The sequence below is a fragment of the Coptis chinensis genome, chromosome 4, assembly GCF_015680905.1.
Source record: "Coptis chinensis isolate HL-2020 chromosome 4, ASM1568090v1, whole genome shotgun sequence".
NCBI lineage: Eukaryota > Viridiplantae > Streptophyta > Magnoliopsida > Ranunculales > Ranunculaceae > Coptis > Coptis chinensis.
Genome location: NC_141459.1, coordinates 99,355,099 through 99,425,361, shown reverse-complemented (window position 1 = coordinate 99,425,361; position 70,263 = coordinate 99,355,099). Strand labels below are relative to the sequence as shown.

Sequence of the window (70,263 nt, the reverse complement as noted above, 5' to 3'; positions counted from 1 at the left end):
TTAAACAATTGGGTGATATTAAGAATTTGAGAATTGCCCGAAGTAAGAAGGTTAGTTGAATTATCCTTTTTTCCAAAATTTGAAGAACCATGTATCAAAACTTACACCCCTGTTTTGTATGGTTCGGTTGATTGGTTGGTATGAATGGAAATTTATATATGTTCGGAACCATATGGTATATGAATGGAACTTCATTGGTGTTTGTATGGTTCGGTTGGTTCGATTAGTTGCTTGGATTGAATTTCGCTTCCATTTTGTAAGTTTTTATGATTAGCTGAAAATTTTATTCCTTCCTATTTACATCAAATTAATCTATCACATGCTTACATATGCATTTCAGCTATGTAAAGGTATTTATATTGGCGAATGAACAATGTTTATGAGTATTTTTATTAGGATGTACTTTAGTTTCTCACTCAATTTATTTTATGTAATCTTTGATGGTTGCCAAATTGTCCATTTCATGATTATTTCTTCTTGACTTTATGGAGCTCCAAACGACTATGCTTGAAGATGTAGAAAAGAGTGCAAGAGACGTTTTGTTCGCAAGGTGATTCTATTTTTTTTATCTAATTCATATGAGTTTATATGTAATATTTCATTAATATTGAAATTTTAACATCATTGGGATACTATGTGGTGAGAAGGTTGAGAAACAGAGAACTCATGGCTGAACAAACAGTCTTGCTCCAAGAGCATCCCAAATAGGCTAGATCATGTAATTCCGCTATTGAATCTGATATGTATATCATATTCTGCTAGAATGTAGCTTCACTAGGTCACTATGATATGGTATACAACCACCCCTTGGAATTTTAAACTTGATTCTTATTATAACATGCTGGTGAGAGAATGGATTGCCCTGTGGTATAAGCCACCAAAAGATTGGCCTATAGACACAGCTTTGGACTAACTTCTACATATATCTCTATTGGAACATTTGGTTAGAAAGGTGTAGAGTGCTCCATACAAAGTCTAAAGTCTAAACCCAACTGGGTTTATCTGTCTATCCTCATCAAAACCTTCATGAGCACACACAACATAAATGAGGAGGTTCATAATCATGCACCTGAAACATCAGAGATGTGGAAACAGCCAACATCATGCAACTTCAAACTCAATATTGATGCAAGCTACTGACCAAAAGATAATTGTGTTGCAATAGGATATGTACTAAGAGATGCAAATAGTACTTTTATTGCAGCAGGAACTGACAAAGGCAAAGGATGGACAGCAGAAGAAGCAAAATGCCAAGGAGCACTCAAAGGAATACAATGGTCTGGCCGGAAATTTCGCGATGAAAGTCGAAATTGATGCTCAACAAATAACCAGTTTTTTGGAAGGGAAGGAAGCTAGCATCTCATGGTCTTCAAGAAGACTGGTGGATGCCTTAGCTTTTATTCAAGCTTTTGATTACTTTTGTATTAACTATTAAGTGGATCCACAGATCTGCAAACACCCCAACGTTCTGAGTGGATTACCCTACCACCAAGTTGGTTCTTTGAACATGGAGGGGATAAACCATCTTTACATCCTCTACTTTCTAATATCTAATATTTATAGTATGTTGACTACTGAAAAAAATAGGGAACCTTATTGGAATGTATATTATAGGCACTGTTTCGACCCCCACATACATGGCAAACATCCATTAGTACGGGTCTCCATTTTATTCGTTTAATTAACAGGGCTAAAACCCAATTTGCAATACCATGGATCAATGTACAGGCCCATTAACTCATGTGTCTAAGGCTGAACCTTATCCACATAGCTTGCCACTAATATACGTTAATTTATGTTCAGATTTGTTTCTTATCAAAGAGATAATTATCAGTTGAGAGTTATATTCTATCACAATTACCCAAGATGCAAGAATACTTGAGTTACAAGGACTCTCTACTCTATCTATATAAATACCAAACTATTTTTTATAAGGAACTACGTTGAAACTTGATCCCTAGAGAATAAATCTTGGGTACGTAGGCAGCCATTATTTGGTTCAGTTTCATCTCCCTCAACATCAAATTCCTCTGTTTCTTAGTGCGTTATTTACCATTGCTCTTGTTGTGTTGAAGCAATTTACTGCCGAAACATAATTGGCGCCGTCTGTGGGTTTTTTGAATCCATTATCACGTGAAACAATCAAGATGGTAAGCACAAGAAGCAGACCGAACAGACAACATATTCCTCCTGCCAATAGGAATCACAACCCTCGAAATTCAAGTCGGGCAATGCAAGAACCGTTGAACAATCGAGTTGCTCCTAGTGGTAGGATCAATTCTCAACATCTAACTGCAGCAGCACCGCCGCCGCCGCTACCGCAAACGGCGATACAAACGCCTCCGAAAGAAGGAGTCATGGAAGAAAGTATATGGAAAACCTTAATCCCAGACTAGACCGACCTGACAGGGAAGGCCGACCTCGCAGATTTTAGAAAAATTGCCATCATAGACAGGTCCGACCAGACAGGGAAAGAAGGCGTCACGGAAGAAAGTATAAGAAAAACCTTCATCCTATACTGGACCGACCTGACAGGGAGCGCCAACCTCGCAGATTTGAGAAAAAAAGCCATCCCATACAGGTCCGACCAGGCAGGGAAAGAAGGCATCACAGAAGAAAATATAAGGAATACCAATATCCCAAACGAGACTGACCTGACAGGGAAGGCCGACCTCGTTGACCTGAGGAAAATCGCCGTCCTAGACATGTCTGATCCAATAAGGAAGGAAAGTGTCACAGAAGCAACTAGAGGGAAGACCACAATCCCAGACAAACTACCAACCTAGATAGGCTGGTTACATGCAAAGAAAAAGACAATCTCCAGTCGAACCCGAACGTGTGTACCGCCTAAAATCTCTAACTCTTGTAAGAGGTAATGGTAGGTGTCATCTTCCACATAGGCTCGACCGTGAGCTTCTGTCTGTTTAAATCTTCTAGATAAAATGGATTTCACCCCACTTAACATGAAGTCCCTTTGATGTAACTTCCCACTCATCATAAAGTTCATCTGAACCTTAACGAAGCTTGTTCGATTCATCCGTATCCGTTGCCACGAATTTCCAAACTGGTGAACGCCACTTCGGGCTTCCAACGCCTATCTTTCATGGATGCTTCTTCAAGGTACTACCAGATATCTTTGAATGTGGATGACCAAGAGTTCACCGCCTTCATCACCGACCAAGGCATTTTCTACTACACTGTTATGCCTTTTGGTCTGAAAAATGTGCACCAAAAGCTTGTCAATACAATTTTTTTCGATATGCTGGGAAAAATAATGGAGGCTTATATCGATGATATAGTCGTTAAATCGAAGCATACTGGTGATCATATTTCCGATCTTCAACTTGTTTTTTATAGGCTTAACAAGTATAACATGAGACTCAATCCCGCCAAATGTTCTTTTGGCCTCTCTTCTGGAAAATTTCTGAGATACCTCATGACTCGTAGAGGTATTGAGGCTAATCCTGATCAGATACGCGCCGTTATTGATATGTCATCACAAAAAAAAAAGAATAAGGAAATTCAACGACTTACTGGTTGGCTTCCCGCTTTTCATAGATTTATTTCTAAATATTCCGATCGTTGTTATCCCTTCTTCCAAACTTTAAAGGGGGCGGCAACTTGGAACGTTGATTGTGAGATGACATTGCAACAACTGGAGATATACTTGGTCAGTCCTCCTATATTGACAAGTCCTTCAACGGGTCAACCTAGTGGCAAATACCTGGCAGCTACAACTCAAGCTGTTAGTGCTGTTCTTTTCATTGATGATGGTAGACCCGTCTTTTTAATCAGTAAGACTTTAACCAGAGTTGAGTCTCATTATTCAAAGATGGAAAAAATTACACTTGCATTGGTTCATGTCGCTCGCCGATTGAAACCACACTTCCAGGGGAGGTTGGTCAGAATTATACTGAAAATCCCTTATGCAAGATCTTTCATAATGCACAGGAATCAAGTAGATTAGCCGAATGGGAAAGTTATCTTAGTGCATATAACATTGTCTTTGAAAGTCGTACTACTGAAAAAGGACATACTCTGGCTTCTTTGATAGCTGATTTTACGATTGATGATTCTCCTATTGACAATTTCTTGCGCTAGAAAGAATCTATGGAAGACATTATGCCGCCAATAACTGGGGGCGACGAAGACCAACATGAAAACGCAATTCCTAATCCCATTGACCTATGGATTGTTTACTCAGATGGCTCCCATAGTAAATCTGGGTCTGGAATTGGATGCATTTTTGTTAAACCCGTGGAGAAAAAGATTGGGAAATCAATGCGACTTGGCTTCGCCGCTTCAAATAACGGCCCCGAGTATGAGGCTGCAATTTTCTGCCTTGAGAACGGCTTTTGACAGCGAAAAGCTCCAGTTATACCGGATTCTCGCCTTTGTTACCAATCGGTTTGGTGGGTCTTTTGAAGCAAGAGATGAGTGTATGGCGGCTTATCTTAGTTTGATACATAGTCTTGCTCGACAATTTGATAGCATCTCTATCACTCAAAGACCCCGAAATGACTTACGTCATGCAGATTCATTGGCTTATCTCTCCGCCGTCGTTAGAAGCAAAGGGTCAAGACACATCACTTTTGCAGTCATCTTTTCGTCAGTCTAAGTTTGATTGTTTTTACGCTCGCTTAGTTCGTTACTCTCATTACGAAAAAATCTGACGAAGTTACCACATTTAGCTTCATTAGTTTAAGTTTGAACGCTTTTACACTCGCTTAGTTCATTACTATCATTACGAAAAAATTTGACGAAGTTACCACATTTAGCTTTGTTAGTCTAAGTTTGAACGCTTTTTACGCTCGCTTAGTCATTACTATCGCTACGACAAAATCTGACGAAGTTACTACGTTTAACTTCGCCAGTCTAAGTTTGAACGCTTTTACGCTTGCTTAGTTCGTTACTATCACTATAACAAAATCTGGCAAAGTTACCACGTTTAGCTTCGTCAGTTTAAGTTTGAACGCTTTTACGCTCACTTAGTCTATTACTATCGTTCCGATAAAATCTGACGAGGTTACCACGTTTAGCTTCGTCAGCCTAAGTTTGAACGTTTTTATGCTCGCTTAGCCTAATTTTGCAAAGTTAAGTACGCATTGGGGGCGTTTTCCTCTACATAGGGGCGTCTCGTTCTATTTCATTTCAACTGCATAAATCTACAACATTGTCAGTTTTCCGCAAGTATGTTATCTGACACAACAACAATATTCAATAACAAACCCATATTTATTTTTATTTTTCATCAAAAGAAGTTTTAGCTCTATGGTATTACATTCACACAATTATCTAATCAATTGTCTCTGTCAATTGTCTTACAGTTGTTCGATTAAATCTTCATTTTCTTCTTCGAAATCTGCATTCGCTTTGCTCAGCGCTTTCGGTTAACTATTTTCCGCAGTCACTATTTTTTCTAAGGCATTGTGCCGATCTTTCTACGAAAAATTCTCCGAGCGAAAATTTTCGTCAGCGTCATTATTTTTTCTAAGGCATTGTGCTGATCTTTCTCTGCGAAATTTTCCCAGCGACAATTTTCGTCAACTTCATTATTTTTCTAAGGTATTGTACCGATCTTTCTACGATAAATTTTCCTAGCGACAATTTTCGTCAGCCGATCTTTCTACGAGAAACTTGCCGAGCGAAAATTTTCGACATCTTCGTTATTTTTTTTAAGGCATTCTGCCGATCTTTCTACGAGAAATTTTCTAAGTGAAATTTTTTGACAGCTTCATTATTTTTTCTAAGGCATTGTGCCGATCTTTCTAAGCAAAACTTTCCGAGCGACAATTTTTGACATTTTCATTATTTTTTCTAAAGCATTGAGCCAATTTTTCTGAGCGACTCTTTCCGAGCGAATTGAACATTTCCAACAGTTTTATTATTTTTTTCTAAGGCATTGAGCCGCTTTTTCCGAGTCTGACAATTTCGTTATTTTTTCTAAAGATTTAAAGCATTGAGCCGATATTTCTCAACGAAATTTCTGTCAGCTTCTTTAATTCGTCTATGACATTCATTGATTTATGTGCGAATCCTTTCTCTATAAACTCTTCATGAATTTTTTTCACCCGTCATACTGCCGTTTCTACCTGCGACGACAAGAATAAACTTTTCGTCAGTCTTTCAGATTTAACCAAAATTTTAAGATAACTGATAAAAAACACTGACATACCTGTTTCATGCTGTCGAATTTTTTTGCCACTGCTTTGTCATATTTTCCGAACTTTTCTCCGTCTTCTTCGACAGCCCAAAATAACTCAATAATTGCGCAATTTCTTTGCTTAACGGAATTGCACTCCCGCAACTTAATTGTGAGTAAGCCGTTACTACTTCATCTTCTTCGACTTTCGTTTCATATTCATACACTTCGTCCATCTCAAATCTCTCGAGTAATAGTATTTTCCGTAGTTCTTTAAGTGACCATCACCGTGGCGTAGTTTGTACGTTGTATCTGTCACCTTCTTTCCACCTCACCAAGTCTACGATCGTCATAGAGGTTTTTTTTTTTTTTTTTTTCTTACGCCCGCCGTATATTACGGTCGGTTCTACCTTAAAAAAAAAACGGGTCAGATACCTTAAAAACTGGGTTCACTAAGGGGACACAGGCACGGTGCCCTTCATTAGATGGCGCTGCACCGTATAATGTTTTGTTAAAACAGGTTTTTGAATCTGGGCGCCATCTGGTCTCGCCATTACATCGTTTTTTCACAGCGTTTCGTTTACAAACCAACCACAATTTACTAACTTTATCCAGACCAACCAAAGTCTATATCTAAACAAAGGTTAATGGCAAGAGACGTACCTGTTAGTCGGTGCGAAGAAGGATCAAAGCGCTATACAACAGCAGTGTTGGCGATACTGCAGCAGACGCTTCACTCGTTTTTTACACCGTGACTCCTTTCTCTATCTCACTTAAACTTGGTGAGGAGGATTTTGGATCGGTTTACAAGGCTATTTGATGGGAAGCACGCTGTAGTAAAAAAGCTTTTTATAGCTTTAAGGTTTTGTGTGAGCGGCGAAAACAGAAGGACATGCGTAACACAGTTTGCGTTGAGGACGTGCTAAGCACAAAGTTGGAGTAGTGTTAGTTGCTGAGCTTCCACACAGGAATCTAGTCAGGTTGTTGGGAGTAGTGTTGGTCAAGTTCTGTTTGGTGAGCGACAATGTTTTTCATGGATTGGGAAAAGCGGCAGCATAGCCACCACTTACATAGGGTTTCCGCGCTGGCTTTCCATTGCTAGTGGAATTCTTCTCCAACTCCAACTTCATCTCTACTCTCAATTCTTATCTACTCTATATTTTTATCTCATCAACACTTTGAGTCCAATTAGTATTTAACTTCCTTTTATTACTATTCATACGAAACTGCCCCTACATTTAATTTCAACGGTCTATACTAGTATCGCTATTCCGCTGGCATGCGTCGTCAGAATCAACTTTCATATTGTTACGTCATGCGTTCGGTACATTTTTGGCACTCACTTTCTTTTAAATTTTTTTCTGTGCATCTTTTATTTTTTCGGTGCATTTTTCAACCATTTTTTAAACTACATTGCGTCCTGTATACGTTAGTTTGATATTCTTTCGTTTCCGATAATTCACGAATTTTTCCCGATTGTCCATTTTCCTATCGTTTACGTTTACACGACACTTTGTTATACATTTCACTTACTATTTTCGTATTCCATTTTTTCCTTGCTTTTTCTTCTCTTCTTTGCCATGTGAACTTTGTTCGCATGACAAAGAGGGGGGTGTTTAGACACCCACATCGTGTAAAAACAGCTATTAGTACAGGTCTCCATTTTATTCGTTTAATTAACAGGGCTAAAGCCCAATTTGCAATATCATGGATCAATGTACATGCCCATTAACTCATGTGTCTAAGGCTGAACCTTAGCCACATAGCTTGCCACTAATGTACGTTAATTTATATCCAAATTCGTTTCTTATCAAAGATATAATTATCAGTTAAGAGTTATATTCTATCACAATTACCCAAGATGCAAAAATACTTGAGCTACAAGGACTCTCTACTCTACCTATATAAATACCAAACTATTTTTCATAAGGAACTACGTTGAAACTTGATCCATAGAGAATAGATCTTGGGTACGTAGGCAGCCATTATTTGGTTCAGTTTTATCTCCCTCAACATCAAATTCCTCTTTTTCTTAGTGCGTTCTTTACCATTGCTCTCATTGTGTTGAAGCAGTTTACTGCCGAAACAAGCACATAGTCCAATCTTTAGTGAAGTTGTTGGGGCGAGCATTGAACTATCAATGTAGCATGCCCTGCCGCAGGCGGGCTAATTGGCTAGTTATTCATAAAGTGTGTAGAAATTAAAATTAACAAAATAGAGTTTTTAGTAACAATTAATCTTTGTGGGAGGGATTGAACATAGGCTTCTTCTGAAAATGGTAACCCCAATAACCACTAGAGAATAAACAAAGTTAATATTCATGGACCAATCTATTATTGCATACCTATTAATTTGTCTAGTTCAACCCAGTAACCCTATTTCTTTGTCAAGGTTGAGATCCAGGTTAGATGCGATTATATTACAGAGAGAAACACTGATGTTCTAAACTCAATTTTTTGCAAAAACAAAGGTATACATTAATTTTTTTTTCCTCCCAGTTCCAAGAGCATCATGAATCCCGAGCTTGTTGATGTTAAATTTGCTTTTGAACTTGCATTTGGAATTCAAAACATGATTTCACAAGGCATATAACAATCCAAAATATGTGCAAATAAATTAGTTAGTATTTTTTAACACTAGCGTTGTTCATATTAAAACTATATCATCACATTTAATGAAAAATATTAATGATATTTGTCGATATATTGTGATATATCAACGACATTTGCAGTAAAAAAAATACTCACACAGAATTGTTGATATTATCCACAATATTTGCAGACACCCCAATGTAAAATATCCCTACATAGAAAGATATATCCACGATACATATCTATAAGTCAGAGATCGATATATTGCCCTATTCTGATATTTTGTACTATAGGTCACATACAATTTTGCTTGGAATTTAAAAAGTTTGTGATGTTGGTAAAAAGTTCTATTCTATATTTCTATCATTCTATGTAAAGAAGATATCCACACAAGATAGATTTACATGAAAAGATTTCTTGTGCTAGCAAATAGTCTTTTACTCTTTCTTATATTGGTCTGTCGGATTTCATTTAAGATGGCAGTGGTTCGTTACTTGGATAACCCAAACTATATGTTTCAATTAGGGTGTCCATAGATACCCATTTCACCGCCCGAAGAATGTATCAGTTTTTCAAGACCGTTTAAAGGATTGCTTGAAGAGTTGATGGAGCTAGAATCTAGTTGTTTTTAACCGGGTAGAACTGTAATGAATGTTAACGTACTTTTAGAATAAAAACTTACAAATAGTGTGCATAAATTTACAATACTCCTCTAAACTTGATAGTTTCTTATTTTGTAAGCATGTAAAATGTAGTTTTGGGTCTAAATTCAAATTAGCATAACAAAGTCATTGTATTGAAAGTTTTTGTGCGTGGAAACGTGTACATCATTTCAATTTCTGATATTAAATTGGGTTTGCTACAATGTTGACATTTTGGTGATCTATATTGTTCACTTTGCTATACCAATGGCTTTCAAAACAAGATAGAATGATTGATTATCTGATTCCCAATTTTGGCTCCATGATAAGTTTGGATGTATAGATGAAAATTCCATAAACTATTAATAAGAGCACTCAATCCACTTTGAATTAGGTTTTTCTGTTTTCATTTTACAATAACTTTTTCAAAACCTCAACCAAAATTACCAATATCATCTCTAGTTTCTCTCACAAAAACGAAACATTATATAATAGTTACACGAATCTTACCATCAACTAATTTATCTTTTAATCAGTTTGACCATTAGTTAAACTTAAAAAAACCAAACTAAGATACTAAAAGTCTAGAACCATCTCAAATTAGGAAAAATTGATAAAACAAAAAGTAATGTGAGGCCCACTGGCTTTTGATACATTGCAAAGGCCCAAAAAGCATATTAACACAAAAGAAAGGCAGTATTATTTTGGTTCACTTGTTATTCCAAAACACAAAAAGATGGAATTCCAAACAAACTCTTCTTAATAAACACAACAACAGACCTTAAACCCATTCATCATCAATCTAACACAACATTGGATTTCGCTTTTTTAAGGTACCCCCACTCCTATATCTTTATTTTTTTTGGTATTATAGCGTGTTTTGATTTCTTCATGCATTAATGATTAAAATTCCGTGTGCCCATTTGTTTTTTTAATAGGAAATATGTTTAGCTTGAATGGGAAAGTTTTGTTATTTTGATTTTTTTATTAATGGTAAGCTTGTTTTTTTTTTATTATGGATTGGCAATGGGGCAAAAATTTGATATATTTTTTTTATATAGCTTGATTTTTTCCTGCATGGTGTTTAACTAATTTGAGGTCAGTAGAAACAGACTAGAAAACATATATAGAAACACTCTACCTATTTCTATTTTGCTTTAGTTTCGACTAGAAACATGCAAGAATGAATGAATATATGAAACTTGGGTCACCCCCACGGCATAATTAAGTAGATTGTCTAGGTTGAGTGTTGCACGTATGTATGTGAAGTAATTTGATTCATGGTGTTTTTTTCAATCCATAATGGCTCCATTTTTTTATTGCGAGGTTCCTGGACCAAAAGAAGAGTCTACGTTAGTTATTTCGTACTTGTACTATAATTGCCTGGATGATTGTTATAAAGCTTAGTTTCTTTTCGCATGATCTATTTTATGTTTTTAATGTTACGGTGATGATAACTGCACATACCCATCTTGTGAATCAGGATATTTAGAAAATCTGGTGTTATTCAATTTCTACTGGATCCACTTTGTACTGGGAATTCTCTGTATTAACTGGAGTCTATATTTTTTTTTTTGTTTTAAGTATATGTCTTTTTACTTTGGAGAACCCCTTTTATTTTAATGGAAAATCCTTGAGAACCGTATAGTTATTCTGTCTTGGATAGAAACACACAAAATATTGATGTAAAGCTTGATTTCTTGCAGCGTGACCTGTTCTGCAGTTCTTGTTGAAAATTCTACATACCCATGTTGAGATATATATACATTTTTTTTTTTATTGTTTTAATTAGTAGTAGCTCTTTGATATTAAGTTTTATCTGTGTTCATCTTCTTTTGTTCAGATGTGAGAATTGATGAGCCTCTTCTGGTGTGTTCTTCGAGAGCTAAGGTGAAATATGGGTGCTGGCAAAGAAGAGCATTTCAAGCTTCAGGATATTTAGTGGGTTTTACAGGAAGAGTTTATATACTTGAAAGAAGAAACTGATTTAGTTGTTGAGACTGGTGTCAAAATAATTGTAAGCGGATGGAGGTGCGCCCTTTATCCATTCAGGGGTCAGGAAAAAAGCAGCTTGCTGATTTAGGAATTTCAGTAGCTATGTCATCATCTGTACCAGTTTATCCCATATCCCAGGAAAAGAAGCACCCCCAATGGCCGGACTCCCAACAAGTGTCGCTGGAAAGGGAAATGATGACAAATTCCATGCTCCCACATTCAACACTATTAGCCTCCAACAGTGGGGTTGTGGGACAGATCTATTCATCGGCTTCAGGAGCTTCAGATCTTCATTTTTCATCTGTTTCATCACGTGAGAGCCGTTCAAGAGATGCTCCCTTAATTTCTCAATTTCCGAACAACGGAACAACTAATTCGTTAAACCCATGTTCTTATTCAGAATTCTTCGAGTCTACAGAATTGAATCACTACAGTAAAGAGAATAATGATGTTTCCTGGTGTGAAGATGCACTTGAAGGCTTGCTCGACTTTCCTGAGAATGTCCCTGTCCAGAACAGACAAATGGAAATTATTGGTACTGGTGGACTAACAACTGAGGAACATACAAACCAAAGTGATGAATGGACCGATCAACTTATTAGTAATGTGGAGCCTTTGGATGCCGATTGGAGTGAGATATATGCTGCAACAAAGGCAAATGATACTGAACAAAAGGTTTGTTATGTTTTTCCTATGTGACGATTGCTATCATGTACTCATGTGCACAATATCATTATTTTATGTAAACTATATAGTTGTTTTTTTGGCATGTTAAATGAATAACCTCATCACTTATGTTCTTCTCTATCCACTTTACTTTTATTTAGCCAGCAATACAAGAACCGAACGCATCTTTAAATCCCTCTTTGCACCAGCCCCAAATTCATCATCAGCTTCCGGCTGACTCTGGTGAATCAAATGCCATTGCTGGCCCTACGTCTTCTGCCAATGGTGCATCAAGCAAGCCACGCATGCGGTGGACAACCGAACTCCATGAGTCTTTTGTGGAAGCAGTTAATAAGCTTGGTGGTAGTGAAAGTGGGTAACACTCTGCTTTACTTACTATTTTCATTTGACGAAGGAGTTAATCTGCATGTCTTTCTCTAATTGTGAGTTCTACTATATAGGAGCTACTCCTAAGGGTGTGCTGAAGCTCATGAAAGTTGAGGGTTTAACTATCTACCATGTAAAAAGCCACTTGCAGGTTAGTAATTTGAATTATGCCTGTTTCCCTTGTCAAGTCACCGTTTCGTTTTTCCTGATTCGAGCTCCATCATATCGAATTGCAGAAGTACAGAACAGCCAGGTACAGACCCGATTCATCTGAAGGTAATGGAATTTCCTCAATCTTCCAAATTATAGACATCTTCCGAAACTTTTTTTTTCCCTACAAAGTCTCCGCATCCCCTCTTAAAGAGAAAACAAAGATTGAATTAAGCTTTACTATATGTCTATACACCAAGGTACCCGTTTTATTGAATCTGGCTCTAAACTCTATTCTTCATATTTTCATGTAGGGAATTCGGAGAAGAAGGTTTCAAGTATTGAAGACATCTCTTCTCTTGATTTGAAGACGTAAGGCATTTATTTATTTTATCTATTTATTTATTTATATAAATTGGTCTCTTATTTATGCGAATTGAGAAGGAAGAAAAAAAGTGAGTAAGAGTCTCACCAATACCAGTAGAAGAGGGATATATAAAATTAAAACAGTATAAGAAATTAGCCAAGCGTAACAGATCCCCAGTCTAACATCATATTCCCAAAAGAGTAACCCCTTGTCTCTGAAAGCATCGACACCCTAAATTGTTTGTAGAACTTTCACGAATTGTAGCACCTGTTTTTATTTCCCTTTAAACTTCTGTGCAGTATAATGTTGTGTAGGACAATGTTGCAATGGTTAGTGAAAAAAAAGGCTGAGTTGCACTAATTGGTTTGTCTGAGAAACCTTAATATAGGTGGAGGAGAGACATCCCATTGGATTAAAAACCACAAGGCGATATGTATATGTATGATTTTAGAACTAAAGTTGATTGACCCGGAGGAAGTAGAACTCTCCAATCTTGATTTAAGAAGAGGTACACTAGAAAGGATATATATTGTGTTTTTTTTAAAAAATAAAAAATAAAGTTCGTGATCGTATTCATCATTCAAGAGATATTTTGTAGTCCTACTCTTACTCACAGTGGTTGTGCTCAGAAAATTAGGTTCAAGGTCAATCTTCTTGTCCTTCTGGTTCTCATTGAATCCCCCTGACTTTCATTCTTGAAGTTATACACGGGTGTGAGAGAATGCTTTTACAACTTCACCAAGGCCGTCCACCACATACACATAACCCTCAGCTCACAAGCAGCTGCACAACCTTACAATCACCAGAAAACACCACAACTGCCCTAAATTTAAGGTTTACACACCAATCACCAACCCCGTTTGTTTACTATTTTTTTTTTTTTTTTTTTTTTTTTTTTTCAAACATGGATTCAAGGATACAGGTTAAAACGTAGAGGGGAAACCAGGAGCTGAAGGAGCTTTGATATGAGAGAGAGAGAGAGAGGTTAAAACGTAGAGGGGAAACCAGGAGCTGAAGGAGCTCTGATACTAAGGAGAGAGAGAGAGAGAGAGAGAGAGAGAGGTGTCCTCCTCATTTTATAAGTAAAAAGGGGTATATTTACGGCCACAATACACCAACTTAAACCCCCACACATGAGTACTTATACCCAACTACTGACTACACCCTCAATACTAAAAAGCATTCTCTCACAAATTATGGGTTTTCTTATGAAGTGTTTACCAATACCTATCCTTGGGAACTTGCCTAATGTAATTAAAGAAGTTGATTATTGACATAAGTACATAACGGCATTAACTGACGGCATACTTGATTTTCGAGCCAAGAAGATTAAAGAAGTTGAGAAAACAAGCTCGAAGTCATTAACTGAACTCAACTTGGAATCCTAGAGTGAATGACTTACTGACCCTTGTATTTCTTCCACTCAACAAATAACAGTGCTTGTTTTACTTGGTGATGTCTTCTATTTGTTTATAGCTATAATTCTGTTCTAATCTAAGTCTATGGTTGCATTCCTTTTAATCTTGATTGTATTGTAGGACTTATAAGACTTTCATCTACTATTCTACTCTAACATACTCCAGAAAGTTCTACATCTTGTTATTTCTGAAGTAATCATTGTATTATTTGCTAAATAGTTTGCTAAACTGTAACAGTGGTATTGAGATAACTGAAGCATTACGACTGCAAATGGAAGTTCAGAAACGGCTTCATGAACAACTCGAGGTAATTAATAAGATTACAGATTACAGTCAGGCATTTAATTTTGGGTACTTTTGTACTAAATCTCCACATCATCAGGTAAGCCATGCTCTAACTTGTATGCATGCATGACTTACTTTGACTACCATTAAACACCTTCAGATTCTCTGTTAAATGATTCATCTACTTGTTTTAAGTTCCATGAACATGTTTGCCAGAAGAAAATAGTACCCATGATAGCTTAGTTTCCACCAAAATATGTTGATAAAGTAGTGTACCTATTTTAGTTGACAATGATCTCATATCATATGACTTCTCCACCATATTGCTCAAGTCAACCTGCAAGTTATACGTTGGGCTTTCCATCATAGAACTTGGTCAATGTTTAGGTTGAACATTCACAATAGATGTATTTTACTATTTGAATCTATTGATCAATTAATGTAGTTGAAATTGAACTGAGAGATCTATGATTTTATTTTGGACCAAGATGTATATGCCTTTTCCTATATGTGGTCATCTTAGTATCTTTGCAACTGTTGTTTTGATTGATCTGTTTGTCTTCACATGGTTGTCTGTTAGTTGGCTATTTTAAGGCATCTCTTCTGCTCGCTAAATGATGCTTAACATACTTGATATCTGTGTGCTATTTATATATTTTTTTATGTTTTTTTCCGTAATAGAAGTATCATGCTAGGGTATATATTGATGTTTTTATAAATTTTCTTCTGCAGATTCAAAGAAATCTACAGTTGCGAATAGAAGAACAAGGTAGGTATCTCCAGAAGATGTTTGAGGAGCAAAGCAAAACTGGTAAAGACGGACTGAAGGCATCTTCATCAGCAGTGGTTGATCCCTCTGCTTCTCTGTCTGAGTTAATGCAGAAGTCGTCTGCCAAAGATGAAATGAAGACTTTGGAAAAGGATAATGCTGAAGAAGGTAAAGATAACCATGATTCTAATGCAGCACTGGGCGAAAGTTCCAGGAAGGATATTGGAAAGCCAAAGGTGTCCAGTGATGAGGTTACTGAGAATATTGACCCAGATGTTGGTGAGAGGTCCGACTTTCCACCTGCAAAGCGTACCAAAGTCGATGATGTAGCCGTTTCATCTATCACAACAATGGACGTAATAGAGAAATCGTAGGTAATGAACAATCTTAGCATGACCTTGAGAGACCAAATTGACTGATGAGATTCAGAACAATACTCTCCGTCATATACTCAGTGCCAGTGTCAGGTACTCTCTTTGTAGAAGCTGAGACTTCTGAGTGTTGCGTATTTTACTTATCCTCTGATTTACTATGCCCATAATTAGCCGGAGCTTTGAAAGGTTAATACTGTAAAGTGCCCATGAGAAGATGTATATACCGTGAGGAATTTGTCAAGTTTTTAGTCATTTCAGAAGAGTGATTAGATGTTCTTTTTAAGCTCATGGCTAACATTGTTGACTTACTCCATCTTTAAATTTGTTACATGTTCTGTTTTGAGTTGTTATTGTATATTTCCACTGGTCATGATTAATTGGTAGGACAATCCCCTCCCCATTCCCAAAATCAAAAATAAAATAGAAAGAATGTATATAGTAATTCATGAAATTGGACAACCATTCCGGCAGCATAGCTTCTTCCAGAAGTAGTACAAAATATTATTCACCGTTTAACCTTATAGGAAGAAATAAACATCAGCTGTGTTGGGCTGCTACTGCTTCCACATTGTAGCGTAGAATAAAAAAAGAGAAAAAATATGGGAGGATTGGATGCGTGAAGCAAATTACTGGTTATTTTTGAGGATCACTGGATCACAGTGCGTTTTGAATTTGATGAGTGGGGTGCACTGTCTGTGAGTAGCACATGCGCAGGCCACAGTGCCAAACGTTATCAAATTTTCGTAGCAGCTATTGAAGCCTTTTCATTAACAAAAAAGGGTACTCAATGGATCAGTAACATTTAGACATTATTGAAGGAGGTGCTAAAATACTCGATCTGATTACACAATGTCCAGGAGAAGTAACTAAATTGTCATATCGTTCACTAAGAATCTTCATTCCTTGGTACCTTCCTAGCATTAGCAAAGTTGCCATTGGATTTGTACCTGGTACATCAGGTAAAGTCGAACCATCGACAACTCTCAGTCCATCGATGCCGTAGACTTTATAATCCTTATCAACAACAGATCCAATACCACACCCTCCATGATAATGGCAGAACGTTTTTACATTTAACTTGCAGTAGACCCTCAGCTCCTCTGCAGTAGACAGCTTTGCATCTTCACCTTGTACACTACCCAAGTATAATTTGATTGAATCCGATTGTGTAATTTTCTCAACCAAATGACCCATCTCCACACACCGATCCAAGTCTTTGTTTTCAGTTAGATAGTTGAATCTCACAGAAGGATTTTGCCTGGGGTCTTTGTTCTTTAGTTCTAGCTTTCCTTTAGATGCTGGGTATGTCAATTTAGCTCCAACTCGCAATGTTGTCTCGTTAGGTGTAATGTGACGATTCACTGACTGAATGATGATTTGGAAATCTTGTGTGACACCTACGACTTGAGGAAGGTCTGGTCTTAAATTGCCAGGAGAGTCTAGGAGAAGGGAGAGGGAAGGGTTGTCTTTGATACCTCTGCCTACCTCTGTTGCATCGACAACAGGTGAAATGTTGAAGTGCTTCAGATGTTCTTGAGGTCCAATGCCACTTAACATAAGGATCTGGGGACTACCTAATGTCCCTGCAGACAAAATCATGTCACCCCATGATTCTGTATCCTTTGGCTGATTGAGGTAAGCTTCATAGGTTTCATCGTCATTTGCATTGCTCTTTATAAATCTTACTCCACCAACCCTCGGCTTTCTTCCAGTACCTGTCACAGCGTCAAGATGAAAGGACTGCTTAGTAACAATTTTATCTTTGTTCTCCATGATTTTGAGTTACTGTAATGTTTTTCCTAGTTTCTAATGTGTGTCACTGTGCATGTCCTAATAGCGATACTGTGAAGTTATTTCTGACATCTTTTGGTTTGAGCAATCTTGTGAAAAGGTGCAAGCCATTTAACTATAAATTACAAGATTGTATACTTGTATTCTTTCATTGTTAGTGGTATTTGGCATACAAATATTTAGCTGAACAATTTGGAAACCACTCACCTTCAAGTTATATATAAGGCGCACAAATTCTCTAAAGTCTGAACAACAATTTTACTAATTGTTCTACATTCTAAAAGAGGCAGACCTATACGATTTGACAAGAAACATATTGAGGCAGGCCAACAAGAATTTCCACAAATTGTATCTATAACAAGAGACTGAGCCTCAACTACTACTAAGAGTTATGATCCTATATCTATCTACTCTTACAGGTCTTGTTTCAAGTAAGGTTCTTTAATAAAGAAAACGTGAGGCACTGAGCACTGTTATCGTTTTGGGCTTACCGTTGTCGAGGATGATTACATTCTTGACAGTTGCATTCAAAAGAACTGTAATTCTCTTTAGGTTCCCATAGCTTAGAAGATCAGCAGAACTATGCCTCTTTCCAGAACCATCAAAGATACTACCACCCACCTTTGTTCCCGAAATATGCTCTAAACTAAAACCACTAAAAGGTAAACCACCTGCATCAACAAGGCTATCTTTGAAAACAGATTGCCATTCACTTAACTCACTTGGTTGCGAAACCAACTTACTTTCAATCCATTCATAAGACTCTTTCACTAACTTCTTATCCCATCCAAGTCTTTCAATATAATCTTCACTTGCTCTACTATAAAAGCCACTGTTAATTGCTGTTGAACCTCCTAAAACTCTCCCCCTCAGATTCATAACTCCTTCCTCGGATACAAAACTTTGCGCAATCGATGAGAACTCGTCAGTTTCAATCAAGGGTAGTCCATAGTTTTTGCTGTCTAATACCATAGGGTCATTATAAGGAGATCCACCTCTTTCTACTAAAAGAACTGAGAATTTCTTGGACAAAGTTGCAACTAATGGACAACCACTTGCTCCTCCACCTACAACAATATAGTCAAAGGACTTACCTGAAACTTCTTCCATGCTTGATGTCATGTAAGGGAGGTTCAATCCTATAATCACTACATTATATTAGAACTCATATATATTTGTGCACATATAGAAATAAGAAAGTCTAGTTTTTTGAGTTACCTTGAGAGTTCGAAGAGACTGATGAACAAGTTGTAATAAACAAGACAAAACTTGATATAAGGAAGACCTGGATGATTCCTTGATACCTCATTTTGCTCGTACAGGAAATCTATGCTATCTATCTACACGAGTTTAAAAATGAATTGGGACCGATCAGCTGGACCCTTCGTGTGGCATCACCATCTACTAATCTATGGGCTATGGCATAAACATGACGATACATTGCTTATACCAGGTCATCGACTCATGGCCGAAAGTGTCCAAAATGTCGAAAATATTAATTGACGACATATATTAGAAACTTGGTAACAAATATGGCCTATATACCTCTACCAATTTCCCACTTATTTTCCTAAGCCTGAATACGAATATATATATATATAGGCAGGTAGATACATACAGGGCCGGCTCTGAGGGCAAGCCAACTAGGCGGCCGCCTAGGGCCCCCAATTTGTTGGTCAAAATTTGGGCCCCCAAATATAATCTTATATCCATTAGGCCACATGTAAAGGTTGTTCAGTCCAGTCAAATTATGTATAGTCCAGTCCATTCAAACAGTGGCCCATGACACCTTGTGTAAAAGACTTGTTTTTTTCTCAATAATATAGGCCCATTTTAAAAAACTCGCCTTGGGCCCCTCATACATCAGGGCCGGCCCTGGATACATAGTTCGTGATTCCGAACGAAACTCCGGAATTCCGTTCGGAATTTCGGTTTTCTAAAAAACCGGAATTCAAAATATAGAATCTAAATATCCAAAATTCCAAAAGAATTCGAAATTCCAAATGTAATAGAGTTGAAATTTAATGGATTTCGATTTTTAAATTTATCGGAATTCTAAAAATTCCAAAATTCCAAAATCCCGAACTATGGGTAGATATCAATACCCTGCCCCTTGTCCTGGGTTAAATGGTAAAATTGTCACAGAAGAACCATATCTATCCGGTATGCTAGGTAGGAGGGCAGTACAAAATACCGCAACATTCATCACGATTCACAAATAGTACAACATTTGCTGAAATTTTCGAGTAATTAAGCACGATATCTTACTATGGTTGGTGTAATTGGCAAGACAATATTTGCAGATGAGTCCTAATATCAATAGACCGATCTGTTGGTAATACAACACAATCTAAACCAACACCTTTGGATCTGTTTGAGATATCCATTCAAGTAGGGGCCACCAATCTCTCTCCTAACATAAAAAAAAGAAGGCACAGACCCTTACGTCATTTTTGTTGACTAAATAAATACATAACAATATAAATAAAAGAAAAGAAAAGAAATAATAAAAAGAAAAATAGTACTAAAATATAAAAACTAACAAAACCGAAAGAAAGAAAGAAAGAGGAGTGAACTTAAAAAAAAACCGTATGTTCAGAACAAAAATAGAAAGATCAACGAAGAAGAAAATGCACCAGGGTCCTAAAAAAAATAAAGAAGAAAGATCGAGACTCTCTCCTCTCTCCTCTCTCTTTCTCTATGATTCTTTTCATTTCAAAAAAAATTGTTGATTCCCTTTAGTTGTTTATTCCTGCCGCTGTTTAAAAATCTACTTAATCAATGTTGTTGTTGTAAGAATCCAATTGGTTGGCTGCTGCAGACTTTGTATCAGGTGTGCAATTTCTAATTGCGAGTGACTTTTATTCATTACACATATTCAATTAAACATACTTTTTCTTAGTATGAATTGAATCTATTAAAATTCAATTTGGGTAGGTCTCTGAATTTGGTTATATTTTCTTTATTTACTCCCTTATTCCATATCATATCAATTAGTTGTATTGTTTTAAATTAGGGTACATATATTATTTATTGGCAGGTAATGACGATGCTCTTGCTCTTGTCAATTTTAAAGCTAAATTCGAAATGCAAGGTTTGTCCGATTCGATTCTTATGGTTGACGTAATTGAAATTCTAGCTAGCAAGTATACTCAGAAACTTAAATTGCAATTGCGAGGTAATTTATCTTTTGTATGATTAAATTTCTTAGTTGCTTAACTACCGCTATGTAATAATCTCCTTAGCTTATTGATCTCGCTATTGTAAGAATCTCATTGGTGGTTGCTTCTGATGTTGTACCGGGTACATAATTTTCCTTAATATGAAACTATTAAAATGGTATATAATTTGTTGGATTTTTTTTTTGTTTATTTTCTTATTCCATATCATATAAATAAATGAGTATTCTAAATAAATTCTGGCATTGTACATAAATAAATGAGTATTCTAAATAAACAGTATTCTAAACTGTTTATTTTCTTGTTCCAAATTGGAGTACATAATTAATATTGGTATTGTTGGTCTTGTTACTGTCTATTTTATCAGTTAAATTGCCTTTGGCGAGGTAAAATTCGTTTCTTATCATTGGCGTAATGGAAATTTTGGCAGGTGTTCTCAACACAAAATAGGGTAGTACTGGTGGAATTTTAATTGCACCAAGTGGCAGTGTCTACGACATTAGATGTTGCTGTGACAATGTAATTATTTTTTATTGTGGCAATTTAAGCGTATGAGTTCATCGGATGTATAGATTCTTTTTACGACAGTGTGTTATGTTCTCACGACAATAAAACTGGTGTTGTTGTATATAAAACAGTGTGTTACTGGAAAAAAAAAACACAACTCCAAAGTGGATCTTTAGCTCAAAATGGTAGAGCTCTTGGAATTAGAAATCAATTTTTGCATGTATATATTCAAAGAAGATGGTGGTTCGAATCCACTAAGATCCTTGTTTGAAATTGTGAGGCTTTCGTAGATATTAGGAAAATAATTACATCATGTCCAAGAGTTAAAGTGAGAGTCATATTTTAAGGGAATTGTAGTGGAATTCAAGAAAAAGTTTGGTGGGTGTGATAGTGGAATACAAGAAATTGATGGTAATGGTGGTGGAACACAAGAAAAATACCAATAGTGGTGGTAGTATTTCATCACTAAATCTACTATACTAATTTCTTAGGTAAAATCTGTAGCAATTTTAAGCATTGTTTATATAATACAAAATAACATAACTAACGCTCTTATTTTCTTTTAGGATTATTAAGATGACATTTTATTGGTGCTGTAGAATAGCTCAATATGGAATTGGATCACAAGGTATGGATAATAATGTAACGGTGGCAAAAGACACTGAAATGGTGGATGTGGTGGTGGGAGTTGAGTAGACCGAGGTCAAAGTCAGAGAAATGGTGATGGAAGTCTAAAGAGTCGTAGAATAAGTAAGAAAAATATTTATCATGGTAGTACAACACAAAAAATGGTTGAAATAGTGGTAAAACACAAGAAAATGGGGTAGTGATGGTCGAATTTCAATTGCACTGAGTGACACTGTCTACCACATTAGATGTTGATGTGACAATGTAATTTTAGATTATGGAAATTTAAGCGTATGAGTTCGTCAGATGCATAATTTCTTTTTACGACAGTGTGTTACGTTCGCATGGTAGTAAAACTGGTGTTGTTACATATGAATTTTTTTTATAACATTGTACTATGTTCTTATCACATTTATACTTGCTAACATCCAATTTTAATCCCAAGTTGCCAAGTACAGCTAGCCCGGCATATAATTATTCTCCTAGAGTTGCTCACTAGTTAAGTATGTATTTTTAAGTACTATTGATTAGTTCAATTGATTAAAAAACAATGAGTTTAGGGCAAAAGGCAGACATCAAAATAGGGTCTTTCAAAAATGGCCTAGCTACCAAAGTTGGAGTTATAAAACACTTCTCATGGCTATATTCTATTACACATTTAGAATTACAAATAATGAGGAAAAAATAAATGCAACTATTGTTCTCCCTAATTCACAAAGTCAAACAAGGTGGCAAAGCTAACGTCACGGTGGTAGAAGTAATTGGAATGGTGGATGTGGTGGTGGAAGTCGATAGAGGAGACTAGGGTCTAAGTCAGAGAAATTGACATAGTGGAACGATATTAAAGGTTCAATAGAATATTAAAATGGTAGAAGGTAATAAAACACAAGAAAATGATGGTAATATATAGTGGTGGAACACAAGCATATAGTGTAGTGGTAGTACGTGGCAGAATTCCAGTTGCACTGAGTGGCACTTTCTATGAGACCAAATGTAGTTGTTATGACACTGTATTATGTTCTTACGACAATGTATATGTGTTGCTCATTAGTTAAATCTTTATCTGTAAGCACTCATAATTCATAGATAACACTGATTTTAATTTAATTGTACAAAAAGGTCGGAACAGGAACGAAGCTAATCAACTTTTGTATTCTGGCATATCTATGAAACAGATACACACCATTTGTTGGCTTCTTACAAGAAATCATTTACATATATCACAATGTTAGCAAAAAAAATCAGAGGTTAGCAAAAAAATGTTTAGAACACCTCCCATTGCTATTTTCTTTTACATATATCACAATTACAAAATGATGAGGAACATAAACGCAATTATCGTTCTTCCCACTACACAAAGCCAAAATGTTGTATGTGGACGATGTTTTTTTTCACCAACTCAGGTCCATAAAACCTACAAATATTATTGGTCATGACTATAATATTATAAGTGTATTACGGTGGAAAATTCCTTATGTATATAAAACAAGTAAAAATAATAAGTTTGGTAAGGCAGTACGTAAGTGTATCACCTCAACGGGATCATTAAGGTCGATGTTTATGATACCATTAGTTGATGTTAATTCCTAAACATACAAAGCACTTAAAAGATATGTTTATAAAAATTTAAGAAAACATCACAAAAACCCAATTAAATTCCTAGCCCCATACCTGCTCAGATTGATGGATTTCCACATTATATTGGAACCGCCACTAACATGCATATTTTTTGTTGGACCAGACGAACCAATATGTTACATAGAAGTCTCAAGCTGATTGTTTGTTGCTGTAGCAGAATCATTAACATTTTGGCCTAAAACAAGTTGATAGTACTTTAGTATAAATGAACCACAAAATGCCACAGAGAAGAAAGGATGTTTAGTCCAAAATCTTAATCACTTACTAACTTTCTTTCTCCTTTTAGGTTTACCAATAGGCATGTCATTGGATTTTGAACCTGAAGGAGACTCACGATCACTGCACAAATTAGCAATCCAAACTACTTAAGTATTAAGATAATAAATTAACTAAACATAGCAACGGATAAGAAAATCTACAAGTTAAACCTGGTGACTTTCTTAGCAGTTTTTGCCTGTTTGGGTTTCACACTACTTGTCTTCTTCCCGATATTGTCAACCCATGATTTTTTTCTTCCAGGTCGACCTTTATGCTTTATGATAGGTGGATCAATCAATGGTTTCGTTCTGCCCACACGAATTCCTGATTTCTTTTGGCAAGAATCTTCAATAGGTGCACTTCCAATTTGCTTCATAGGGCTGATTTCCACATTTTTTTAGCACAGCTTCAACTTCTTTTAAAATCTTGTAAAATCCCTCTATCGCAATCTTGTAAACTTTGACAGAGAATGCACTTTTAGTTGCTACATTAACGGCTTCATGACAGAGTTGGCTAAATCTTACTGTAACTGTCTCATGACAATCAGCCACCATTTCATCTCCATCTTTGTTTGTAACTGTTCTAGACTTGGCATCTTTAGTCCATCTTTTCAGTATGTACCTAGGTGGAAGGTGCAAAATGTCTATAACTACAAATATCTTCATGATATGTCTACACAAGTACCCCGCAAATTCAAACATCAAACAACTACACTTGACAGAATTATCACTAGAATCTAATGCAACAGTTCGAAAAGCTTGCTCATGCTCTTCCCTCCACACATGAAAAGTGGACATTGAACCAATTTCCTCAACTTTGTTTTGATGGTAGGAAAAACCATCAAGAAGTTCTTTCTGAAAACTTGCAAACATTTCTTTTGTGTAAACATTTGCTGCTTCCTTCTCAATTACCATTGAAAATCTCAAAGGACGATTCGTATAGTTGATTTCGTAGTCTTCATCATTTTCCGCCTCTCGCCTAGCTATTACAGCCATTTCAAACTGTTTCATAAATGTGGATAAAGGCAAAGATCTTTGCAAGTAGCCATCAAAATACGCATTAATACTTTCACTTCGTTGGGTGGTATACATGGATGCACAAAAAATGTCACGTGCATAAATAGAGGCCCATTTCTCTCGCTTTTCATATAGCCTGCTCAACCACTTATTTTCTCCTAACTCGTACCTGGCAATCATCTTTTTCCAACCAAGCTCAAACTTTTCAATAGTCTTGTATCCATATAAACATTTATTAAAGTCACCCCAAAAATTCTCATTTGAATTAATCACATGAGCCATATTCTGGACTGCATTTCTAGTAATATGCCATATACAAAAATGATGACGCGTACCTTGCAACTCTTTTGCAATAGCTCCCCCAATTGCTGATTCTTGATCTGTCAGAATCACTTTTGGTTGTTTACCATTCATTGCCCTCATCCATGTCCTGATGACCCATTCAAAAGACTCCATGCATTTATTGAAAAGCAACGCACCACCAAATATTGTTGTTTGGTAATGATGGTTGACACCTACAATTGGGATGAATGGCATGCCATACCGATTCATCCCGTACGTAGGGTCAAAGCAAACAACATTTCCAAAATAGTGATAATCCATCCTTGACCGTGCATCAACCCATCTTCGTTTGGCCTTCTGTATCCATTTGGATTGAGTAGAAGAATGAGGGGTTGTCCATTTGTTGTCGCTCAAAGAATTCAAGAACAGATTCTGCATCTCCAACTCGAAGCTCGCGTTGCCGAATTTTACCAAAAACGTTTCGAGCATCTCTTTCAGTGAACCCATAAAACGTAACATAAGATTGGTTTTAATCCCGGCTAATTTTGCATTCACCAACATATTTTCTTGTGCTTCCGGTACCTTCCTCAAAGACCGAAACTTGTGCCTCTTGTTTGGAGTTGCAAGTTTGTGATTGTGCTCCGATCCTCTCTAACTCGAGTAACAACCCAAAATTTCTCATTCTTTTTTCTTCTAATAAACATGACTGCCTTGCAACCAATTCTCGTATCAGATCTATTCCTTTGTCTCCGCCCAACAGGTATTGATCTAGCAGTGTTGCAAAAACCTTCGAGGGAACAACAGAATGACCGAGCTATAATTTCATTGGTGCGCTGAGATTTAGCTGTAAAGTTTCTTCTGATACTGAATCCCATCCTTCGTGCATAATAATTGTAAAAATTATAGGCCTCGATAGGAGAATCGAACTGCATGCCAACACAAGGTCGTACTCCATTCATCATATCTTCATTGCCCTCATCCATTTCAACTCCTCCACAACTATTTTCATTGTTTTCAGCATTACTGTCATCACCTTCAATAATTTTTCCAAAATCAGGATCCACATCTTCTTCATATAGACCATGGTTTTCTTTCTTGTCACTAGCACATTTGATAATGTCTTCCTCAGAACAACAATCTATGAAATCGCTACATATTTCGCTAGTTATTTGATATGGTTGCTCCATTAAATAAATTTGTTATAGCATACAAAAACAATTTGTTACGGCACACTGGACAATAACAAAATTGGGTTGTAGAAACAAGAAAAAATAAGCAATGCAAACTTTAGAAGTGGATTAAAAATTTAATTGTAAGGGAAAATAAAAAGGAAAAAAATGATTGAAAATACTAGAAATCAATTTTAGAAAATCACCTCTCAGTAACAACAACAACGAACATCAAAAGCAGCAATGTGGCAGCAACACAATTCTAAAAGAGATCTTAAGAGAAAAGGGTAGAGAGAAGTGAGGGAGAGTTTTGGTTCATCTTCGTCAGACTTCGTGGAGAACGAACAATTTGTTTCTCTTTTGTTTGTTTGTTTGTTTGTTTGTTTTCTCTTTGTTTTTTAATTTTTTAATTTTTTTTTGGTTATTTTGTGTTTTGTTTAGTTTTCTTTTTTATTATGAGATAGTCAAAGAGATGACGATAGTATTTTTGGCGCATGTCTTTTTTTCTAATTAAGAAAAAATGGTGGGCCCTTGGAATGGATATCTCAAAAAGACTGTGCTGTATTTCCAACAGATCGATCTTTTTATATCACCACTCTTTTCAGATTTGAAGCCAAAATATCAATAAATACCGATACATATAAACTGACGACACTTATGTCGATACTTTGAACTATCCAAAACCACAAGTCACAAAAATCTCCCATTTTTAAAAAAAAAAAATGAATAAACAATAAAAACGTTAAAAATCTCCTAATTCTCAATGTTTACCGATTTTTTCCCTTTTTTTTTTTTTTATTTTTTATAATGGATAGTAATCTATAAATTTTTTTTAATATTTTATTTTCTAAAATGCAATTATTTGGAGGATATTGTAAGATATAACAAAACTTTATATATATATATATATATATATATATATATATATATATATATATATATATATATATAATTTGGAATTTGATATGTGCTTGAAGTAACCATAACATGTTAACATGATGCACACTCACAATATCACACACTTAATACTATTTTATGTTTTAATTATTGATGGCTTTCCCCATTTTTTTTTCGATTTTTTTAACGAATTTGTACAAATTAACGATTTCTTCTTCACCGAATTGATGCCGAATTCCGACTTTGTGACTATGTCCAAAACTCGAATTTCATAAAACACTCTTCTTCTGTTCTTCCCTCAAAATCCCCAACACTTAATCAAACTTCAAATCTAGCTTTCATCTCAAAAAAGATGTTGTTTCAAGTGGGTGGACAAGGGGTTCGTCCCACTTTCTTTGAAATGGCAGTAGCACACCAACTTCCAGCAAGTCTAAGAGCTACTTTAACATACTCCATTGGTGTAAGTATCACCTTTTTGTTTTTTACTTGCGTGGGTTTTTTTAAATTTAGGATTTTTGGATGTTTTTAGTCAATTTAAGGTTTGGGTAATTGTTTTTTTGGTTGGTTTGATGCAGGTTTTGACTTTGAGAAGACCTTTTCTACTAAAGTGTTGGATTATGATGATGAGTTCTTTGCATTGTTGATGTTGGTCCTTGAAACTCATAGCTTGAGAACTACATGTTTGTTTTTTCTTCTTGTTATGCTGTCTGTTTTGTTAATTTTGAGTTATGGCTTGTGTTTTCAGGTGTTTTAGAGATTACCCATTGTTTTGTTTGTTTAGCAGATTGCATATCCTCTTAATTTTGGTATTAAAGTTTCAAAAAATTACAAATAGAGAGTGAGAATGCAGAATCATTCTACACCAAATAAAACAAATATAGAAAGAAAGAGAGATTATAGGGAAAACCCATAAAATGCAAAAAAATAATTTAGATAAGTAGGGGCAACTCAAGATAATCGGGAGCCCTAAACAAAGTTCGAATATGAGACCTTCTACGATTAATATATACTAATAAAAATTGTTATATCTTTTTTATTTATTTGTTCTCACAACATCTTATTGATTTGTTTACGTTATTTCATATGATCCCAACTTTTTCTTTTTTTTTTCTTTATTGAATAGTAGTCTTACATTTTAAACTTGAAACTTCAATAGATTTATTTAACAAAGAATTGCAAATAGAGAGAATCTGAGAATAAACATGACCTTACATTGCTTATACCAGGTCATCGACTCAGCCCAAAAATGTCCAAAATATCAAAAATATTAATTGATGACATATATTAGAAACTTGGTAACAAATTTGGCCTATACACCTCTACCAATTTCCCACTTATTTTCCTAGGCCTGAATACAAATATATATACATCAGTTAGATATCGATACCCTACCCCCTCTCCTGGGTTAAATGGTAAAATTGTCATAGAAGAACCATATCTATCCGGTATGTTGGGTAGGACGGCAGTACAAAATACCACAACATTCATCACAATTCACAAATAGTACAACATTTGTTGAAGTGTTTGAGTAATTAGCACGATATCTTACCATGGTTGGTGTAATTGGCATGTCGATATTTGTAGATTTGAAGCGTTCCAAAATATCAATAAATACCGATACATATAAATAATTGGCACTTATGTCGATACTTTGAACTATCTAAAACCATAGTCACAAAAATTCACAAAAATTTCCGATTTTTTCAAAAAAATCTAAAAAGTCTCGGAATTGATAGGTTACTGAATTCCAAATGAATTCCAAAAGGAATAAACAATAAAAACGGTAAAAATCTCCTAATTCTCAATGTTTACCGATAGCTTTCTATTATTTTTTTTTTTAATATTTTATTTTCTAAATTGCAATTATTTGGAGGATATCTCTAGACTATATTAGCCGGGTCTATCGGAAGCCTCTCAACTCTTGAGTAGTCAAATTTAAATCTCTCTTTTGTTATTATTTAGCCATCCCTCCTTTGAGTTTGAAATATTTACTAAATGCCCCTAAATCAAACACCCACCAATTCCAATCGAAATCAAACACTAATTTCTCTTGCAATCGAAATCAAACACCAATTTCTCTCTATATATATGAAGGGCTTTGTTGAGAGGTATAAGGTTTTTTTTTAAGCAGTATCAAGTGTGGGTTGCTGCGAATAAGGATAAATTGGAGGAAGAGTCATATAGTTGAGAGGTATAAGATTTTTTTGAAGCAGTATCAAGAGTGGGTTGCTGAGAATAAGTATAAGGTTAGAATTTTGCCTTTTTTTGTTTTGTTTTTTTTAATTATTATTATAAAAGTTTGATGTGTATTACTTATAGCCTGAACGCATATCAGGTTCTGCATGCTTTCTCTAGGTTGAGCAATGGGTATTATAACTGTATTAGCGGACAAATAAGTTTAGTTTTGGTTGAAAATGATGAATATCAATATATAACGAACACAAACACAGATATTTGAATATAAGGAGATGTTTTTTTGGGTGATTGAACATGAAACTATGAGTAACTAAATATGTTGCAATTTGTTTATATGTGAAATCATGTGAAACTATGATTGTGTCATATATATTTTGGGATTTTTGCTTTCAACTTTCTCTTTGATCCTGACTGTTTTTGCTGGGTGGTCTGTGAGTTCATATATATTGGGATTTTTTTTCTTAGTCGTAACATGATCATATCTTTTGAGTGACCAATTGCCCCTTCCGGAACGCATAAAACACAGTTCTGTAACGACAATTTACAAAAGCAAGACTTTTGAGTGAGTACAGTTTATATGAATGTTGATACCAGATTTGGTGCATCATATGGCATGGCCAACTGAGGATGAATCATTAAACGCTGTAGGAACTTTTACCTACACAAAGTAGAAATTTGGGATTAGTTTGGGCGTACCTATGATTGCTCGGCTCACCCCAGTCATCCCATCCTTGAGGAAGTACAACACTAGACATGAAACTCATAATAAACACCACCCTAGAATAAGGACCTTCCTAAGATGGCAGTCCCTACGCCAGTGATCCTACAACCCAAGAAGGTAAAGCCGGTGTCCTGTGCTTCCGATACCCTGCGTTGTGCTGTGATAGCACTTGGTCCTTTTGCAAGGGAATGCACATGGCATTTCTGCAGGAATTAACGCAAACAGAAACAAGGTTAGTTTTGTGTTGTGCCCTACAGTTGACTTTTGAGTGAGTACAGTTTATATGAATGTTGATACCAGATTTGGTGCATCATATGCCATGGCCAACTGAGGATGAATCATTAAACACTGTAGGAATTTTTACCTACACAAAGTAGAAATCTGGGATTAGGTTGGGTGAAGCACAAGGTAACCACGAGAAAAACAGAATAAGTTACAGAAGAGTAGAAATCTGGGATTAGTTTGGGCGAAGCACAAGATAACCACGAGAAAAACAGAATAAGTTACAGAAGGTTCTAGAAAGTATTCAGAAAATAAGCAGATCGCTTACTGTTTTGACTTTTTTGAGAACAGAAATGCCAGTGTTCATGTCATAATCATATACAGATGGAGGTGTCCTCATTGAACTGTACGAAAACCGTAATATGCTTGAAGAAAACTGAGATTCTGAAGATTCCACCGAGCATATAGGATCAATAAAATCACCAGGCCGGCTTTGCTGTAAGCTACTGATTAGCTGCCCCTCGGCGGTAAGGTTATATATACTCACATTAGGAAGACCATTTTTACACTCATATACGACAAGATGATCAGTGAATAGTTGTATGTCCTGTATTTTCACACTGTAGGAAACCCAAATGTTAGTACACTTTCAGTAAGTTGAAACTGTGCAGTGATGAGAAACTATGCTGTAAACTAGACAGCATAAATATGAAGTTTGAAGATATTTTATTGTCCATAGGACACAGAAGGAAACGTGTTCAGATGGACATAGACATACCCATTCTGGAACAACACTTTCAACTACTATCCGAAAATAAAGTTGAGATAACAAGACTTTAGATATATATATTTGTAAATTTGGAATTTGATATATGCTCCAAGGAACCGTAACATGATGATGCACAATCACACAATCACACACTGCCCATAAAACTTTTATGTTTTAATTATTTATGGGCTTTCCCCATTTTTTCCGATTTTTTTAACGAATTTGTACGAATTAACGATTTCTGCTTTGCCGAATTGATGCCGAATTCCAACTCTGTGACTAGGTACAAAACTCGAATTTCATAAAACACTCTTCTTTCTTTTCTTCGTTGAGCTCATTCCTCAAAAACCCCAACACTTAATCAAACTTCAAATCTAGCTTTCATCTCAAAAACGATGTTGTTTCAAGTGGGTGGACAAGGGGTTCGTCCCACTTTCTTTGAAATGGCAGCAGCACAACAACTTCCAGCAAGTCTAAGAGCTGCTTTAACATACTCCATTGGTGTAAGTCTCACTAATTTTTTTTTACTTGTGTGGATTCTTTTAAATTTATGATTTTTGGATGTTTTTAGTTAATTTAAGGTTTGGGTAATTGTTTTTTTTGGTTGGTTTGATGCAGGTTTTGGCTTTGAGAAGACCTTTTCTACATAAAGTGTTGGATTATGATGATGAGTTCTTTGCATTGTTGATGTTGGTCCTTGAAACTCATAGCTTGAGAACTACAGGTTTGTTTTTTCTTCTAGTTATGCTGTATGTTTTGTTAATTTTGAGTTATTGCTTGTGTTTTCAGGTGTTTTAGAGATTACCCATTGTTTTGTTTGTTTAGCCGACTGCATATCCTCTTAATTTTGGTATTAAAGTTTCAAAGAGTTCGTTGGGATTTTCGAACGAGGATTAGAGCAAAGCTAGAAGGCAACCCACTTTGTGAATTTCATACATGCCACATCACTAAAAGAAATGATTTTGCTCTTGGTATTTGAACTATGAAGTACATTGTTGAATCCCAAGACATTTTTTTTGAGGTGACGTGTATGGAATTCGCAAGGTGGGTAGCCTGCTTTAGCATTGCTCTAGCTAAATATGTAGTTTACTTCTTGGAAATCCACAAAGTGGATCTCATCGAACGTTGTTTGTCTTGGACATTGACAACAAATATACGACTTCTAGGAGCACGTTTTGGTTCAGAAACTATTCGACTGCTCGGAAACCATGTCACCGTGTCTCAAGAGCACCAGCCCCAGAACGTATTGACTATCGAAGAGCCATCGTTGCACGAGTAATTAAACTCCCTAGTCACTGCTTTCGGTTTGAACCCACGACCTCCCACAGTATGACCGTGTCACACAACTGCTGAGCCACAAAAACTTATGTGCTTGATGAACGAAAACATGTATTAGAATTGTGCAAGGTATAAGGTGACCAATAGGTGCATGACAAATTCTTAGTGAGAGTTGATATATCAACTATCGACATATTGTCATGTCCACATCATTCATGTCGATTATTACTGCTCTTCTATATATGTCATCCATGTGTGATTTAGCACTTGGTCATGTTGTCATATGCATGTCATCAATGTATTTTATGTAAAGATTGTTGAACAGTGACTTGGCTGAGATCTAGTTATTGGGATTTGGGAGTTTGATTTCCTTTCCAATAATATTTGAGTTGGTTGGTTTTGATAAGGATGAATTGGTTGAATAGAGTTCCCAACTTGGAGTCATTACCTCACTTGATGTTTCACACTTGTTTTCTGGTTTACGAACTTGTTTGCAGAGGCTTCTTTTGCCGAGTCTCTGTATGGCTTGCGAAGGAGAGCAGTGAAGTTAAAAGTGAGCAAGGACAATTCTCGTACAAAAGCAGGTGATAGCCTTCATCATTCGGGACTAGGGAAGCACCAAAGAGTCCTCTCTGTTGCATTTCTGGTACAACCTTCTTCTTTAGCAATCTCTGTTGCGCCTTTTTGTAGCATTTTGCAGTCTCGCTTTTACATATCTTTTTTACTTTTTAGATTGTATTTCATTATTGTGATAGTTTTTGCCTTTGCTTCCTGGAATAAACTCTATTCTCTAATTTGCTTACAATCTTTTGGAGCATGCATATTTCTATGTATGTGTATGCGTATTCCCCCATTCAAGTTCACACATTGATATTCAGTATCTACTTGATCTTGTAGGTTGTTCTGCCATATTTTAAATCAAAGTTGCATTCTATCTACAACAAAGAGAGGGAAGCTACACTTCAAGCTAGTCTATGGGGACCCAGTGATGTGAGATTTGATGATTCTGACTATTTTGATAGCGGTGAAACTTCTCATGTTACGTCAGGAACTTTGAGTTCGAAGGTTCATGCGATGGACACGCATTCAGAAGAGGATTGAGGCAATTATTGGTGCTTGCTACCCATGGATACATGCAGGCAATGAAGGTACATTTCGCTGTTTATAAGCTACATCAGTTTGAAGGATTATTTTGGTTTGCTTTCAAACAGTAAACTCACTCACATCATTTTAATATCCTTGTTGTATGAGTATCTAGATCTTACATATTATTCTCAAGTGCATATTAGTCATTAGTCAGGTGTGGCTATGTAATATTGTTGTTTCATTTGTAGTTGATTACGGAGTTGCCATAGTATGAAGGGCGTGTCATAAATGATTCGGCAAAGCTAAATTGGAAATGGCCTCTAAACTTTTTTGCTTGATGTGGGAAATCGGGAACACTAAAGGTTACGACTTACGAGGGGGCAAACCTTGAACAGGTAGGAAGAAACATGTAATGAAGTAATAGTGGGAAAAAGTAGGCAAATATAAAAAATTGGTTTCCGAGTGGTACGGGTTTGAGTCTCCTGTAAAATGGCTTATTTAGTGGAAGCAAGTTTTGCAGTGATTATGAGTTTAAGCCAATGTTACTACACTAGTGGAGCTTATTGATGATGATAAAACTCAGTGCAGTCTATTATATGTTGTTGAAGGTCTTTACTTAAAGCATTATGCATGAGGCCTAATATTCCTCTGAGACTATCAAATGCATCATATTGTAATTGTTGCTTACATGTCTTCTATTTATATGACATAGGAGTTGAAATTTCATTCTTTATATTTGTAGCTCGACTCGTGCCCCATCTTGAAGAAAACAGACCATTCTTTGTTTTAATGAAACTATCATTTCTTGAATTGATTTTAATGAATATCTTGCTAATCATTATATCTAATTCATATTTAGATTGTTTTTCATGATCCTTTTCTGAAAGTTATGGATGCACATGAACAACCTGTCAATGTTGTATTTTGAGCATGGCATTACCTTTATACACTAATTTAGTTCCATGACAAAAGTTCTCTGGTTTAATGATGTAAAGAATTTTGAACAAAAAAATAAGACTATTGGATGATCTCCTTCACAGTTCTACATTGATTTGACTTGTATCTGTACAGAACATCAACTCGGATGAGAGAACCAGGATTAATAATTTCTAAGCACTCTTTTTTTTTTGCTCGGTAAAAGTGATATTCCATTAATAAAAGAAAAGTAGGCTGAGAAGGCCTACATTACAAGAGAACAACCGAAAAATAAATATTTACAAGCGATGAAACAAAACATAAGAAGAAAAAAACAAAAAAACCCTGACATGCACTGTCACCCCATGTCTAACAACATAAGACAATCCCATCTAGCAACAAAATCCTCAAAGAAGCATCCTCTAAACTCTTTGAAGACTTTAGACCACCGAAATAACAAAGCTTTTATCGAGAGAATTTCTAGGCACTCTTAGCTACCCTTAAGTAATCATAAGAGTTATAGTCTCTCTGTTGGATTTTATTTTCAGTTGTACCTTCTGCAAATATCTGCCATTGAATGCTCAGTCTCAGGCTCTCAGTTCTATAGTAAATTGGTGCAGGACTCACATTTGCTTACCAGCTGTTATATCTGTTGGATGCTACTGGATTTTATTCCCCTGGATTGCATGCACTTGGCATTCATGTCTGTCGTGCAACAGGACAAGAGCTGGTAAGCTTTCTCCAGTCGCTTTCTATTTACTCAAATTGCATTGAACTTTATGGTTGGATTACCTGCTTACCATCCCAAACACGTAGATAACATATTTATGAGAATTGAGAACTATCATGACACAAATTTATGTTTGATACTACTACACTAAATTGAGGTCGTCTCATGGGCCTGCATGGAGATGAGCCAAGGGCTCGTTACAATACTTGTGATAATATTTCACCTGCAAATTTAAGTTTATGTGGACAATAATACCCTTATCGGAAAAAAATTGGCAATGTGGATGCCCCAGGCAATGTTGACTTGATTGTCCTTTTGATGTGTTGTGATGATGGCATATGATTTCCTTGTTATGGTGTTGGCTTAGTAAAGGTGAAAACCAGATATACAACTATCCATGTTGACCTCTATATTGAATAATTATTAGGGTAGTTAGGGATGACCCCATTACTAAATCATCTCGTAGCCGTTGGGGTTATTATTACCTAGTGAAAGTTGGCGTGTCTTGGTAACATGGCTTTAGAACCCCGCTTTTCTGTTCTTATGCTTCTGTTGCCTTTATCCTCATAAATAGGACATGATGGGGCCATTTACACTTGTTTTCCTTCCTTCCAAAAGCTCAGTACCTTGTACTTAATTTTAATTTATTTTGATGTCAAGGTAGATGGACACTTCTTCTAGAATTTCAAAAATAAGGAGCCAGGAGCGTGAGAGACTTCGTGGACCTCCTTGGTTAAAGGTATAAATTATCTTACACAGTTTACATGTGATTGATAGTGTTTGAGCTCTATCTAATTTTCTCGTTCAAATGCTTTTTCATTTTTCAGACATTACAAAGAGTGTTATTGAGTTGTATGTACACCACACTGGACTATGCACAAACTGGTCTCATTGCTGCAGTGTTCTTCTTCAAAGTGAGTGTGCCATTGCTATTTTGTGAACACTGCTGTGTGATCTGTGGTTGGTAATGCAATACTTTCATATCTTATATAACAATTCTTCGGTTCATGTTGCATTCACTCTGTCCTATTCTTTAATTGTTATCACAATGGACATAGACATGTCAATAGTGCACGTGAATGACTGCATATGAACATAATGTTCATTGGTTGATGTCATTCATTAAAATGTTTCTTGTTTGATGAATAGGTGGAAATGAATGATTGTTGTTTTGATTTGTTTTTAATGGGCGGATAATCAAGGAGGGAAGTCAGATTGGTTTTGTTTTCCTTAGACCCTAGGAGCCAATGGGAAGTTTGTTTTGCTGGTATTAAGCAAGATGATTGCACTTATATCAAATTAGAATATTGGTGATGTTTAGTTCAAAAGACATAAAGGGAGATGCATGCATTTGATTAGTTTAGATGTTTCGTCAGTCAAAGTATTAAACTCAGGCTTGCTCTTTTCCTTCATCTAGCGTCACCTACCATAAAAGTTTGGAAGAGTTGAGAATACAGTCCCAAATTGGATTTTGAGTGCCTTGCATAACAGTATATTAGTTCCCGGGCTTATAAAAAAAACTAAAAAGTTATTAGTTCCCGGGCTTCTCCACTCACCACCAATTGGTTGCGAGTTGGATGCTTTAGGGTTTAATATGGTATTAGAGCAGGCTATTGTATTTTGCCCAAGGGCCCTGTTTATTCCACGTTCCCCAGGCATGTTGTCCACGTATTAGGCTGAAGTAACGGCACATGTGAGGGGGTGTGTTGAGAATATAGTCCCATATGGTATATTGAATACCTTGCATAACAGTATATAAGTTCCTGGGCATCTCCACTCATCACCAATTAGTTTTGAGTTGGATGCTCCAAAGTTTAATAGAAACTAACACACCACTGAAATTTTACAGATGATGGAGTGGTGGTACCAGTCTGCGGAAGAAAGAATGTCAGCTCCTACTGTATATCCACCACCTCCTTCGCCACCACCTCCAAAGGTAATTGTCATGTACCTTTTCACTCATATTGTTTAATACATTTCTGCATTTTCCCTCATGTGGTCTATGTTCCAAGTAGCAAGGGATTTACTAAATCAAATGCTTTTCGTCTTGCAGTCACAACACGCTTAAGATTGGTAAACAAATCATGATCACACAAACAAATCTCAATAGCTAATATAGGAGCATGTAACCTATTTAATCTCGAATCAGTTGTGCATGCTGTCACATATTTCCTTACTGTCTCCTTTCACATCAACTTTAATCTTTGCATTTTTAATTGCTCTCATAGAATGTTTGAGTTGCAAGATTGTGCTTCTTAATAAGAAAAGTAATTTAGAACCTGCAACTTTGTTACATGTTTACTGTTTGGTAGGAGACGCAACCAATGACATCTTAATCTTTATACCGACTAGGTGTTATGGTGTCATCTACTAGTGATTCCAGAGTTAGCTTCTATTAGATAGTGATTTCTTTAAGTTTAGATAATTTCATTGCCCAATTAATAAAATCCAATTCTGTGGAAAAAACACACACGTAAAGCAGGTTGCAGAGGCGGGAATTCCATTACACCCCGATGGAACAATTTGCCCCCTGTGCTCGCAGAAGCGTGTAAATCCATCGGTGGTTGCAGTCTCAGGGTTTGTCTTCTGCTACCCATGCATATTCAGATATGTATCACAGGTGGGAAACTTCATGCCATTCCTTACAAAAATTTGAACCATGTCAATTTTCACCTTTAAATGATCTTATTTATTCATTGTTTGCACAACAGTATAAGCGCTGTCCAGTGACCTTGATGCCTACCACTGTTGAGCAAATACGGAGGCTTTTTCACGATATGTAGAAATAATCCAGTCAGAACTCAGAAGTTAGGAAACCAATTATACTTAGCTTGTAGGACCTGACTCAGGTATGCTCCCGAAGAAGCGCAGATGGAAAATCAGAAAATGTACACAGGAACACACCATATGTCAAATAATGTCAAAATATTCATCCTTGTAATTGTTCCTTTTCGCTTTGTTATCTGCTGAAATGGTGTATAATTAATCAATTCATTTGAGATAATGTAGTCATCTCAAGCGTGATGTCCTTGACACACTGAATTGAAGTGTTTGTATTACGAAAATAACGAACATGGATGTTTGTATGACAATCTCAAATTTCTGCAAGGGTTGTATAATAGACTGTGTTCACCTATGTTCTCGTCACCAGTAATTTTGAGCGGAAAAGGAGGCTACTAACGTGGAGTTCAGAAATAATGTGGCTAAATTCTGCATTGTATGATTGATAACTGGCAAGAGCAAATATATTCATGAAGAGCAATTCAAATTTACAAAACGAAAAAAGCTTAAATAATATTTTCATAGTCTGTATCAGATAGATCTGAACCCAAGATGAAAACGAAGATGAACAATTTAGAGAACCTTGAGGGCATCGAGGTCACAGGAAATATAAGGTATTAAGTTGTACTCTAACTGAGTCTAAAAGGTTAGAGTGGTGTTGGACCTTGCCCCTTAGGGTTTAGGGTCTATGGAAATTTACTAACTGTCCCAAGTACAAGAACCTCTGCCTCAATGATGCATGCATCTTTCAGCAGGAAACCTTTTGTATTGTCGTTAAGAGCATCAAGTGACACGAAATTTGGAAAGCCATAGCCAGCTCCTTGCTCAGTAAACCAAAAGTTAGCTGCCAAGAAAAGAAGGAAAAAAAACAAAGGGTTCAGACTTACATTATGAGAAAACTCCGTGAGAATCATGTAGTCATGTAAGTTAAGATTTTACTTTTCTTCTCAGTGTGTTCACTCTGGGTTTGTTCTCTGACTCGAAGCTTATAGGCTACATACACTTTCTGACCTTTAGGAAATGGTGTTGAACGATCCAATGCTAAATACACAGAAATGCTAGCATCTTTGGTCATTCCAGAGCCCCTGGGATATAGCTTAATTTGCCTGAATCAAATGAGAAACGAAGAAGAAGATAAGATGGAGAAGAGTTGAAGATTCTTCTTGTTCGTAAGCTGAAAATGACAGAAGTCACAAGCCGAATGGATAGTTCCAACTTATTTACCATTTGTAGTCTCCAGCCATAAAAGAACTTGAGTAATAAAAATCATCCTTCAACTGTGAAAACCTTTCAATCTTCCATGAATGGTTAACAGTACTTGAGTATAAGCGAGAGACATTCACCTTGTCCTTTATTCTTGCAAACAAACACCTCAGCTCCGAAAACACAAGTGTCATTGAGAAGGTATCCATTAGAAGGGTAATTAAAAGTTGTAAGGGATATGAATTGGGGGAAGCCCCATTCTGTCTTCAACATGAAAGCGGCGAACTCTCCGTCCATTGTCTGAGCATCACAATATCATTATGGCTCAAATCCAATGTCACAAATTTGGGTGTGCGTGGTCTAATTGTTGCAATAATTAAGTGGCAGTAACAATTCTCTTAGATTCTTGCCAATATTGTGAAGCAAAAGTGTTGGCATGACAAACTACATAAAAGAAAATTGGACAAGAGATTACCTTCCACCTTCACATACTTGTCTCGGATATGATCATACAAAAAAAACCTGAAAAATACATTTACTTCCCAAGTAGTTGGAAGAGAGTTGGTCTCGGCTACAGCCAAATAGAGAGAAATGTGATCTTTCTCATTTATGTCCTTGTTTCCACTTGGATGCAATGATAATTTCCTACAAATACGAATATGCAATCATATGGTCATATGGAACTATGGATGTATTCAAAATTTCAAACATTTTCAGAAAAATGAAATGGATTCAGGTGGTCAGGTATGTTTCCCCATCCAGCTATCCTTGTATATGTATCAAAATGAACAAATATTATATATATAGCTAATAGCTCCACATTTCACATTTGCAGTCTCAAAGTTTGTGAAAGGATAGATAGCTCCACATTATTTAGTGATTTGCAGTCTGAAAGTTTGTGAAAGGATACATAGCTCCACATTATTTGGTGATATGCTGTCTAAAAGATTTTAGTTCCCTGAGTGAACCCTTCTGTACAATGCTTAGAACCATAAAAATTTAAATTAAAAACAGAAACAGATTTTTACTAAATTTCGTGAAAAAGTACCATTTGTAGCCTTCGGTTTCAAAGATATTAGATTCATATCTTGTAATCGAGTTCTTGGAAAGTACGGAAAATGACTGAATTTTGAAGATGTAATGGGAAGGAGCAGCATCTGTGATTGATCTAGTCACCCCTGCAATGGACGAGTTTGACATTTATACAACAAAGCATACGCATCAAAGAGCTTTTGGTGCATTTTTCCCGTGCATTGCTGATATATTGTCACCCTTCACTTGCACCAAATTATGCTAGATAAAATTAATGAAGAAGGGAAAAGTACCTTCCAAGCCGTCTTCATATATAAAATTCATCTTTCACAACAAAGAAAACACTGCCTTGACCCAATTAAACTGCATACAAAGGATTTGGTTCTACTATATGGTGGAAGCTTTGTTAACGTTAATGTGTGACTGGTTAATCCCCCAAAGTTTTAAAGGATACGTGGAGACATTTTCTTGTATTGCTCTTGCCTTACCTAGAAGTATACTAAGACTGCTTTGAGCCTTTGATCTTGTTATATTCCAGGCATTCTTTTTGAGAAACTGTTCTTGCTTTTCTTCCAAGAAAACTAAGACCATGTAACTCTATATTCACCCGCATAAGTATTCCTGAAAGTAGAAACTTCCAAATACTAAAGTTCTAAATTGGCGCAGTCTCATTATCAAAAATAATAATAAAAATCACTACAATAGAAACATAAGAATCCAAGACAGAGATGAACAATTGGTCAGGCGTTAATTGCCAAAACTTGGACAGTCCAGAAGAAGAAGGAGAGAAAAGTGAAATGAAATAATGAGACCCAATTTCTAATACTTTAAATAAAGAAAATTTTAGCAGTAATTGAAGAGCAAAAAAGTGGGCCTTTATTCCAGTTTGAAGATAAACCCTTTGTATGGTCTGAATGAAGGTGAGTTAAGAAGTATGCTTGGCTTGATTCTGTCCATTTGTTTACTGAAATCATACCTTTCTCCATTTTGAAGAGACTTAGTAGGAAATTTTTTGTTGATTTTGCATTTTAGGGTTTTGAGGTTGGTGTTTTGAAATCGGAAGTTTGAAATGTTTTGGGCTGGTTTCAATGGGCTGGGTAATAAACAAGCCCAATACACTCTGTATTCAGTATAGACTTTTTACATATACTAGTCATTTGAGCACGCTCGATGAGCGTGTAACGTTGGCTAAACCGGATATACTCAGTGCCAATTATACATTCGACATACACATCCAAATATTGTTAAGATTTATGAATTTATGATTCTTTTTCACTTTTATTTCTCGTCTCTCCAAAAACAAATAACTATCTTATTTTTTTCAATGGGGAAAAGTGAGAACTAATCAATAGAAATATGAAAATTTCTTTTAATCAAATAAGAAATTAATTTGTTAAAGTGAGAAGAGGATAAAAAAAAGAATGAAAGAGTGAGGAATGGAAAAGGAGTGATTTGTCCCTGCTCAGTAGCAGCACGTCTGGAATGTTGAGAATTTAGAATTTTTAACTGTATCGGAATAACAAAATTATTGTTAAGATTTATGAATTTATGATTCCCTTCCAAAAACAAAGATTCTTCTTCTTTTTTCAATAGAGAAAAGTAGGAAATAATTAATAGAAATATCAAAATTTTCTTTAATCAATAAAAATTAATTTGTTAAAGAAAGAAGATGATGAAAAAAAAGAATGAGAGAGTGATGAAAAAAAAGAATGAGAGAGTGATGAATAGAAAAGAAGAGACTTATGCAATATGCGATTATGCGTACACAATGGACATCTAATTAGTCAAGTATACTATCTAATGTTGCTAAAAACTTAGCCGCCGATTATCCCACATTACACGGTAGCAAATTGCCACGAAGGATTTATTTATTTATATTTATATTTTTAGGTTGTTGTTGTTTTGTTGTTTTTTTTTTTTTTTTTTTTTTTAAATTTTATTATTGATTTATTATTATTATTTTTTCATTTCAAATTTTGAGCACACACAGCAAACCCATGAAAAAAAATGTACAATCAAGGCATAGTTTTGCTATCTTGTAACAATTTTTTTCATACGTTCTAATAAAAACTTGTGATCAAGTTGATAAAAAAGAGTTTTGGTAATTAATACAAGTAAAGACTCAATTTTGGTGAACACAACCATCTCACACCAACTAACTTTTTTTGCGGTGATTATAAAAAAATATTTAAAACAAAAAAGGACTCACAACAACAATCTTCCAAGGATTTGCTATTCAGCTCAAAACAAGTACTACAACCATCGTTGTTTTTTATTTTTTTTTTATTTTTTTTTTCAATATGAGAATTTTCCCTGCTATGTCAAGAACTATTTGAAACCCGTTAGCTCAATGACCGATTGGCAAAACTATTGAATGATGAGATGCGGAAAATCCTTGCTATTCAACTCGAAACAAGTACAACAACCACCGGTTTATTAGCATTTTTTTTCCAGTCCGAGAATTTTTCTTGCTACGTCAAGAACTATGCTTATGCAGTTCTTTTTTCGGGAAAATTAAAACAATATATTGTGTGTTATTTCTAAAAAACTTTGGTCTCAATGTTAGCAAATGGAGAACTGCTTTATTTGAGACGCGAAAGGAAGCTAGCAAAGTTCAGAGGGGAGATTAATGGTGAACTAGAAACTGAAATAGGTTAGAGCACAGTGTATGCCGGAGCTTATTGTCACACCCCGAATTTCGACAAAATCGGAATAACAATATTTATTTCCGACTCTTCAATTTTGGAGGTGTGATACATTCCCAACTTTCAAAAACCCATCACCGTTTAATTATTCTAATAATTTGAAACCAATGATTTTCTTTTTTAAAAATAAACCAAAGTCAATTTCATTACAAAAATTCACAAAAACCCATTATCGTTTAAACTAGGGGTGAAAGTGGATATCCAAATATTCGAATCCGATTCGAATTCGTATTCGAAAAATCGGATATTATCCGAAAATTTCGGATTCGGATTCGGATTCGGATTTTTTTTTATGTCCGAACTGGTTTCGGATACGGATTCGATACTGCCATATCCGCATCGATAATATCCGATCCGATTTAAAAAATTAATAGTTATTATATATAATTAATTTATTCATTTTTTATTGTATAAAATATTATATAAAATCATAAACTAATAATATAAAATTATAATAACAAAATAATAATAATAAATGACAAATATATATATCTATACTAGTTTTTATAGTGGTAAAATGAATTATTCAAAACAAATAAAATTTTAATTAATTTTAATTTTCGGATCGGATATTATCCGATATCCGTTTCGGATATCCGAAATCGGATTCGGATAATTTTTTAATATCCGTCAGGATTCGGATTCGGATATCGGTATAAATTTTCGGATTCGGATTCGGATATAGGCATATCCGCATCCGAACCTATCCGTTTGCACCCCTAGTTTAAACAACGCTTCAATTATAATTACAACCGAAAATATAAAAAACATTGTCTCAACTGAAAATTTGTTGCACCTCAAGGAAAAACAAAACATATTCTGTAATGAGATGCTATCACAAATCACAAGCTAACAACAATTAACCTTCTTCAACACTAATCTTCTCAAGACTTATCTACTATGTTCATTTTATGAACACACCCGATAATCAAACATGCAAATCGGGCCAGTATTATAAACAATGTTGGTATGAGTAGCCCTAAAATATAAAACATACTTATGTATATATACACAATCAATAAAGCAGTTAGTTTCTCTACCGGCGCCTTAATTTCCAACTAATCACACAACAATCATACGTACAATAGTTAAGACAGGTAGTTCCTCCACCCATGTTACAGAGAAGGTCCGCACCTGCTCGTAATGTAACGGTTTGTAACATATGCCACAGCTGTCACCATCAAAGCCAGAGCTTCAGATGTGCACTCCATTAATTCTATGCTGCTCGCCGAAACACAGGCAACTTGCTTATATAAAGAGAAGAGGAACTATGTCTGACTTGATTCAAGTTGCACTCTATAACTTAATACGTAGGCAGCTCACATCTATCGCAAAGCTCAGTCAATTTCACATTAAACAACCATTTTTTTTTAAGTTACCAAAAAACTAGTTCGTAAGGCTTAAACCAAATCAAGCCTTTACTATATTGAATTGACATTACACTCTATTTATAATTTCACATCTTGCCTTCCAAGAATACGTGGTCTCTATGTAATTTCTAATTAATTTTCTCTAAATCAAAGATATTTATTTATGGTTGGTTGAAATCCCTATGATTAACATAATAAAAATAAAATTGTAAAAGGAGGAATGCTAGCAGGCCCATCACTTTAGTGATGGATTCAGGGACTCACGCTAATAAAATTGAACCCGGCCTCTTCTGGAAGTCTAGACCTTTCCGTGCATGGGTTTAGAAAAAAAGAAACTTATTGGTAATATCTTGTTATGGCATAATGCAACCTTAGAGATTGTGATGGTCGAAAAATAATTTTATGGTGGTAAATTTTTTTACTATACAAGAATGATTCGGTGCTCTTACTTCATGTTTGAATACCACAACTCCTGCCCAACTGATTGCTTTAGGGTATTTTGTATTATTCTACCCAGTTTAGCAATATTATGGTATTCTCTATTGGGTTAATGGGCCTTTGGTAGCCATATGCCGAAATGAGCCAAAATTTTGTATTCCTCCAAAATTTCAGCTACATTAAAACAAAGTTAGGGTTTAGAAGAGAAGAGTGAGACAAAATTGGTTGCTAGCGTTTGGGATTTGGTGCTTCCTTGAGAGAGCTTTGGAAGAAGAAAGACTTGAGTCTTTTCTTCATTTGTTTATGCCCAAACTCTTTGGTAGTTGTCTACACCATTGAAAGTTGTAGAGTTGAGAGAACATTGTTGTGAGGAGAGAAAAAGAGAGATTTGTGAGTTTTTTCTTGGGAAACTTTGGGGATTCTTTGAAATCAAGGTGAGAGCTTATTGCACTCTTTTGAATATTCTCTCTATTAGAAATTTCTCTATTTGGTTGTGGATTAGGCGCAAGTTAAACCATGTAAATCTTTGTCTCTCTTCTCTTGGTTGTTTGTTTGAATTGGTGAGTAGTTTACATTGTTTACTACATTGTTTAGGAGTTACTTAGTTGATTTCATATACCGTAGTTGTGGGTTGTTACTTCTACCGCACGTTTGATATTGGTTGTTCGCTTTCGTTGCATTGGGTTGGTGTGCTCCATAGTTTTTGGGGCGCAACAAATTGGTATCAGAGCCAAAAGTTCTACCTTGACATAATTGGTGGTTGTTTGTGGTGGAAGTTTGGTTGAAATCAAATTTTTGGTTTCATTGGTTGTTTCCGTATTGGTAGTGTTTGAAGAAATTCCTGAGAGTGTGTTTCTTTGGTTGTTGGTGTTTGGGTGTTATGGAAATTGAGAATGTGATAAGTTTGTCAAATTCTATGGTTGTGACTCCTATTACAGTGGTTGATATAGAAAGTTTTGATGGTAATATCAACTTTGATATGTGGAAAAATGAGGTTGTTGATTTGTTGACCGTAAATGGTTTGGATGATGCTCTTGATGATAAGCCAAGAGATATGAAAGTAGACGTTTAGGAGATGATGAACACAAAAGCTTGTGATGTTGTCCGGTACTATATCTCAAATGAATGGAAGTACTATGTCATTTCGGAAACCTTTACGAAGGATATGTTCAAGACATTGGAAGACAAGTACTTGGGAAGGATCGTAGAGGACCGGCTCTATTTGAACACTGGTAGTTTGGTTGGTTCTAGGCAAAAGTCGAGAAGTAGAAGAGCTCTCGTGAAGAATGAATGTGCCTATTGTCGTCGTTGGGGACATTGGAAAAATAAGTGCCCCAAATTGAAGAAAAAGTTGAATCGTGCACGTTGTTGTAAAGATGAGATTGTGGTTGAAAATTTGTCGTTGTCGGTTACATCTTCTATTGGTTGCTCCACGTCAGAGTGGATTTTGGATTCGGGTTGCTCCTACCATATGTGTCCCAATAGGGATTGGTTTGCTAACTTCCAGGAGTTAGATGGTGATGTCTTGTTAGGCAATGACCATGTCTGCAAAATTGGTGGAGTTGGAATAATTCGGTTGAAGTTAGAAAATGGAACAATTAGAAATTTGGTTGATGTCAGGTATATTCCTGATTTGAAAAATAATCTCATCTCATTGGGTGTTTTAGAGTCTTATGGGTTGAAAATTGTTTTGTCTGACGGAACTCTAAAGGTTGTTGCTGGTGCACGTGTGGTAATGAAAGGCACAAGACGAGAGAGCTTGTACTTCATAAATGGAAGTGTGGTTGGGGCGGGGGGAGATCATTCTCCTTGTTGTTCGGTTGTTGGGAATGCTACCAGGAGGAAAAATTGTGGCTTTGGAAAGAAACAGAAGATTGTTTCATTTGGGCATTTTGATTCGGATGTGGAAAAGATATCAAAAGAGGTAGAGATTGATGCCGCTCCTTGTTATGAGAAATTGGATGGGTACGCAGCTAGTGAAATAAAAGAAGCCATTGTTGTCGTTGAAAATACTCGAGCCTATGAGTATACTGTAGTTGCGAAGCGACATGTTGTTGTTGGAAGCCATATGAGGTTTCGTGGTATTGGAACATCTCCAAATCCTAGAGATGGAATTGGAACATTTCATGATCCGAGAGATGGTATTGGAACTTCTCTAGTTGACATAGAAGTGGAGATGATATTTGGTGCTTTTGACCCCTTTGTGTTGAAGTTTTTGGTGATCCCTTGAGGGACTTGTTTGGGCAATGATTCACCTAAACACACTAATGAAGTCGTAAGGGGTGTTGGTTGTGCTGGAGAAGAGATTGAACCATGTCGATGGCTACCTACGTATCCAGAGTATTTTTTGGAATCAAGTCTTCATGCGCGTAGCTCTTTGCTTCAAAGGAATGGGGTATTTATAGGATATTAATGAGAAATATCATTTCCTTAATTGCTAGAAAATCTTATGTAATTGTGTAAATTCTTAATATGGAAGCATATCTTGACAAATATGTTTTTAAATCTGAACATGCCATATCTAGCTTATGGTGCCATAATTTTGGACAGGGCAGGCAGCGCCATAATTTTGGGTAGGGCAGGCATGCAATAAATTTGGGCAGGGCAGGCACGCCATAATTTTGGGCAGGGCACGCACGCCATAATTTTAGGCAGCGCATGCCTGCCATAATTATGGGCGACACTGGCCTGCCATAATTTTGGGCATCGTACCTAGTAGTGAGTGGCGCTATAGTGGTACTCGACAAATTATGTTTGTAGAGGTACGAATATAGTGGTACATACATCGCCCCCTTTTTGCTGTATGGAATTTATTCATTGTGGCAAATAATAAAAAATTGTTGCATATATAAATAAGAGGTCAAGCCATGAAATTAAATGAAGGAAAATTTATGGCAAACACGTAAATTTCATTTTGAGGTGATGAAAAACACCATTATTTTGTATATTTGTATACGTGGAGTAAGGTGTCGTAGACGCAAACTCCTCGACTCTTGATGTGTGGAGTATGGTGTCACAAACGCATACTCCACGTCTGTTGATGTGTGGAGAAAGGTGTTGCAAACGCAAACCCCATAACTTTTGATGCGTGGAGTAAGGTGCCACAAACACAAACTCCACGGCTTTTGATGCGTGGAGTAAGATGTCACAAACACAATCTCCATGACTTTTGATGCGTGGAGTAAGGTGTTGCAAACGCAAACTCCACAAATTTTGATGCGTGGAGTAAGGTGTCATAAACACAATCTCTATGACTTTTGATGCGTGGAATAAGGTGTTGCAAACGCAAATTCCACGACTTTTGATACGTGAAGTAAGGTGTTGCAAACGCAAACTCCATGACTTTTGATGCGTGGAGTAAGATGTCGCAAACACATACTCCACGTCTTTTGATGCGTAGAGAAAAATGTCGAAAACACAAACCCCACGGCTTTTGATGCGTGGAGTAAGGTGTTACAAACGTAAACTCCACGACTTTTGATGCATAGAGTAAGGTGTCACAAACGCAAACTCTATGACTTTGGATGCATGGAGTAAGGTGTTGCAAACACAAACTCCACGACTTTTGACATAGGTTAGAAGACTTAGCTCGATCGCCCCCCCCCAGATCGTCGATGGGAGTTATTTACAAATATGCCAATTAAATGGTCCTCTCTGATTCTTATTTACTGCATACAAGTGTTATTGAAGCTTGAAACTTATGATAAAATTGTCCTCTTGACTTTCCGTCATTTGCCTTAAAAACAGATCACATGTAACATGGCCGTCAAGGAAGACTTTTTTAGGTTTCTAATTTGCCAAATGAGAACCGTCTTGAAACATCTTCATTTATATTTTTTTCCTTCAATCAAGTGTGTGCTGCATTGTTATTGGTTGTAGCTCCTTTGCATTTTGTTTTTTGTTTGTTGTTTGGTTCAGCTGTGATATGAAAACGTTCAACAGTAAATGAAGAAAGTTTTGGGCGTTAAACGTATTGTAGTCTCCCCCAATTATTGGCAATTCACTGGAGAAACAACCCTGTTCTACGACAGTTGGATAGGTGCTCCAGCTATTCAATGTCGACAAGTGCTCGCCCCCAGTTTTAAGTTGTGTATAAAATATTGGTGAAACTTGAGCTTTGTTGTAATATTGACTTTTCCATATTTCTTCAATTTTCTTCAAGGACAACTTCTTGACTGTGTCTTTATTTTGCTGGTTAGTGTAGGCAAGTTAAGGTTCTCTACTGTTTTATGCCAGATTATACAACTTCTTGACGTCGATTTTTTGCGGTCGCCCCCAGTTCTGCATTTTGTATCATTAAAGAAAATTGCCCAACGACATCTTCGTTTACTGTAAGATTCTTCCATCGAGTTTCAGCCACACCCGCAATGTTCATTATTTTCTTGATAATGTCTTTGATTGTTGTATTATGAATGCTGCTCTTGCGGCATCTTGATTTTCAACTTGAGGAGTAACTTTGCTATACTGCATCTTACGGTGTGGTTGCCCCCACTTGTTGCTTACTTATAGATTTTGTTGGTTCCTTGGACTACGAGACCTATGCCGATAATACGGGCTAAGCTATCAAATTGGGGAGTAGTTTCTTATGTGTGGCCGCATTTTGGGCTGATCTTTGTTAAACCTTATGTATCGGTTTGTTGCATTCAAGCCATGTCTTAGGTCGTGTTCCAATTCGTGCCTAAGGTCATGACCTTGTCGTCCGACATCGCCTCTTATGGTTGATGTTGTCCATCTTTTTTTATCTTCTTGACATGTTACGATCAACACGTGATGATCTTGGAATCGATCTCATGAGAGGTATGCTGTCTACCTGACAACGTGTTTTGTTATTCTTCATGCCTTGTGTTATGACCCTTGCTATGCCCATCGTCGTTGTTATTTCGAGATCTAGATTGCCTCCTCGAATGGGATGAATGTATGCTTGACCTTAAGTGATTTGGATGATTTTCAGGGATAGATTCTAATGGATGGAATCTACCATTATTATCCTGTATTCTGTTGAATACATTTCAGTTTTCACCCTATTTAGGGACTTTTGCCGGTGTGGAAAAAGCAACATCAGCGTCATCCATTGATATTTGCTTCCCTTTGTCCAATTGCTTCTGCAAGTAGTTGTTGTGTTCATTTTCTCTTCTAAACCTTTGACGCATCATTTCTAATGTAACGTCTTCATATTATGTCTCCATATTTTTGGATTTACTCCGTTTGCATTTGTAGCATTTCGATTTTGAGGATGAGTTGTTGGAGCCTTCGGTCGTGTACGTCGTCTAGATATGGGCTGTCGTGGTACTTGGAGATGTGAAGGTCGAGCTTACAGATCTAGTTCGCTAGTTGATCCATCGTGGCCTGATTCGAAACTTCAGGATTTGGTAAGTTGTTTTCTTCTTCTTGTCGTGTTCTTGCATTCTTGCTCTTGTGAGCCCGTGTAAAAGGGTGTCTTCAGTTAAAACCTCGTGTACTTTTGAAAGAGTGGGCAAGTTGTGATCGAGCCTAGAGCTCTATGTGAACCCATAGTGCACAGGAGTTGGGTTGTCTGTGATTAGACCCTCAGTGCTTCGACAACATAAGCGAACACCATGTTAGCCTAGGGCATAGAAGGTGTCATTGATTTCTCTTCTGATGCTATCCACTAGTGTTTCCCCATTTATGTTGCTCACTAGAGCTGCCCACTTTTGGTCAGAATCAGAAGTGTTGCTCGTTGGTGCTACCCACTTTTAGTGCCTACGAGATGGTGTCATCTTCCTCCGTTCTTGTTATTTGTTGTCTTGTATTCAGTCCATATGCTATAGTTTACATTAAATCTGATTGTGTTGTAGAAGTGGTAGTGTTATTGCCATTGTCAATCTTGTGGTTGTTTCATTTTGCTTTACGCTGACAATATTGTAGCGTCTCCTCTGTAACGATATTATTGTCTTGTGTGCAGTTATGTTTTCCATTGCTGAAGCCTAAAGACAAAAATAAATAGTAACAAAAAGTTAAACGAAGAAAAAGTGAAAAGCAAAAATTGAAACTTTATACTGTAAAAGTCTGGATCTGCATTGTGGTAGGCATTAATGAAGGAGGTAGAGGATGCAAATTAATATTGAGCCTTTTGGCTTTAGAGTCTCTTGATCCAGTGAGTTGTTGTGTTAGACTGATGAACTCTTGTTTGCCTGCTTGTTTGATATCGAGTAACAACCGTTGATGGAACTTGAAAGTAGTGGATCTATTTCGGCTGATAGTTGACATTTGAATGTTTGTTTAATTTCTTCATTCCACTTTCTACCATGGTTAACTTTGGTGTTCTTCTCTGTAAGGGTGTGAGATCTGATAACATCTTGGAGCACTTGTGGAAATTCTCTTGCATTTTTGCCACGTCGCGCCATTGTTGATAGTTGTACTAGCCTCTCTTTGTTTGGATGTTTATGCAAGTTGTCATTAAATTTCTTTGTTTTTCTGAGCCTTTGACGCAACACTTCCAGGGTCAGGCTTTTATCATCTGTCTCCATATTTTTTAGATCTACAGCTCGCCATTATGAGGAGAATTGAAGATATTGGCTAGTGATATCATGGAAGTTTAGATCTAGGCTTTCGTGGCATTTGAAGCTGCAAAGGTGATGCCCTTTGGTATGGTGGAACTTGATTGACTGGATCTTCAAGATTTGCTAAGTTGTTTCCATCGGACTGTTGTGTTCTTGCCTAGTTGTTTACTTGAGATCTTGTAGTTGTCACCATTAATAGAGCTTGAAGAAAAAACGTGGAAGAGGGCCCGTTGATAAGAACCGCAGACGACGCCAATTATGTTTGGGCAATGGTTCACCTAAACACACTAATGAAGTAGTAAGGGGCGTTGATTGTGGTGGAGAATAGACTGAATCATGTCGATGGCTGCCTACGTATCCAGAGTATTTTATGGAATCAAGTCTTCATGCATGTAGTTCTTTGTTTCAAAGGAATGGGGTATTTATAGGATATTAATGAGAAATATCATTTCCTTAATTGCTAGAAAATCTTATATAATTATATAAAGTCTTAATATGGAAGCATATCTTGACAAATATGTTTCTAAATCTGAACCTGCCATATCTAGCTTATGGTGCCATAATTTTGGGTAGGGCAGGCATGCAATAATTTTGTGCAGGGTAGGCACGCCATAATTTTGGGTAGGGCAGGCATGCAATAATTTTGGGCAGGGTAGGCACGCCATAATTTTGGTCAGTGCATGCCTGCCATAATTATGGGCGACCGGCCTACCATAATTTTGGGCATCGTACCTAGTAGTAAGTGGCGCTATAGTGGTGCTTGACAAATTATGTTTGTAGGGGTACAAATATAATGGTACATACAGGACTCACGCCCTTCCGGGCATTGATATGGGCATGGTTGTTGTTTGACCCATCTGCGGGTATAGAAGAACTACGAAGGCTTGATCCCTTGATTGGGTACATAGGCAACCACTTTGTGGTGCAGCCTTTGTTGGGTCCTTAGGGACATTGATGGTTAGATTGGTTGGTTATCTCTTTGATGTTGGTTGGGTATAGCGCTTTGGTCGTTTGGTTTGGTGTAGCGGATTGGTCGGCTCGAATTTTTGAAATTCTTGCCAAGGTGGATAATTGTTGGGATGATGGGCCTAATGGGCCTTTGGTAGCCATATGCCAAAATGAGCCAAAATTTTGTATTCCTCCAAAATTTCAGCTACATTAAAACAAAGTTAGGGTTTATAAGAGAAGAGTGAGACAAAATTGGTTACTAGGGTTTGGGATTTGGTGCCTCCTTGAGAGAGCTTTGGAAGAAGAAAGACTTGAGTCTTCTCTTCATTTGTTTATGCCCAAACTCTTTGGTAGTTGTCTACACCATTAAAAGTTGTAGAGTTAAGAGAACATTGTTGGGAGGAGAGAAAAAAGGAGATTTGTGAGTTTCTTCTTGGGAAACTTTGGGAATTCTTTGGAATCAAGGTGATAGCTTATTGTACACTTTTGAATATTCTCTCTATTGGAAATTTCTCTATTTGGTTGTGGATTAGGTGCAAGCTAAACCACGTAAATCTTTGTCCCTCTTATCTTGGTTGTTTGTTTGAATTGGTGAGTAGTTTACATTGTTTACTATATTGTTTAGGAGTTATTTAGTTGATTTCATACACCGTAGTTGTGGGTTGTTGCTTCTACCGCGTTTGATATTAGTTGTTCGCTTTTGTTGCATTGGGTTGGTGTGCTCCATAATTTTTGGGGCACAACATTCTCCTACGGTAAGCCTCATTATAAGGTACTTTGCACTGAACCTGCTAGTAGTCAAGTTTGCTAAAAGTCCATTTTTGAAGGACCATGCTTGCCTGTAGCTTGGCCATAAGGATTTTACTTCAAAACAGAGAGATTACGAGACAGAGAGATTACGGAATTTGAATGCTGACTTCAAACATGGAGAATAATGAGACAGAGAGATTACGGAACCTTGAATACTTACTACGAACCATAGAGAATAATGAGACGAGAAATTGCGGAACTTTGAATATTTGAACATGACGATGAACAGTACTGTGAACAGTAACGTTGAACAATACCCGTAAACAGTGACGATGAACAGTACCGTAAACAGTGATGATGAACAGTGCCCCCGTGAACAGTCCCCGTAAACAGTAATCCTAGAGTATAAGAATAGAATCAGTGAGAACAACACTAGATCTTGAATACTTCTTCTTGTGAGAAAGATTGAAATTTGAATTGAATACTGAAATTGAAAAAGAATTGATTTTGATTTTTCTTGGAGATTGATTTTGATTTTTCTTGGAGATTGATTTTGAGAGATTCCTCTTCTAGCATACCACTAAATTTTGATTTGATTTGAACCTGACACTCTGATACTATGTTAAATTGCATATTAGTGGTGATGCTAGGAGAGTTGTGACATTGATATATTGAGAGAAACCAAGAAGAAGAACAATGGAGAAGAATAGAGATTGATTAATTGAGAGAGAGATTGATTAGGGTTAGAGAGTTCTTGGTTATTGTTCTCCCAGAGTTACATATTTATACTAACCTAAAACATGAGAATAGAAACTACTAGATATGGATGCCCACACTTATAGAAACGTGGGACTTTACATATATGACATATTATAATACTGACATATTCTAATAGTCTAAAAGATTTTAGTTCCCTGAATGAACCCTTCTGTAAAATGCTTAGAACCATAAGAATTTAAATTAAAAACAGAAACAAAATTGTACTAAATTTCGTGAAAAAGTACCATTTGTAGCCTTCGGATTCGAAGATATTTGATTCATATCTTGCAATCGAGTTCTTGGAAAGTACGGAAAATGACTGAACTTTGAAGATGTAATGGGAAGGAGCAGCATCTGTGATTGATCTAGTCACCCCTGCAATAGACAAGTTTGACATTTATACAACAAAGCATACGCATCAAAGAGCTTTTGGTGCATTTTTCCCGTGCATTGCAGATACATTGTCACCCTTCACTTGCACCAAATTATGTTAGATAAAATTAATGAAGAAGGGAAAAGTACCTTCCAAGCTGTCTTCATAGATAAAATTCATCTTTCACAACAAAAAAAACACTGCCTTGACCCAATTAAACTGCACATAGAGGATTTGGTTCTACTATATGGTGGAAGCTTTGTTAACCTTAATGTGTGACTGGTTAATCCCCCCAAGCTTTAAAGGATACATGGAGACATTTTATTGTATTGCTCTTGCCTCACCTAGAAGTATACTAAGATTGCTTTGAGCCCTTGATCTTGTTATATTCCATGCATTCTTTTTGAGAAGTTGTTCTTGCTTTTCTTCGAAGAAAACTAAGACCATGTAACTCTATATTCACCCACATAAGTATTCTTGAAAGTAGAAACTTCCAAATACTAAAGTTCTAAACTGCGCAGTCTCATTATCAAAAATAATAAAAAAATCTCCTTATTACTAGAATAGAAACATTAGAATCCAAGACAGAGATGGGCAATGGTCAGGTGTCAATTGCCATAACTTGACAGTCCAGAAGAAGGAGAGAAAAGTGAAATGAAATAAGGAGGCCCAATTTGTAATACTTTAAATAAAGAAGATTTAAAGTCTGGGAATTTTGATGGGAAAATTTTAGCAGTAATTGAAGAGCAAAAAATTGGGCCTTTATTCTAATTTAAAGATAAACCCTTTGTATGGTCTGAATGAATGTGATGAAGGAGTTTATTGTAGGTTTTATGTTAGAATAAAGTCCTAGTCTTTAGGGACATCTACGTGTATTTGAATTGTTCCAAGTTTCTGTAACCACTAGCCTTTATTTCCGCTAAGTGGGTTGCTTTCTCATTTCGTTAAGATCGTGTATTGAATGGCTATTTAAGCCAAAGTTATCATGAATAAAACTAAGTCATTCAATCCAATTCATTTTAGATCAAAGTTGCCAACATTGTGGTATCAAAGCTACAACTGGGCCTGACAAAACAAAGCAGCAGCCTGTGAAGTTCTTGCAGCAGCAACAGAACATAGAAGATGACTGCAGAAGGGAGTTTCATACAGCCATCCATTCCTTGCTTTAATGGTTACTATTACCATTGGAGCATGCTGATGGAAAATTTTCTACGATCTAAGGAATTTTGGGAACTGGTAGAGCCTAGCTATATTGAGCAAACAAGTACATTGGTGCCGACTGCTGCACAACAAAAGAAGAATGATGAGATGAAGCTAAAGGACATGAAAGTGAAGAACTATCTCTTCCAGGTGATCAGCCGGACCATTCTTGACACCATTCTCAAGAAGGATACTGCCAAAGATATATGGGATGCTATGAAGAAAAAATTCGAAGGAAATGCAAGGGTCAAGAGGTCTCATCTTCAGAGAATTTGAAACTCTTGAGATGAGGTTTGGTGAAGGAGTGGCAGAGTACTTCTCTAGGGTCATGACAGTGGCCAACAAGATGCGAATTTATGGAGAAGGTATGCCGGATGTTAAAGTGGTGGAGAAAATTCTACGCTCTTTAACTGAAAAGTTCAACTATGTTGTATGTTCTATTGAGGAGTCAAAGGACATTGATCTTCTTACTGTTGATGAGTTACCAAGCTCATTAATAGTGCATGAACAGAAGTTTAAGCGACATAATGGTGAGGAACATGCTTTGAAAGTAACATATGAAGGAGGAAGAGGTCGTGGTCGAGGTACCTACAGAGGAAGAGGGAAAGGTCGAGCAGACTTCAACAAGGCAACTGTGGAATGTTACAGATGCCATCAGCTTGAATGTCCTTCTGGGAACAAAGAGGCAAATTATGCAGAGTTTGATGAGGAAGAAGAAATGCTTTTGATGTCTTATGTGGAGTTGTATACGGCCAAAAGAGAAAATACATGGTTCCTTGATTCAGGGTGTTCTAATCACATGTGCGGCAATCGAACTATGTTCAATGAACTCGATGAAAATTTTCAACATTCGGTAAAATGGGGGAACAACACTAAAATGGATGTGATGGGAAAGAGAAGTGTGAAGCTGCTGCTGAATGGAGTCAATCATGTTGTTATTGAGGTATACTATATTCCAGAGTTGAGAAATAATCTCTTGAGCATAGGGCTAGTAGCAAGAAAGAGGCTTGGCTATTTTGATCAAGGGAGGGATGTGCAAGATATTTCATCCAGAGAAGGGTTTGATAATTCAAACCATCATGAGTGCCAATTGGATGTTTATCTTGCTATCTCAGTCTCAAGTTCCCTCTCAAGTACAATCTGATAAGTGTTTTCACACAAGAACTCAAAACTTGTTTCATCTTTGGCATCGGAGGTATGGGCATCTGAGTTACAAGGGTTTATGAACCTTGCTATACAAGAATATGGTACGTGGACTTCCTCAACTCTCTGCCTCAAGTGTGACATGCACTGATTGTATCAACAGAAAGCAACACCGTGACCCTATTCCAAAGAAGAGTAATTGGAGAGCAACTCAGAAGTTGGAACTTGCTCATGCAGATATATGTGGTCCGATCACTCCTACATCTAATAGCAACAAGAGGTACATATTCATTGATGATTATAGTCGAAAAGCATGGGTGTATTTCTTGGTAGAGAAGTCAGAGGCTTTAAATTCTTTTAAATGCTTTAAGACTATGGTTGAAAAAGAAACATGGTTATTTGTTAAGTGTTTTCGCACTGATAGAGGAGGAAAATTCAATTCAAATACACGTAGATGTCCCTAAAGACTAGGACTTTATTCTAACAGAAAACCTGCAGTAAACTCCTTCATTCCCTCCCTTAAACTAAATGCTGTAAAGCAATTAGTTTACACCAGAAATTTCACATACTCCCATCAGCTTTCGAAGCTTCTGAAAAACTTCAAGCTTTAATGGTTTAGTCATTATGTCCGCCACCTGATCCTCACTCCCACAATGAACTAATTCAATTTACCCTCCTTAGTAAGATTCCTTAAGAAATGAAACCTCACATCAATATACTTGTTGTGACCATGCATAATTAGATTTTTAGACAACTTGATGGTTGAACTGTTGTCACACATCACAGTAGTACAACCTCCATTAGAATGTTCCAACTCCTTTAAAACTCCTTTGCAAACAGAGTGGGGTCAAGAGGCAGTTGACCACCGCTTTTACTCCGCAACAGAATGGTGTAGCTGAAAGAAAAAATAGAACCTTGATGAACATGGTTTGTTCCATGTTATCTGACAAGAATATTCCCAAGATTTTTTGGCCGGAGGCAGTGAACTGGACTATTTATGTCCTAAATAGGTGCCCTACATTGGCAGTCAAGGATGTTACACGTTCATATTCCGGTTTTTGGTTGCATAACACACGTTCATATTCCAAAAGAAAGGAAGACTAAACTTGATGATAGAAGCATTACTTGTGTGTTATTGGGAGTTAGTGAGGAATCAAAAGGTTACAGGCTATTCGATCCTGTTACTAAGAGAGTTGTTGTTAGTAGAGATGTAATTTTTGAAGAAGAAAGGCAATAGGATTGGGATGTGAGTTATGAAGAAGACATAGTAGTAGCTTTAGAATGGGGTGATGCTGATGGTGATGGTGATGGTGATGGTGATGGTGATGGTGAGATTGAAGAAGAGGTGAGTGAAAATGGGAATAGAGAAAATACTAATGGAGACATAGGAGTGACTCATGAAGGAGACGGTTCTAGTGAAAATGAAGAGAGACTAAGGGAGTTGAGCCAATCTCGTGAGAGGCAACCTTCTACGTGGCTGGATGATTATGTTAGTGGTGAAGGTCTATTGGATGATAATGAAGTTCATATAGCATTAGTGGAGTCAACTGATCCATTGTATTTTGAGGAAGCTGTGAAGAGTGTAAATTGGAGAATGGCCATGAACATTGAAATCAAATCCATAGAAAAGAACCAAACATGGACACTCACTGAGATGCCAATTGGGGCTAAAAGAATAGGAGTGAAGTGGGTTTACAAAACCAAGTACAATGAGCATGGAAATATTGATAAGTACAAGGCTCGTTTTGTTGCTAAAGGGTACTCTTAGAAGTATGGAGTGGACTATACAGAAGTTTTTGCACCAGTGGCAAGGATGGATACAGTAAGGATGATTATTGCTCTAGCTACACAGAAGAATTATACAATTTTTCAGCTGGATGTCAAGTTGGCTTTTCTCCATGGTGAGCTGAGTGAAGATGTTTATGTGGAGCAGCCAAGAGGATATGAAAAAAGGCAGTGAGCATCTAGTTTACAAGTTACACAAAGCCCTGTATAGATTAAAACAAGCTCCATGAGCTTGGTTTAGTCGAATCGAAGCTCATTTCATTGGTGAAGGATTTCGAGGTGCGATAGCGAGCATACATTATTCACAAAGAGAAGCAGCGAAGGAAAAATTATCATTGTAAGTGTTTATGTTGATGATTTACTGTTTACTAGTAATGATGAAGTTATGATGTCTAAATTTAAAAGCTTTATGTTAAGAGAGTTTGATATGTCTGACTTGGGGAAGATGCGGTTTTTTCTTGGGATCGAAGTGCTACAAAAGTCTGATGGTATTTATATATGCCAAAGGAAATATGCATTGGAGGTTTTGAGAAGGTTTGGTATGATGGGAAGTAATTCGGTGAGCAGTCTAATAGTTCCAGGTTTCAAAATAAGCAGAGACGAAAATGGAGACTTTGTTGATGAGACGTACTACAAATAGCTGGTGGGTAGTTTAATGTATCTCATTGCCACGAGACCTGACATGATGTTTGTTACTTGTCTCATAAGTAGATATATGACAAAACCAATGGAGATTCATCTACAGGCAGCTAAGAGAGCACTTCGATAATTAAAAGGGACTGTGAACTATGGAATTCATTATAAGAAAGGAGGAAATGGTGAGTTGCTAGCGTTTACGGATAGCGACTATGTCGGAGATATGGAAGACAGGAAGAGTACCTCTGGTTATGTGTTTTTAATGAGTTCAAGTGTTGTTTCATGGTGTTCTAAAAAACAGCCTATTGTGACTTTATCAACCACAGAAGCTGAGTTTGTGGCAGCCGCAGTCTGTGCTTGTCAAGGAGTCTGGATGAAGAGAATTTTAAAGGAGCTGGAACATTCTAATGGAGGTTGTACTACTGTGATGTGTGACAACAGTTCAACCATCAAGCTGTCTAAAAATCCAGTTATGCATGGTCGCAACAAGCATATTGATGTGAGGTTTCATTTCTTAAGGAATCTTACTAAGGAAGGTACAATTGAATTAGTTCATTGTGGGAGTGAGGATCAGGTGGCGGACATAATGACCAAACCATTGAAGCTTGAAGTTTTTCAGAAGCTTCGAAAGCTGATGGGAGCATGTGAAATTTTTGGTGTAAACTAATTGCTTTACAACATTTAGTTTAAGGGAGGGAATGAAAGAGTTTATTGCATGTTTTATGTTAGAATAAAGTCCTAGTCTTTAGGGACATCTACGTGTATTTGAATTGTTCCAAGTTTCTGTAACCACTAGCTTTTATTTCCGCTAAGTGGGCTGCTTTCTCGTTTCCTTAAGATCGTGTATTGAATGGCTAGCTATTTAAGCCAAAGTTATCATGAATAAAACTAAGTCATTCAATCCAATTCATTTTAGATCAAAGTTCCCAACAGGTGAGTTAAGAAGTATACTTGACTTGATTATGTCCATTTGTCTGCTGAAATCATACCCTTCTCCATTTTTTGAAGGGAATTAGTATGAAATTTTTAGTTGATTTTGCATTTTAGGGTTTTGAGGTTGGCGGGTGTTTTGAAATTGGGTTTTGATGTTTTCAAAAGTTTGAAATGTTTTGGGCTTGGGTTTCATTGGGCTGGGTAAGTAACAAGCCCCAATACACTCTATTAGTATATAGTATATACTTTTTCACAAATATTATATTTTTATATTTTTATTTGGGGTTTTTTGACTTAACCTTCCAAAAGTATACCCCCTTTTGAGATAACCCCCCATTTTGGAAAATTTTCATATTGACAATTTTGCCCAAATTTGTAAAAATCCCCCATTAACAAACCTTCTCAAACAATCCAAAAATTCGAAAAAAAATAAAAAATCCGAGAAATTAAAAAAAAAAAAACTCGAAAACAAATTAAAAAATATTCGATAAAAGGAAAATTAAAAAAAAAAATCCAAAATTTTCCAAAAATTGAAAAAACAAATTGGAAAAAAATTCAAAAAAATTCAAAATAAAATTGAAAAAATGCATAAAAATTTGAAAAAAATAATAAAACAACTCAAATTTTTTGAAAAAATAATAATAAAATCCATTTGTTTTCCTATTTTTTGAGTTGTTTTCAAATTTTTACTCATTTTTTCGATTTTATTTTATTTTGCCAAAATTTTGTTCAAATTTTTTTCCGATTTGTTTGTTCAATTTTTGGAAAATTTTGGATTTTTTTTTGAATTTTCCTTTTATCGAATATTTTTTAATTCGTTTTCGAGTTTTTGCTATTTTTTCAATTTTTTGGAATTTTTAAGTTTTTGAATTATTTATTTATTTATATATATTTTTATATATATTTATTTATTTTTCTAGTTTTTCGATTTTTTGAGAAGGTTGGTTACTGGTAGGGGTGTGCACGGGTCGGTTTGGGACTAAACCGACCACCGAACCGACCATATTGGTTTATGTTTTTTTGAAACCGAACCGAACTGGCTGGGTTATATTAATCGAACCGAACCGAATTAATTTCTAGCTGAACCGACATCCGAACAGAACTAACTGGGTTACGGTTTAACTGATATTAATCGAACCGAACCGACTGATTTTCAAATCTTTTTAAATTAAATAAATTAAATATGTATATTTTAATATATATTATATATGGCGGGTCGGTTCGGGTCGGGTTTGGAACTAAACCGATGACCGAACCAACTCTATCGGTTTTCACATATACTGACCTGAACCAAACCGACTAATAAATATAACCGACGTGAAACCGACCGGTTTGGTTGGTTTGGCCAGTTTTATGCACACCCCTAGTTAATGCTCAAAGACGTATGCTAAAAATAGGGGAGGGGGGAGGGGGGAGGGTTTACAAATTTGAAATAAGGGGCAAGATTGTTAATATGGAAAATTAACTCTCAGTAATGATTTCCAAAATGGGGGGTTATCTCAAAAGGGGTATACTTTTGGGCGGTTAAGTAAAAACACCCTTTTTTATTTTTATTACGTTAATCATAGCCATAAGGGTGTCAATGGGTACCCGTTTAACCAGAACCGGAACCAGAACCGGAACCAGAACTGCAGAAAAAATCATGGTTATGGTTCCTAATTTTAGGAACCATTTAAAAATGGGTACTAAAAAACCGGACCATATAGAACCGAAACCGAATAATTTTTTAAACAAAAAAACCGGATCATAACTGGAACCGGACCGGAACCGAATGTTACCGTACTTTTAACATAAAAAATATCTAAATAAAATATATAAAAACTCAAAATGTTCATTTATATATTACTAAATTATATTTATTAGTGTAATATGTAGTTTTATGGTATTTAATGTTATAAATAATATAAAAATATAGCTTACAACTTTAAATATATGGTTTTACTTGACTTTATTATTGAATAACATAATTACTTATATCAATATTTAAAAACCAACTTGTTCGTGCGGTATTTTTGTGTTTTTAGTACATATTTTTTAATAAAACTAATAAAAAATGTGTATAAATAGTGAATTTCTTAAGAACCGAAATGAAGAACCAGAACCGGAATACCCGTTAGGAACCAATGGTTATGGATAAAGTTCCACAATTTTATGAACCGTGAAGAACCGAAACTGCAAAATTAAATGGTTCTTGATTCTTACAACACTAAGAACCAGACCAGAATCGACCATTGACACCCCTAATCATAGGGATTTCAAATTTTCAACCAACTATACATGAATATCTTTGATTTAGAGAAAAATAATTAGGAATTACATAGAGACCACGTATTTTTGGAAGGCAAGATGTGAAGCTATAAATAGAGCTTCTCATGGACGTGTAATCTCAATTCAATATAATTCAATATACAAAGTTTTTCTCATCACTTTATCACATTGTTTTAGTTTATACTTCATAAATTTTGGGAGCTCTGCCACAACCCTGTTGGGGTGTGCATCTCCATGCTCCAATAATCGATTCATCATCCATAATTCAATCTTAATTTACTAGCTTCCAATTGCGCGCTCTAACAAATGAAATGCGAAAATATTTGATTCCCTCTTATGATGAGTTTATGTGAATATGGTGTGCGTCAGTGCTAAGATGTAGGCTTGTCGTATTATAACAATTTTGTGCAGTGATAACTGATAAGGCTGCCTTTGGTTAACTCGGAAAAATAAATCACTTCTTCCTTGCTGCATCTGATTAACAGATAACTTTTCCAAATGAATGTGGTTTCTGCTGTACTATTGGCTTCCGGGGAAACACACACACACATGCGCCACACGCACAAAGAAGTTCCAACAAGTCTGGAGTTTCCAAAGGAGAAACTTTGATAAACTTTTCTAGGACATCCATACAAGTGAATTTGCTAACAATTTGCTCTGACATAAGGAAAGTTCATCCTATTTTATAGATCCATTTATAAAAAGATTCTTAAGATCATAAACCAGGATTTTCAATCACATAACAATACTCATAAATAAATATACCTTTGTCTGAAGTCATGTTTGCTTACGAGAATCTTTAATGGGGGAGAACTAGGTTTCTCTCTCTTAGCCTATAAAAATCGTAATTGTGTTTTTGATGAATTGAATTGATTGATGGAAATCAATACATATTTATAGGTGGAGAGAGGACCTTAGTTTCCTAATACATAAGATTTCCACTATCCATCATGGTAGGAATATTGTAATTACGGAGAGACTTATGTTTAGTAAACCACTATAATCGGCAATTTCTAAGTAAACCAATATACCCTATATACTCTATGGACCATATCTAGGGTTGCCGTTAATAGGGAATTCTTGTGTTTAGAATATTTCCAATAGTCTCCACTTGGTCCATAGGAGGATAATATCGTTTATGGTTTAATTTAGAAAACATTAGGCGCGCATAAATGCCGAGTTAATATTTAATGGTTATCATAAGTACCATAGTTAATAGAATCATTGATGTTAGTCATAGCGGTTCCATGCAAATTAAGCTACATGGTTCCTTCCATGTACCACAACACCAATGATCTTCTCAACTAGGTCTTAAGTAAGAAGTATCAATAATGGTCCAATAATGTCTTATCAAAAGACTGTTTCTGTTATCATTCATCCATTTACTTACAAGTACATAAATAATGGAAAATAGAAAATTCAGAACATTCTAAATGAGCTCAAAATTATGTCAATGCAATAAGCACTAAAGAAAATCCACAAAATAACAATTACTGGCTACATTCAAGACCCATACTCTTAGTATGCTTCTTGAATACCTTGGGTGATAGCCCTTTCGTAAGTGGATCTGCAATATTAACACTCGTACTAATGTGTTCAATTGACACTCTCTAGTTCTGAACTTCTTCCTTGACTGAAAGGTATTTCATTTTCATGTGCTTAATACCTTTAGAATACCTATCATTTTTCGAAAAGAATACAGCTGCGGCATTATCACAATGAATTCTCATCGGCTTAGATATAGAGTCCATAACTCTAAGTCCTGAAATGAAATTCCGCAACCATAATCCATGAACTGTAGCCTCAAAGCATGCTACAAATTTAGTTTCCATAGTAGATGAAGCAATGATAGTTTGCTTTGCACTTTTCCATGAAACTGCTCCTCTAGATAAAAGGAACACATAACCAAAAGTGCTTTTTCTACTATCTACACATCCACCAAAATCTGAATATGTGTAACCAACTACCTCAAGATGGTCAACTGTCCTATATGTGAGCATATGATCCTTTGTCCCTTGCAAATACCTTAGCACTTTCTTAGCGGCTTTCCAATGGTCAAGCCCTGGATTGCTTTGATATTTGCCTAGCATGCCAACTGCAAAACTAATGTCTGGCCTAGTACAAACCTGTGCATACATCAAACTCTCTACAAGAGAAGCATAAGGGATATCTTTCATTTGCTCTCATTCCAATTCATTCTTGGGACATTGACTTAAGCTGAACTTATCCCCCTTCTGAATTGGAACAACATTTGGATCGCACATGGACATGTTAAATCTTTCCAAAACTTTGTTAATGTAAGCCTTCTGAGACAATCCCAACAATATATCCACGTGATCTATCACAAAATATTTCTATTCCTATCACGTAGGATGCCTCACCCATATCTTTCATTTCAAAGTGTTTGGAAAGAAATTCCTTAGTGTCATGTAATAGACCAAGATCATTGCTGGCAAGTAAAATGTCATCAACAAACAGAACTAAAAAGATAAACTTACTCCCACTGATCTTCAGGTATGTACATTGATCAACAATGTTTTCAGTAAACCCAAAGGAACTAATGGTACTATGAAACTTTTTGTACCATTGTCGTGAAGCTTGTTTAAGTCCATATATATATTTCTTTAACCTACAGACCATATTTTCATTTCCTTCTTTTATGAAGACTTTTGGTTGAACCATATAGACTTCCTCATCTAAACTCCCATTCAGAAAAGTTGTTTTCACATCCATTTGATGTAGCTCTAAAATCAAAATGAGCTACCAATGCCATAATGATTCTCAAAGAGTCCTTAGAAACTGGAGAGAAGGTCTCATTGTAATCAATGCCTTCTTGTTGAGTGAAACCTTTGGCTACAAGTCTAGCTTTATGTTTGTCGATTTTACCTTGAGAGTCATATTTGGTCTTAAAGAGCCATTTGTTTTCGACTATCTTTTGTCCTTCAGGTAAATCAACTAACTCCTAGACATCATTAAGTTCCATAGATTTCATCTCGTCATTCATGGCATCAATCCATTTAGTAGAATCACTGCATTTAATGGCTTGTGAATACGTGACCGGATCTTTAGTAATCCTGATGTTAAAATCTGATTCCTGTAAATACACCACGCAATCATTTGAAATAGCTGATCTTCGTGGTCTTTGAGATCTTCTTAATGCTATTTCTTGTGGTGTATTAACTGGTTGTTCAATGGCGACGACTTCATTATGGAGTTGTTGATCATTCATATGTTGTTCTTCGTTATTGACAGGGTCAACAAGAGGAGGAACGACAATATCATTAGTAATTCATGGTATGGGAAATTGATAAACGTAAAATGAATAATTTACCTTCGAAATGAACGATGAATTCACAACGTAAGTAAACTAAACTTAACACTTTTTACGTGCCTAATTTATCAAAGAATTCTACTCTCAATCATTATAGTGGAGTAGATAAAGTTAGTTCCACTCCTAGTGCTCTAGCATTGATGTTTTCTAATCTAACTAGTCGTTTTTAAGTCTATGAGAGTTTTACGAAGGGAATTATACTACGATGCAACTACCCACAAGATGCAACTAGTCGATTATCTAAATAATTATGGGAATGCTACGTTGATTCTATGATAAGGAGTTAGAGGGGATTGATTCCACCTGAACTCAACTTAATCCACTAACGAATAATCGTCGAATAGAATCGAATTGAATTAATCCGAATTCATTTTGGTTATTCCTAATCCCTAATTATACATGGCATTTCTACCAATTCATAACTAGCATGTGAACAATTAAACCCATTCTCATGGTGAACTAATCATTTCTAGAGTGGAATAGAAAATCTTGACTTCTAATAATCGAATCAAGCTTTCATCAAGGCTTCACAACCCCCTCTAATGGAGGTTTAGCCTTGAATCATTCATAATCATTTCCATTTAGATTAAAACTAAACATAATATAAAGCATTGAAATTTACTTAATTAAACAATAATGAAATCTAATTTAATGACTAAATTGAAATAAGGACATGAATTGAAATTAGATCTAGAATTGGAAATGACAAAAATCGAAATGGATAGAAAGACTACTTTATTGATCTAATCCAATGAAGAACAAGATTCAAGGTTTAATCTAATGAAATGAATTAGATATTGAAACTACACTTAATCAAAAACAATTAAATAAAACTAGATCTAGAAGCTATTTTAATGGCTACTTTCTATTCTAAGCTATCTACTATTATCTAACTACTGGCTACCATTAACAAAGAATCAAGCTTTTGTTTTTATACATCCAGATCTAAAAATCGTGCATGGGCTTGGAAAAATTTCGTTCAGGCTTTGGAGTCAAAACAGGCCTCTTCAGCTGCAGTTGGCTTCCACAGACTTTTCGTCCACTTCTGCTCCTCTGATTGGGTCAAGGCTTAGACCATTGCAAAGCTCTTTCCGAGCCGGTCGTTTTGACATAAGGTATGCCCAATTCGGTGGTCCGAGTCCAAAGATATGGCTTTCGAAGTTCTCACGACTTTTGCTCCTTTATCTCGCTAAAGTGGTACATTTCTCGCACATAATGGACTTTGAAGCCCGAAATGCATAAAAACGCTGTGTCGGTGTTAACTCTTACTTATTATTCACATAATTGGTCTAACAAGATGATTATTAAGGGGTTAAAACTACAGTTTTGGGCTCTTATCAGAAATTGTACCCGAATTTCTTGAATGACAACTTCTTTAAATTTGTCACTCCCAACTATTCTTGTAGTATGATTAGCACAGTAAAACTTAGGGCTGTCAACGGGCCGGATTCGAGTCGGACCTAGGTATGTCCAGGCCTGGTCCGATTACAGTTTTGCTAAGTCCAAGCCCGGCCCGGCCTAATTCTTTTCGAACCCAAGACTGATTGGGCCTAGCCCATGTCCGAAATATACTAATTGATTTCTAAAAAATTCTTTGTTGGTCATGGGAATTGAACCTCGGTCTCATGGCTGGTAACTAGAAAGTTATCCAACAGACTACACATGGCTGGTAACTAATACTCGTAAAGCTTAAAGACAAATAAAAAATACAACTACAAGTATCAAAATGTCGGGCCAGGCCACTAACGGACCGGACATAGGTGTGTCAAGAACTGGCCCATTAAGGCTATCGGGCCTAATTTTAAGTCTATGTCCCTATGTTATCGGTTCGGATCCATGGGTTTTGGGCCTAACCCGGCCCATTGATAGCCCTAGTAAAACTTATACCCTTTGGACTTTTCAAGATAACCAATGAAGAAACCACTAATGGTTTTGGATCCAATTTCCTTTCTTGTGGGTTATACACTCTTGCTTCTGCTGGGCATCGCCAGATGTGTAAATGTCTTAAACTGGGTTTCCATCCTTACCACAGTTCACAGGGAGTCTTTGGAACTGCCTTACTAGGGATGACCCTATTCAAGATATACACTGCAGTTTTAAGAGCATGCATCCACAATGATATAGGTAAGTTAGAATTACTCATCATGCTCCTAACCATGTCCATAAGAGTTCTATTGCGTCTTTCAGCTACACTATTTTGCCAAGGAGAACCTGGCATTGTGTACTGAGCACATATTCCAAGACGCTCAAAGAGTTTAGCAAAAGGACCAGGACGTTGTCTTGTCTTATCATACCCTCCATAAAATTCACCACCTCTATCAGATCTTATAATTTTCACCTTTTTATCTAATTGCCTCTCAACCTCGGTATGAATATTTCAATAGCATTCACAGATTGAGATATATCAAGCAAAAGGTAAAGATAACAATATCGGAAAAATCATCTATAAAGGTAATAAAATACTTTTCACCACCAAAAGATGGAATATCGAAAGGTCCACATATGTCTGTATGAATTATTTCAAGAAGATGTGTACTTCTTGTGGCTCCTTAATTTTGTGTGTTTGGTTTGCTTACCCTTAATGCAATCCACACAAACACCAAAATCAGTAAAATCAAGATTCGGGAGAACCTTTTCTTTTACCAATCTTTTAACTCTTTCTCTAGATATGTGACCTAGTCTTTTATGCCACAAAAAGGACGAACTTTCATTCATTAAGCTATGCTTAGTTCCAACATTATGATGTAGGGTAAGAAGGGATTCAGAAAAAGAGTGCTCAAGGTTGAGTTGATATAAGCCATTAACAAGAAATGCCGAACCAATAAACATGTCATTCTGTATTAAATTGAAGCAACCAGATCCTACTTGTAATGAAAAACCATCGCTATCAAGTTTGACAAGGAAATTAAATTTCGGGAAATAGAAGGAATTAACATAAAGGGTTTGTTCTAAATCTAAGTGGTAGACAGAATCTAACACTAAACGAAAAGTCTCGATGGCTTCAACTGGTGCTTTTACCCTATTTCCCATGAAAAATAGGCTTCATTTGGACATGTGGTCCGGGTTGAAAGGAATCCCTGCATCATGTTCGAAACGTGAACATTATAACCAGAATCAAGCCACCAAGTGTTAGAAGGAACTTCAATTAAATTTGATTCGAAACATATGGAAGCCAATGGCTTACCTTTCTTTTCGAACCAAGCTCTGCGTTTCACGCAGTCTTTCTGAAAGTGTCCACTCTTTTTACAGAAATGGCACTTGTCTTCTTTCCGTCCTTTCTTTGGTGCGGGTTGATTAGGTTTATTTTGACTGGATGACCCATGCTTAATGCCTTTTCCAGTCTGCTTTCCGAATTTCTTCTTCTTATCGCCTTGAACCATAAAATGAGCAACATGGCTATTCTGCTGCTTAAGTCTGCCCTCTTCTTGAATCAGCATGTTTGCAAATTCATTCACATTCCACTTGTCCTTAATAGTGTTATAGTGAATTTGAAATGGTTCATACTGAGCAGACAAGGAGTTTAGGATAAACTGGACGAGAAAAAAGAGTCGCCCACAATCATTCCTAAATTATTTAGCTTAGCAGCCAGATTAGTCATCTCAAGAACATGCTCATGCATGGTTCGAGTACCATCAAAATGCATGGTGGTAAGGTCAGCCATAATTTTTCCAGCAAGAGATTTATCAGCAGTGCGAAAACATTCTTTGATATTTTTCAGATAATCTAATGCATTAGCAGTTTCAGGTAGGGTAGATTTGATGTTGTTTGCAACAGTTATTCGCATAAACATCATGCTCAAATGCTCAATCTGTTAGATCTAGTCCATGCCTGATGAATGCTTTTCTCTGCTTCAGTGTTTGCTGCTGTAAGATCAATGGGTTTGTCACAGAGAATTGCCATATCAAGGTCTAGAACACCCAAACTGAACTGAACTTGCTCATTCCATTTTGAGAAGTTAGTTCCATTAAGAATGGGAACAAATGAAGCTTGCTCATTAAGTGCAACAGGGAGAGAAACTGCAAGATAATAAACATGCTCACTACATTAAACTTTGAGACACAAACACAACAAAACGAATATGACTAAGTTTTTCTATTTATTGGTTAACATATTCAATAATCAAATAAACATGGTATCTATGGATATTCTATGCTCATTTAACCAAAGAACATGTGTGGCCACTTAATGTTTATCCAATCTAACATGCTTGGTGTACCTGTGGGTAACCTAAAAAATAATTGAATAAACAAACAATAATATTACTTAGTCTAACATTCAAAACATATTTGGTTCACTGTGGTAAATACCAAGTCATAATATGAATGTTAAAATTAAATCAATATTCATTAACATAGTTGGGATCACTGTGGTGAACACCAAATCATCATCATATGAATATTAGGCGATTTAATTTAGTTAATCTAAAACATAGAGTTTGAAATAAGCTCCGAAACAACTACTTGTACACAAAAAACGGAGTTATAACGAATTATATGCATAAAAAAAGAAGTTAAATAGGCTTAAAGGTCAACTGGGCTCTTAAGTTGGGTCTGGATATGGACCAGTCTTTATGGATTAGTTCTGACCCGGTTATAACTTAAGGCCCAGTAGATCAAAACAGACCTAATCTTTTTGGCTAGATCCAAGAAGCTAATAATATGGGTTGGGTTCATTATACTTAAGGCCCGAAAATATAAAAACCGTATGGAGTGTAAAATTTACACTCCAAATATAAAAAAAACTCTTTCCAATTGGGGTGGTATACCGTAGATAATTGAGTATTAGTTGATAGAGGAGGTGGGGAATTCCCTATCTCGCTATCAGTTGATAAATAGCCCAGGCGACACAAAACCAACGTCCGAACAAATTTTTTTTCAGACGTCACTTTAAGTAACGTCACTTTCTAATTCTAAAGTAATTTTTTAACTCGGATGTCACTTGACGTTCCAGTTTAAATTAAAGAGGGACGTCACTTAAAGTGACATGCGAGTTTAAAATCTAAATTTTTTTACACTTCTCCA

General features: G+C 36.2%; 7 protein-coding genes, 2 long non-coding RNA genes and 1 pseudogene across 12 annotated transcripts; 3 read left to right on the top strand and 7 right to left on the bottom strand.

Annotated features, from left to right (window-relative positions):
* Window positions 1-10,056: 10,056 nt before the first annotated feature.
* Window positions 10,057-16,120, top strand: LOC147506152 (protein PHOSPHATE STARVATION RESPONSE 2-like). 2 transcript variants are annotated; one of them, XM_086558424.1, is made up of 9 exons: window positions 10,059-10,207; window positions 11,218-11,682; window positions 11,770-12,044; window positions 12,197-12,407; window positions 12,497-12,573; window positions 12,659-12,698; window positions 12,887-12,944; window positions 14,595-14,664; window positions 15,375-16,120. In XM_086558424.1, the coding sequence occupies exons 2-9, from the start codon at window positions 11,400-11,402 to the stop codon at window positions 15,783-15,785; spliced, it is 1,425 nt and encodes a 474-aa protein (XP_086414550.1). In that variant the 5' UTR covers window positions 10,059-10,207; window positions 11,218-11,399; the 3' UTR covers window positions 15,786-16,120. The 2 variants fall into 2 exon arrangements, with proteins under 2 accessions (XP_086414549.1, XP_086414550.1); XM_086558423.1 differs by having other exon boundaries at window positions 10,057-10,207; window positions 11,218-12,044.
* A 395-nt stretch (window positions 16,121-16,515) lies between these two features.
* On the bottom strand, window positions 16,516-18,991 carry LOC147506151 (protein HOTHEAD-like). 2 transcript variants are annotated; one of them, XM_086558422.1, is made up of 3 exons: window positions 18,795-18,991; window positions 18,068-18,715; window positions 16,516-17,500 (listed from the first exon to the last, which is right to left on the bottom strand). In XM_086558422.1, exons 1-3 carry the CDS (start codon window positions 18,883-18,885, stop codon window positions 16,578-16,580), a joined length of 1,662 nt encoding a protein of 553 aa, XP_086414548.1. In that variant the 5' UTR covers window positions 18,886-18,991; the 3' UTR covers window positions 16,516-16,577. The 2 variants fall into 2 exon arrangements, with proteins under 2 accessions (XP_086414548.1, XP_086414547.1); XM_086558421.1 differs by having other exon boundaries at window positions 18,068-18,724; window positions 18,795-18,962.
* Window positions 18,992-22,712: 3,721 nt separating this feature from the next.
* LOC147506149 (uncharacterized) lies at window positions 22,713-26,594 on the bottom strand. Its single transcript, XR_015220744.1, has 3 exons — window positions 26,459-26,594; window positions 23,793-23,866; window positions 22,713-23,702 (listed from the first exon to the last, which is right to left on the bottom strand). It is a non-coding gene; the product is annotated as an uncharacterized LOC147506149 (long non-coding RNA).
* Window positions 24,076-25,560, bottom strand: LOC147506150 (protein FAR1-RELATED SEQUENCE 5-like). Its single transcript, XM_086604216.1, has 2 exons — window positions 25,140-25,560; window positions 24,076-24,881 (listed from the first exon to the last, which is right to left on the bottom strand). The coding sequence occupies exons 1-2, from the start codon at window positions 25,519-25,521 to the stop codon at window positions 24,133-24,135; spliced, it is 1,131 nt and encodes a 376-aa protein (XP_086460342.1). The 5' UTR covers window positions 25,522-25,560; the 3' UTR covers window positions 24,076-24,132.
* A 2,719-nt stretch (window positions 26,595-29,313) lies between the features above and the next one.
* LOC147506148 (uncharacterized) lies at window positions 29,314-30,430 on the bottom strand. Its single transcript, XR_015193590.1, has 2 exons — window positions 30,364-30,430; window positions 29,314-30,269 (listed from the first exon to the last, which is right to left on the bottom strand). It is a non-coding gene; the product is annotated as an uncharacterized LOC147506148 (long non-coding RNA).
* A 141-nt stretch (window positions 30,431-30,571) lies between these two features.
* Window positions 30,572-38,200, top strand: LOC147506147 (peroxisome biogenesis protein 12-like). The gene is made up of 12 exons (XM_086558420.1): window positions 30,572-30,815; window positions 31,341-31,560; window positions 31,676-31,781; window positions 32,833-32,981; window positions 33,233-33,393; window positions 33,425-33,483; window positions 34,957-35,066; window positions 35,731-35,805; window positions 35,894-35,980; window positions 36,916-37,002; window positions 37,549-37,686; window positions 37,778-38,200. Exons 2-12 carry the CDS (start codon window positions 31,453-31,455, stop codon window positions 37,847-37,849), a joined length of 1,152 nt encoding a protein of 383 aa, XP_086414546.1. The 5' UTR covers window positions 30,572-30,815; window positions 31,341-31,452; the 3' UTR covers window positions 37,850-38,200.
* Window positions 38,201-38,286: 86 nt separating this feature from the next.
* Window positions 38,287-41,143, bottom strand: LOC147506145 (MATH domain and coiled-coil domain-containing protein At3g58250-like). 2 transcript variants are annotated; one of them, XM_086558419.1, is made up of 7 exons: window positions 41,059-41,143; window positions 40,376-40,703; window positions 40,099-40,228; window positions 39,526-39,695; window positions 39,072-39,350; window positions 38,787-38,953; window positions 38,287-38,691 (listed from the first exon to the last, which is right to left on the bottom strand). In XM_086558419.1, exons 2-5 carry the CDS (start codon window positions 40,404-40,406, stop codon window positions 39,271-39,273), a joined length of 411 nt encoding a protein of 136 aa, XP_086414545.1. In that variant the 5' UTR covers window positions 40,407-40,703; window positions 41,059-41,143; the 3' UTR covers window positions 38,287-38,691; window positions 38,787-38,953; window positions 39,072-39,270. The 2 variants fall into 2 exon arrangements, with proteins under 2 accessions (XP_086414545.1, XP_086414544.1); XM_086558418.1 differs by having other exon boundaries at window positions 40,376-41,136.
* Window positions 38,534-39,244, bottom strand: LOC147506146 (MATH domain and coiled-coil domain-containing protein At3g58410-like). The gene is made up of 3 exons (XM_086605709.1): window positions 39,072-39,244; window positions 38,787-38,953; window positions 38,534-38,691 (listed from the first exon to the last, which is right to left on the bottom strand). The coding sequence occupies exons 1-3, from the start codon at window positions 39,242-39,244 to the stop codon at window positions 38,534-38,536; spliced, it is 498 nt and encodes a 165-aa protein (XP_086461835.1).
* A 14,289-nt stretch (window positions 41,144-55,432) lies between the features above and the next one.
* Window positions 55,433-56,290, top strand: LOC147506144 (uncharacterized). Its single transcript, XM_086605708.1, has one exon. It carries the CDS (start codon window positions 55,433-55,435, stop codon window positions 56,288-56,290), a length of 858 nt encoding a protein of 285 aa, XP_086461834.1.
* A 7,231-nt stretch (window positions 56,291-63,521) lies between these two features.
* Window positions 63,522-64,088, bottom strand: LOC147506143 (secreted RxLR effector protein 161 pseudogene; annotated as a pseudogene).
* Window positions 64,089-70,263: the final 6,175 nt, after the last annotated feature.

Coding starts and splice junctions, on each gene's coding strand:
- LOC147506145 (XM_086558419.1), bottom strand. CDS start 40,406: ATGAATTTTATATATGAAGACGGCTTGGAAG. Junction 39,696..40,098: donor GAAACCGAAGGCTACAAATG/GTACTTTTTCAC, acceptor TCGTATTTGTAG/GAAATTATCATTGCATCCAA. Junction 39,351..39,525: donor CAAGTATGTGAAGGTGGAAG/GTAATCTCTTGT, acceptor TGTGATGCTCAG/ACAATGGACGGAGAGTTCGC.
- LOC147506144 (XM_086605708.1), top strand. CDS start 55,433: ATGAGGTTTGGTGAAGGAGTGGCAGAGTACTTCTCTAGGGTCATGACA.
- LOC147506150 (XM_086604216.1), bottom strand. CDS start 25,521: ATGCAGAATCTGTTCTTGAATTCTTTGAGCGACAACAAATGGACAACC. Junction 24,882..25,139: donor AGCTATTGCAAAAGAGTTGC/AAGGTACGCGTC, acceptor ACATTTTTTGTG/CATCCATGTATACCACCCAA.
- LOC147506151 (XM_086558421.1), bottom strand. CDS start 18,885: ATGAGGTATCAAGGAATCATCCAGGTCTTCCTTATATCAAGTTTTGTC. Junction 18,725..18,794: donor AGTCTCTTCGAACTCTCAAG/GTAACTCAAAAA, acceptor AATATAATGTAG/TGATTATAGGATTGAACCTC. Junction 17,501..18,067: donor TGTAATCATCCTCGACAACG/GTAAGCCCAAAA, acceptor ACGCTGTGACAG/GTACTGGAAGAAAGCCGAGG.
- LOC147506147 (XM_086558420.1), top strand. CDS start 31,453: ATGTTGTTTCAAGTGGGTGGACAAGGGGTTCGTCCCACTTTCTTTGAA. Junction 31,782..32,832: donor TCATAGCTTGAGAACTACAG/GTTTGTTTTTTC, acceptor ACTTGTTTGCAG/AGGCTTCTTTTGCCGAGTCT. Junction 33,484..34,956: donor GATACATGCAGGCAATGAAG/GTACATTTCGCT, acceptor AAATTGGTGCAG/GACTCACATTTGCTTACCAG.
- LOC147506146 (XM_086605709.1), bottom strand. CDS start 39,244: ATGACACTTGTGTTTTCGGAGCTGAGGTGTTTGTTTGCAAGAATAAAG. Junction 38,954..39,071: donor ATGGCTGGAGACTACAAATG/GTAAATAAGTTG, acceptor CATTTGATTCAG/GCAAATTAAGCTATATCCCA. Junction 38,692..38,786: donor TGAACACACTGAGAAGAAAA/GTAAAATCTTAA, acceptor TTTTCTTGGCAG/CTAACTTTTGGTTTACTGAG.
- LOC147506152 (XM_086558423.1), top strand. CDS start 11,400: ATGGAGGTGCGCCCTTTATCCATTCAGGGGTCAGGAAAAAAGCAGCTT. Junction 12,408..12,496: donor TAAGCTTGGTGGTAGTGAAA/GTGGGTAACACT, acceptor TCTACTATATAG/GAGCTACTCCTAAGGGTGTG. Junction 12,945..14,594: donor TCTTCTCTTGATTTGAAGAC/GTAAGGCATTTA, acceptor AAACTGTAACAG/TGGTATTGAGATAACTGAAG.